This window comes from Dasypus novemcinctus, chromosome 24, assembly GCF_030445035.2.
Source record: "Dasypus novemcinctus isolate mDasNov1 chromosome 24, mDasNov1.1.hap2, whole genome shotgun sequence".
NCBI classification, from domain to species: domain Eukaryota; kingdom Metazoa; phylum Chordata; class Mammalia; order Cingulata; family Dasypodidae; genus Dasypus; species Dasypus novemcinctus.
In genome coordinates this window covers 62,924,880-62,995,385 of record NC_080696.1, presented here as the reverse complement: position 1 = coordinate 62,995,385, position 70,506 = coordinate 62,924,880, and the positions used below count along the sequence as shown (strand labels likewise).

Here is a 70,506-nt window from a genome sequence, read left to right as displayed (position 1 = left end):
GATTGTAAGATGGAAGTGGCACATCCAGGACTGAGCACAAGCAGGATTAGAGGGCACATGTGAGCCTCAAGAGCAGAAAGTCTAGACCCCTTTGTTTTTGTTTTGTTTTTTAAGATTTATTTATTTATTTTATTTCTCTCCCCTTCCCCTGTCCCCACCCTGGTTGTCTGCTCTCTGTGTCTGTTTGCTGCATGTTCTTCTTTGTCCGCATCTGTTGTTGTCAGCAGCACAGGAATCTGTGTTTCTCTTTGTTGCGTCATCTTGTGTCAGCTCTCCGTGTGTGCGGCGCCATTCCTGGGCAGGCTGCACTTTCTTTGGTGCTGGGCGCCTCTCCTTATGTGTGCACTCCTTGCACGTGGGGCTCCCCAACACGGGGGACACCCCTGTGTGGCAGAGCACTCCTTGAGCACATCAGCTCTGTGCGTGGGCCAGCCCCACACGGGTCAAGGAGGCCCGGGGTTTGAACTGCGGACCTCCCATGTGGTAGACAGACGCCCTAACCACTGGGCCAAGTCCGCCGCCCCTCTAGACCCCTTTGCGATCCGCCAGTGTCACACCAATGCTTCTCCCTCGGTTTGCCCCATTGCTAAATGGGGGTTTCTTTATGACCAGATCACAGACAAGGAAAAAGCCCAAGCTTTGTTCATGAATGGGTAGATTTGATATATGGGTGCAAACCAGAAGTGGGTGGCATGTGCACTGCATTGCCATTTAAAAGACAGTAGTGAAGGAAAATTTTCCCAAAGGACAGAGCTTGGAGCAATGCACTAGGCCACCATTTTGTTTGGAAAGAAAAGTGGCTCAATATAAGAATACAGATGGACTTGGGGGCAGAGGTGAATAGTTTGACCAGCTGGTCAGGAACCTTGAAGATAAAAAATCTTGAACATTAAGGGTAAGGATGTCCAGAGAAGAGGCAGGTGGATGGACATAGGAAAGTTGTTCTGAGGTGTTAGGACAGGTACATCACATGCTAGTACCCACCAGAGAGCATAAACTGTGAAAGAGGCACTGGATAAATAGAACAACTAGACCAGTAGACATCAACCAGCTGCTCTCATCAGCTGCCCCGTTCCTGGTACAATGGGCACATCAACAGAGCAGCTAGAGGGAAGCAGACTTGGCCCAGTGGATAGGGCATCCGTCTACCACATGGGAAGTCAGCGGTTCAAACCCCCGGCCTCCTTGACCCATGTGGAGATGGCCCATGTGCAGTGCTGATGTGTGCAAAGAGTGCCGTGCCATGCAGGGGTGTCCCTGCATAGGGGAGTCCCACGCGCAAGGAGTGTGCCCCATAAGGAGAGCCGCCCAGCGCAAAAGAAAGTTCAGCCTACCCAGGAATGGCGCCATACACATGGAGAGCTGACACACAAGATGACGCAACAAAAAGAAACACAGATTCCCGTGCCGCTGACAACAACAGGACAAAGAAGAACATGCAGCAAATGGACACAGAAAGCAGACAACGGGGTGGGGGGTTAGGGGGGAAAGGGAGAGAAACAAAAAATAAATCTTAAAAAGAAAACAAAACAGAGCAGCTAGAGTGGTCTGGGTGGATGCTATGTATGAGTCCAAAGGCATAGACTCCCCACTTACCAGGACTGATCTGACACTGCCACCACAAAGGTCCAACTTGCCAGTCCTTTCCTGCCCACTGGACCTCAGTAAGACCTACTCTCTGCTGATATGGGATCCTGCACAGTATCAGAGCAGACGACGCAGTCCACACTACAGTAGATGTGATGTGGCAGAGGGCACATGACCAGGGCACCCACCGGTCTCTCCCATACCATGTTACCTGGAAGCTGCCAGCCTAAGAGAGTGATGGAATGGCTTTTTGAAGGCATATCAAAGGTGCCAGCTCGCAGGTGGTATCAAGAGAGGTTGGAGCACCGTCCTTCAGCAGACAATGAAATCCAAGACCATTATATGATGTCCATGAAAGTAGCACGGGTGGGTCCAGGAAGGGGTGGGATGAAGACCGGCCATGCTTATCGCCACTTCCAGGGAGCCATGTGGGGAATTTGTGCTCCTCATCTGCAACTCTGGTCTCTACAGGTTTTAAGGTCCTGGTTCTCATAGGGGGAGCGTTTCCACTAAGGGCCACAGTGAGCATCTATTAAACTGCTTACTCTTGCCTTGGGCTCTTGCTAAGGTACCAGAGCCAAAACAAAAAAAGGAGTCACATCTTGACTGTAGTAACTGACCTTATATCAGGAAGAGGTAGGCTGGTGTTACAGAGAGGGGCCAGGGAAGGTGTGTTTGACACTCAGGTGATCAGTCCTTAATTGGTGCTCCCTCACCCAATTTTGATAGTAAGTGGAAGATGTAACAACCACGACCAGACAAGAGCTTGGTAACATCGGACCTTAGATCCCACAGAGGCGAGGGTCTTAGCACCTCACTGGGTAAGCCACCTGGACCAGCAAAGCTGTTACCTGTGGAAGAGGGGACTCTAGAGGCAGTAGGAGAGGGTGGTAATGAGTATTAGCTGTGGCCTAATCAACTCAAAAGCAGGGTTTCTAGTTTGTCCTTCTAACTTTTCTCTTGTAGGTTTGTCCATGGAAAGTGACCATTCAGAATCCTGGAGGAGCTAATTAAGTGGATCAGGGTGGTACAAGGGTGAAGTGCAGTGGATGCTGGGGTACAAGACCAGAACCCCCTTTCAAACTGAAGCATGTACTCCCCCAGCTCCTGGATGTGTTAGCAGCCGAGGGCTCACAGCTAAGTCACCCTCTAAGGTCATGCTTCTTCCCCAGGGACAGGGAACACCCAGTAACTGATTGAAACGGGACTGTAAAGACAGACCTCTTGCCTCAGAGCAGAACAACTCCGAAGGGCTAACCCAGCGCCACAGACCCCCATGGGATTTGCTGAGGCCTTTTTGCAACTGCGTCATGGCTCAGCTCCTCCCTCTGCCCAATCCTTTCACTCCTCCACAGGTGTTGATCCTGAAGGTTACTCCCCGATAACTTTCCTATGCGTAAAATACCATCTCAGAGCCTGTTTCCTAGGGAGCCTGAACTAAGACGCCAGCCATCTGCCCATTTATCCATCCATTCAACATCCAATTAACCAACCACCCTTCTACCCTTGCAAACAACCTTCTATTTATTCTTCCAACCAGCCATCCATTATCAATCTGACAATCCATCCATGGACTGAGAATCCATGCATCAGTCCGTCCAACCATCTATCCAACATGCAACTATACATCCGATCCAAGCGTCTTTCTTAACCCACCTGTTTATCCATTCAACTATCCAAACATTCAACTAATTTACCCATCCAACCCTCTTTTCTAACAAAAAACTTTCCATTTGTCTATCCAACCATCCATAGATTCTGACCATTCATCCATATGTCCATTTATCCATTTATCCAACATCCAAATATCCCTCCAGCCATTCAATCATCCCACCCTCTGCCCTAATAACCAATGCTTTTTATTCATATATTCAACTATCCACACATTTATACATCCATCCATTTAATCATTTATCTAGTCATCCATCTGTTCATTTGTTTGCCTTTCCATCCTTTCATCCATTCAACATCCACTTATCCACTCAAACACCTAAACATTCAACCATCCATCTATCCAGCCAGCCAAAAAAAATATGTATTTTGCACCCACGATGGGCAGGCAGTCTTCTCAAGGATAAAAGTGATAGACAAGGCAGGTCCAGCCCTCCTAGTGCTCATAGCCTAGAAATAAAGTCCTGCAAATATGCAGTGTTTATTTTGTGCATGGCCCTAGGAACACAGAAATAAAAGACATAGTCCCAGCCTGCTCAGGGTCTAGAGAGATGGATGCTAAACCAGCAATTGCTGCACACCTTGAAATGCTGGCATGGAGGAAGCACGGCCTCCTCAAGACAGCTCCTGACCGGGCAGGCTTCCTCGAAGAGGCAGTCTAGCTTCCAAAGGATGAGCAGGAGTGAGCCAAAAAGTTGCCCAAAAGCGCACCTCTTCCCTTGTGTCTAGAACAATATGTGGCACTGGAAAGAGCTTAATACATGCTTGTTGAGTGGAGGTTGGATGAAAGTGCAAGAGAGATGGTCCTTTCAGGAAACTTAGTGCAGCCTTGGCCCCGGGTCTTAGCCATATTTTTAATGGAATGAAAGGATATTAGAAGACAGTTTGTACAGCTGCAAAATGGAGATAATAATAGTGCTTGCCTCATAAGACTAGCATCAGAATTGTAGCTCTTAAAACACTGGCCCATCAAGGCATTCTAGAGTACTATCAATAACAATTAGTGATGAGTGAAAGCTGATAATACAATTACAGAACACAATTAGATAATTAATTCATAATATTGTCAGAATTTATGGTCACAGCATGTGATATTTTTCCACATCTGACTTTGCAGGGGAGATTTGCTTGGGGGGGCCAGGGCGGGTGAGATGCCTCTGATTTCTTTCCCTGTGCAGGGTCTGGGGAGAGGAGCCCTCCAGCTAGAGGACTTGTGGGCTCTTTGGCCCATGGTTCTGTGAGTGGTTTGTCTGCTTGGCCTTACTAATGCCATAATGACTGCTACCCATGAATTTCGCTAAAACCTTTGGAAAATTGTTTATATTTTCAGCTGAATGACCTCTCAGGGTAATGAGTTTAATGAGTTTCCATAACAACTAATGGGTGGCCCACATGCTCTCCGCCCTGGCCCGCGTCCTGCGTGCTCTTGGATGTGCATCAGCAGCGGCTGATGGCAGCTCGAGGGGTTCCTGTTTACCTTCTCGGATGGGAAGGGGGCCGTGGGCCGGGGAGGGCAGGGACTCGTCTTTGGCTTTGCAACAGAATCATCCCCCAACGATCACCCCTTCTGCCTGCTTGGGAGTGAGGGTCAAGGTTGTGGCTTTTTGCCCGAAGCTTACAGAAAGTGGGAAGGCCTGGTTCAGTGGTCACTTCTATAGCAAAATGAAGTCTGCAGCACAGGAGAATGGACACCTGAGTCCACACCAGTATCGGCGTGTGGCGTTTTTTCTCTGATGGAGGAGGGGAGCAAAGGGGAGAGGTTTGGGGGGCCCTGACAGGTCACCTCCAGTAGGAGCGGTAGAGTTAAAAAAGAAGAGCCTGGGCCCCGGCTTGCAGTAAACATGTCTTAAGCTGGGGACCCTCCCAGCCAGAACCACGTCTCTGGGAGGAGGGAGGGCTGGGGTCCGCATCCAGCACGGAGCCCCCCGAACCTGTCTCCCACCAGAGAAGGACGGCGTTCTGCTGTTGCAAATGTCCGGCGTTGCGCTGATGAGCAGCTCCTAAGGAAGGGCCAGGGGTGCCTGGAAGAGTCTGGAAAGTAGCAGGCAGCTTTCCCCGGCCTAGAAGTAACCGCTTTGGCTCTGGCCTTTCTATTTCGGGGACGTGCACGGCTCCAGCTCAGCACCCCCGTTTCAACCCCTGGCTGCCGGGAACTCAGGCAAGGCCAGGCAGGTGGTCCCAGCCACCCTGCAGGACCCTTTGCCTGGACCAGAGGCTGTGGCTCCAGCGGTGTCCCCGAGGGGCCCCCGAGCAGAGGGGGACAGTGGGGGGGGGGGGACCCCACTAGTTGCTGCAGGAGGAACAGTCGCATCATAGTCAACCCCGCCGGGTCCTTGGCTCCCTCGTCTGTGAAACGAGGAGCCTGGACTCCTAAAAGAGGCCCCGAGGAGAGGTCGGTCTAGGCCCCTGCCTGGGACACTGACCTGTGGCAGCTGAGGCCGTCAGACCCCTACAACATGCTGGCAAGGGCGAGGCGCAGCCGGGCCGGGGCAGCCCCAGCAGGTAAACGAGCGAAAGGAGCAGAGTTGCAGATGTGAGGAGGGCTATGGAGGAGCTAGAGGAGGGCGAGGTCAGGAGGGCACCCTGGGAGGTGACAGCTGAGCTGAGAATTGAAGGAGATGACGGGTGGGTCCTGGACAGGCCCGAGCATTCGAGGTGGAGGAAGCAGCAAGTGCAAAGGTCCTGGGGCAGGAACTAAGCCGGGGAGAGCTCAGCTGTGGCCACATCACAGCTCTGAGTTTCGCGACGTGGGAAGCCCTGGAGAAGGCTGAGCCGGGGGCTCCCTTCACACGTCCACTACGGCACAGGGCAGGCGTGGGGGTCGGAGAGGAAGGGAGCCCCTGGAGATTCCAAATCAGCCGACCTGGGCGGAGCCCGGTGGCAGCAATCTGTGTAGAGCCCAGCGGTTGGCCGAGGCGGGTGGCTCCACGGGGCCCCAGTCCTTCACGGCGGCGACCGGGACACGGAGACCTGAAGAGCGGGGCTCCCGAGGCCCCCCCGGCACCTCCGGGGTCAGCTTCTCGGTCACACAAAGGCTGAGCCGTGCCCCAAAAGCACGAAACTTTCTGAGCCTCTGTTAATTGTGATTCAAGCAGAATCCAAGAAAAGAGAGCTCGGAAATGATGGAGGGGATCAACAAGCAGCATAAAATTGGGCTTAGAAAAGAAAAAGTCAATTTGCCCCCCTTCGGGGGACTCGGGCCTCATGCGGCCTGAATTACCCTCCTGGGTTATTTGGTTTTGCCTCCAAATCAGAAAATTGTAGTTATTACAGCCCACGATTGATTGATTGGCGTGGGGGCAGCCCGGGGCCCACGCCTCGGCCTTTGTCTGCTCAAAATCCGAAGCCCGAGCGGGCTCATTTCCTCCTGGTGGGAGGGGCATCTGCCAGGGTGGTCCGGAGGGGGCAAAGGGCTGGCGGCTTGTGTCCGAGGAGCAGGTGACCTGGCAAGCGGCCCCCCTAATGCATGCAGGGCGTGATTCTTCAGGCTTGATGTGGGCGACCCACGGCGTCCTTTTGCTGTTAGAAGGCGTCCAGCGGGTGTTCTGCTTCCTGCGGATCGCAGAGGTGTCCCGGCGTAAGTGCTCATTGGTCATCTTCAAGCTCTAGCCTTAATCCTCTTACGCCTCAGCAAATAGCCCCTAACTCACGATCACCTGAAATGCTATTGATTTTTTTTTTTTAATTTAACTCGTTCCATCGCCGCCTGCCACCCAGAGGAAAGGAGGATGATTTCAAACCCCCTCCCCAGAGCCATTAAAACACTGCACACACACACACACACACACACACACACACAGAAAACAAACCTGCCTCCCAAGCACTAAACAGGCCTTTTTTTTTTTTTCATTATTTATTACAACTCAGTGACCTTTTAAATTCTCAACAGTTCCAAGACCGGAGCCGAGTCCCCGGTGCGTGTGAGTTTTGCAGTTTGTTCTTAAGTTGAAGTTGTGGGATGTGGGGTGTGTTGGGGCCTCACCCTGGCCTGAGAGTGTGGTGGGGAGACAGATTCCGTTTGCCAAGGGTCTCCCCTTACCCTGGCCGACCAGGATCCCGCGGCCACGTGCTTTCTGTCCCCATCACCAGACCAGAAATGTGTGTAAAACAGCCCCTCTGGGTCACTTCTGGTCCACTGAGGACCACAAACAGAATGGAAAGATCCCTTCCACTAGAATTTTTCCCCCTAAAGCTTTGCCCTTTAAAGAGAGAAATTAGCAAGTGGGCCTTTTCACCACGAGCTGCGCGTCATTGGCACAAGGGCCGAATTCCACCACAGGCCAAGTCTCCCATTGTTACCGGGGTGTGGGAAAGCCTGGGGCACGGGGCCACCCCGGCTGAGTTACCTTGGGCAAGTTCCTTATGCTTGCCACTCGGGCTTCCTCCTCTCTGAACAGGGCAAAAGAGTGACAAAATCGCATAGAATTGAACACACTTGTACAAACACGAATGAGTGCAGGAGAGCCTGGCCCGGCCTGCACGAGCCACTCTCCTGGTCGTGATACTGTATATTTGGTAGAAGGTTGCCTTTGGGGGAAGTTGGGGAAAGGGCGTATGGGACTTCTCTGTACTATTTTTGCAATTTCCTGTGAATCCATAATTATTTCAAAATTAAAGAAGTTTTTTTAAAGAGCCTGATAATCGTGCTCATTTCACAAGTTTTTGGAGGGCATTCGGAGAACCAAGACAATGTCTAGCACTTAGTGCCACGGGCTCCATCTGTGCTTCATAAATGGGATTTATTTTTGACCTGTCAGTCTACGTATTTAAACCATCAGTGGCTTCTTTTCTCCTTAGGCGCATCCAGAAAATCAGAATATGTTTATCTTTGAAAGGAAATCTGGCAAAAGTGGAACTTTTTCTTTGGTGATGATTCATTTATTCTCAAGGTTAACTGCCGCTAATTGCATGATCAGATTGCCTGCCAAAGTGGCACCAGCCCCATCAGATGTGCCTGTTGTGTGGGCTCCAGGGAGGGGAGTCGGAGGAAGAGCCTGTGGACCATTTGGGGTTCACAAAACAAGACTGATGGAGCCTAGCTAAAGGGAGGGCGGCCTGGGGCTACAGCCTGAGCGTGAGGTCTTCCCTGCAAGCCCCCAGGGGTTCACGTCTCTGTTATGCCCAGCAAGGCCAAGTCCACTTGGGGCTCCATTTTGGCTCTTGGGCAGAGACATTTCCCTTTGGTGGAGACCGGCACCTCTCCTGAATTCAGGGGTGGAGTGAGGAGCAGCTGCTCCTTTCGAAGCCCTTTGGCAGGCAGGTGTCCATATTTACCGGTGGCTGGCATGGCACGGGCAACGCTGAGCCAGATCTGAGTTCAAATCCCGCCGTTGCCACTTCCTCACTGAACGACAGCGTGTGGGTTCGTGGCCCCTCCGAGCCTTGGCTTTCCCCCCGTAGATGCCCTGTGGAGGGCCGGGGCACTTCTCTTCACTATTGTGCAACTCTTGTGCAAGTCAGAAATTTTCTAAAAATAAAAATGAAAATGTTAAGAGCCCAAACCCTTCCTTCCCAGGCCATTCGATGTCTGGCGACGACAAACGTGAAGGCCTCTCTCCTGCCTCAGGAAAACAGACCGAGCCAGCTGAGTGTGAGGAGGGGTTTGGTAGGAATGGAAGAAAGTTATCAAGTAGGAAAGAGAGACCCTGTTTCTCCCCTTGAAATTTCCCCCACAACCTTAAAAACAGGTTCCCTGCAAGATGAACCAACCGCTGCTTCCCCCCCCACCCCAAGGCTTAGGTGCTCCCTTCCAGGGCCAGGGAGGGAGAGGGAGGGTCTGGAAGGTGTCCTGTCCCCCCAAGCCGGCAGGTGCAAAAGAAGGCTGGGCCCCTCCTGCTGCGGCTGGTTCCTGATGCTCCCCGACAAGCTAAACCCTTTGTGTCATTCGGGGGCCAGGGAGAGGTGAAAAATTCCAGGCATCCATTCCAGTTATTAAAGCAGAGGGGCCCCCGATTATATTTATAGGGGAAGTTGGCAACGGAAAAGCCATTCAATTAGCAAAAAGCAGTGCGCCCGGGAAGTCTGGAAGGAGGGTCGATGGTTGGAACGCCTTGTCCAAACACCATCCCAGCCCCTACCTGGAGGCTTCAGGGAACCCGCATCCAGCGCAAGATTTACGGCCCTGGCATCGCCTTCTCCGAGTGATAAATGCGGCGCTCTAATCAACGCGGGCGCCAGGATGCCCGTCTGCAGCATGGACGCCCATTTAGCAAAGTCACCGAGTGACGGAAAATGCAATCGAGTCGCATAATGAGCCCGGGTAATTGGATGGATCGGCAGAATGTTCCAGCTCAGCATATTCGGTCTGGCATATTAATTAAAAGCTCGACACTTCAAGCCCTGTCCAAGTGCCCCATTAATTATTCTCTGAATCCAAAGGTCAGATGGAGTGGGCGCGCGGCACGATGATGATAAAATCGCTAAATCCCGGGGGCCATGGCGACGAGAGCATCTGTCACGTCACACCCTGGGCTGGCCTGTGGCCTCGGTGGGGCCAAGGGGCCAGCTCTCGTCTGACCCGCTCACTGCTGGTGCCGGACACCGGAGGAAGTTACTGACCCCGGCCCAGCTGCCGAGCCACGCGCCCCTGGGCCCCCGGGAAGCAGCTGAGGGCTCATCAGCTCTGCACTGACGGGGTGGGCTCGGCTCTCTCCCTAAATCTGCCCAGTGACTCCAATTGCCATTTTTATCTTCCTCTGTTAGAGCCACAGGCACAGGCAACCAGCCCAGAGTCAGGAATCTGCAGCTGAGGCTCCCAGGCCACGACGCAGCTCTGGTTTTATGGACATGGAAACAAGCCATTTTGGCGAGCCGGCGTGGCAGCGCTCCCTCTGTGACCGGGATGTGCTGTGCCACTCCTCGGGCTCCCTGGGTCCCCACGTCCCCCGGCCTCCATCATGGAAAGGACCACTTCAGCTATGCAACTGGAAACCGCTTCAAAGGGAAGCGGGTAGTGACTTGGGGGGCTCGTTCCGGAGGCTCCCAGCTTGGCGGTCCTCGGAAGTCAGCCCTCGCCGTGCCCCCGTTCCGCCGAAGAGGAAACGGAGTCAGTCAGTGGAGGAGCTGGACTCCACGCCAGCCAGGCTGGCTCGGGGGGGCTCAAGCTTCACCCCAGGCCTCCTGGGGCTGAGAGTCAGGCGGAAGGAATGCCAGACACTTCGGGGGAAAACCGAACTGGGGCAAGAGTCAAGGATCGGCAACAGCCTCGAATGATGAGCCATTTGCGCCCACCCGTCAGCAGCGGGTGCCCTTTGACTCCGCGACTCTGCTTCTAGGAGTTCACCCTCCTTGTGCGCTTGCACACAAGGCCTCTTCTGAGGCCGGCAACCCTCCAACCCCTGCCTCCGCGGGTCCCCGTGATTGGCTGAAGGACCGTCACACGGCCAGGGCTCAGCAGCAGGATTGCCGAGGGGTCCGTTGGAATTCCCCCTTGGACTCACATCTTCACTGGGCACAGATCTGGGGTCAGACCCTGAGTGACCACTGGGGTCTCTCATCCCACTTGGAAGCGCATGTAGTAAGACGCCCCAGGAGATCCAAAAGAGAAAGCAAGCTACTACTTATGCCCAAGAGGACCCCAGCTGTCATCGTTAACAAACGAGATACACATACATGGGTGTGAAGGCACACGCAAGAATTATGCAGGCTGTAACATCGGGCCAAAGGGCTGTGGAGATTTTTCTTTTTATTGCATTTATTTTGGTGGTGATGAATTCATTTTGCAGGGTCATGTGCATATATTATTATATTTTTCATTAGAGAAGTTGTGGCCTTACAGAACAATCGTGCGTGAAATACAAGTTTCCCAGCCTGTGACCAAGCCCTTGCACTGGTGTAGTACTTGGTTACGACTGATGAAAGCACTTTTTAATAATAGTAGTACTGTTAACTATAGTTCCTGGCTTCACTTGGGGCTCACTATTTATGTTGTACAGTTCCATGGGGCATATTATAATTTTTTAAAAGTTCAAACATTGAAATTTCAATGGCAAAAAAAAAAATAAATAAATAAACAAAAACAAAACTTCCCTGGCCGGCTCTAGAAGCAGGGAATGAGAGCTGAGAGTCCTCCTTGCCACTGGAACCCCTTTCCCCACCTGGGGTTCTGAGCAGGCCACATAAGCGTCCAAGTTTAGAAGCCACCAAGTTCTCTAAGCCTGGCTGGCACTTGAGCCCCTGACAGCATGACTGTTTATTTAACTGACGGCTGCTGTCCTCATTAAAATGATGTTTGCCCTGTTAAAAATGATGCCTGTTAAATCTGTCATGATGACAAAGTACACCTCTGTTTATTCTGCTCCTGCCAAGGCTGAGTGTTCAATATTTTGTTCATTAATTTTTAACACCTTTTTAAAAATGGGGCTTTAGCAAGGGAGTGAAGAAGCCATCGCTCTCCCAGGCACTCGGCCTTCCTGCCTACTCCTGCTGTAAGCTTCTGCTGGAAGCAGGGTGGGGACACAGCCTCATGGGCACTGCCATTCCAAGGCCATGCTCCCCCAGACCACCGGCTGATGGGCAGAGACACAGGGGACTTTCTACCTGGGAGGACACACCTCTGCTTGTGCCCAGGTGCATATGATCCTAGGAGGAACGTCCCCCTGTCCCGAAGCCTTGGGTGGCCTCCCTCCCATGCCCTATGTCCCACCTTCTCCCCCGCGCTCCGCCTGCTCTGGCCGCACAGGCTTCCTTCCCCCCTGAACAAGTGAACTAGGTAATTCTTTTCAGTGAGTTTCTGCCATGGTTTGGGTTTGACAAGCTCATGTCCTGTAGGGAAGGGACAGAGTAGCCATGATATGCGAATTCGTTCATTCATTCATTCATTCATTAACACATATTAAATTCCTGCTGAGTGTCAGACCCCATGCTGGGATTGGAGAATCTGGCGATGAGCACATCTGTCAAGACCCTCCCCTCAGAGTGCTGAGTTCCTAGCCAGGGGAGCTCTACCGCAGTCCCTAAAGGAACAGCAACAATTCCCCAAGTACAATGGCAAAGACCAAAAAAGAAGGAAGGTCCAACAATGAGCCCTTGATACTAATGACTATGCTTATAAGCCTGTGCACCTGAAATAAGAACAAGGCCTAGAGCTGCAGGGTGCCTAAGAGTTACCTCCTGAGAGCCTCCATGTTGCTCAAATGTGGCCAGTCTCAAAGCCAAATTCAGCACGTAAATGTGTTGCCTTTCCCCCAGCGTGGGACATGACTCCAGGGATGAGCCTCCCTGGCGCCGAGGGATTACTACCAAGTACCAGCTGATGATGTAACTAGAAAATGACTTTGAATAAAAGGGTCAACTTGGACCAGCAGAATACCCCAGTGTACATATAATATCAGGAGTTAAAAATGCTTTTTGACCTGAACAAAAGGGGGAAATGGGAAGGACAAATGAGTTTATATGGCTATGAGTCTACAAAAAGAGCCGGGAGATTATCAGAGGGGTTGCCTTTATGCACACCTGAGCAGAGTCCCAGAGACAGATAAAGTAGATACAACCCCAGGTATTGGTTCTTCTGAGGGCTACAGAGACCCACAGGTTCTATGGTCACAGCAGATAGAGTTCAGTGCCATGTCAGTTGGCCCTACTTTGGAGTTTGTGTTTCTGTGTGATGGAGCTGGACTCAGATGCAATCTTTGTCCACAAGCCTTTCCTGTTATTTTTACTGGAACTGTAGTTGGTGCTGGGGTTTAATGTATACCCAGAGGACCTGAATCTCTGGACTGACCATGTGATAGCCAGGCCCTAAGCCTCAACAGACTTGCAACTCCTACACTCTGGTTTATTGGACTTATCCCACTCAGCAGCTAACATGGAGGTGAAGAAGGTCAACCACCACACCAGGGAACCAAGAGTGCCTATACCTGAAAGCAGGAGGATTGCATCCAGCATCCATGTGGAATCTAAGCCCCCTCTTGATATAGATGTGGAGTGAACACAACCATTCTAAGGTCCACAGGATGGAGGAATAGAGTATGGATTAGAGTGGACTTACTGATATGCTATTCATGAACTATTGTGATTAGTAATTGAAGAAAATGTGGCATTAGTGTGGAGAAAGTGGCCATGGTGTCTGCTGGGGGTAGGGAGTGGGAGGAAGAGATGTGATGTGGAGGCATTTTTGGGGATTGGAGTTGTCCTGGGTGGTGTTGCAGGGACAGTTACCAGACATTGTATGTCCTCCCATGGCCCACTGGGTGAACTGTGGGAGAGTGTGGGCTATGGTGTGGACCATTGACCATGAGGTGCAGTGATGCTCAGAGATGTATTCACCAAGTGCAGTGAATGTCTCGTGATGATGAAGGAGGTTGTTGTTATGGGGGGAGGAGTGAGGGAAGGGGGTGGGGAGTATATTGGGACCTCATATTTTTTAATGTAACATTAAAAAAATAGAGACAAAAAAAAATAGACCTTCCCCTCAGGCCTCAGGAAGGAAGGGACAGGTTCCCCAAGGATGGGTGGCACTCCAGGATGTACAGCAACCTGCCCTGCCAGCCCCCAGGATGCTGGAAACAACATGGCGCCCAGCACGCACACGGGGCCAGGATTTGGGTGGGCAGGGAGGGCTGCCAAAGAGCCTGAGCCTTTTTACTAGCTTGTTGGAAGCGCAGTGTAGAAGAATCTGGAGCCTGGCCCATTTCAGTGTTGTTCATGTTTGCTGTAATTGCTTCCTGGTGGCCCTCCACTAACTTTTAACAGAGCTCCTCTTAGGAAGTGGTTGCCTGCCTGTTCTCTCGGGGAAAGGCCTTGTTCAACCCTGAATCTAGCCGGGCCTCCCTCTTCTCTTGGGAAAAAGGGAATGGAAATAGTGACTGGTCCAGCACCCTGCAGGGCAGAGGGTGCTCTCTCCTCAGGGCTTCTTGGGCTGTGTCTCTGTCCATCATCCCAGCAACTTGGCAAGGCAGGTGCAATACCCCCTGCGATACCTGAAGAGGAAGTTAAGGTCAGAGAGGCCAAAGGATTTGCCACAGTCTGTGCATGGAAGCCCTCGGCCGGGGTTCCAGGCTCATGGTGGCAGGGAGAGGGCAGTCAGCACCACACTCCCCCCCTTCCTTGTGTCCAGCCGTTTCCAGGCTGTGGCTTAAGGGAATGCCCACACGTGATGTCCCGGGTCCCTTGGTGTCCACGGAGCAGCAGCACCCACTGAGGGGCCCAGTGTGACCGACAGGTGCGCCTGCCCCCACCGGGAGCAGACCTGGCACTTCATTCCCCGTAGAGGCTCCAGGTCCCCGCCGGCAGGTGGGGAGGGGAGAGAAGGGAGGGAGAGGGAGGGGGAGCCATCTTCACACAGACAAGGGCCAGCAGCAACTGGAGGGCCCGGGCCTTGCCGGGCTGCCGACTTTCGCAGTGGCTGAGCCGGGGGAAACGGGTGCCCCACGGGCTGGGGTAGAGAAGGCCAGGAGACGTTTCCTCCTGCTCTCCTGGAGCTCACCCCTCCTTGGCAAGCGTCAGCCTCCCCGTGGCCACGGGGGCTCCTGGGGGCCTTTTTCCTTTCCCCCACTTGCTTGAGGAACCCCAATAAGGATCTTAAAATTAGCTACCGTCACCTGGCCCAGGGCACTGCAGGCTCACATTGGCGAGGGGACGGGTGGTGCTCTCGCACCCACTTTCCAGACCAGCAAACAGGGGCTGGAGAGCTCTGTGGCCTGCCACCCAAGGCCGCAGGGCCGCACAGTGGCTGGCCTGGACCGCCGCTGCGGCAGTGTCCCTGGCTCCCCTCTTCATCTGCCGGTCCCTGCCGGGGTGCGTTACAAGCTGGTCTGTGCTCGAGGAGGTAAAGCCCACTGGGGAGATACCTGGAAACAGCACCGACGGAGGCCACGGGCGGGAACCATGGGGCGAGGCCTGCCCGGCAGCTGGAGTGGACCCGCCGGACTCCGAGGAAGCTCAGGCGGGTGACTCCCTGGCCAGGCGGGGCTAGGAAGCTGCAGAAGCCAAAACTCCGACCGTTTAGAGTCCACCTCAGCTTCATGGGGGAACACCACACCTTCACATGATCGTACTCCGTGGGGAAGGAAATGGGCTTTTATGGCAAAATGTGTACATCTGATTTTGCTTTTTTTTTTTTTTAAGATTTATTTTGTTTATTTCTCTCCCCTTCCCCCCATTGTTTGCTCTCTGTGTCCATTCGCTGTGTGATCTTCCATGTCCACTTGCATTATCCGGCAGCACTGGGAAACTGTCTCTTTTTTGTTGCATCATCTTGCTGCATCAGCTCTCTGTGTCTGCAGCACCACTCCTGGGCGGGCTGTGCTCTTTTCACATGGGGTGGCTCTCCTTGCTGGGTGCACTCCTTGCGCGTGGGGCTCCCCTACAGAGAGGACACCCCTGTGTGGCACGGCACTCCTTGTGCGCCTCAGCACTGCACATGGGCCAGCTCATCACATGGGTCAGGAGGCCCTGGGTCTGAACCCTGGACCCTCCATATGGTAGGCAGACACTCTATCAGTTGAGCTGCATCCGTTTCCCTGATCTGGCTTTTTAATTTTTAAAAATTCCATTTATTTAAAAAAGCAAAACAAAAGGCTTGGGGAGGAATATTTGGGCCGAGGTGAGAAGGAGCCAGGCAGGTGGGGGTGGGGCCAAGGTCAGGGGTCATTCCAGGCCGAGGGATGACCAGGAGAAGCTGGTGAGAGGTCCCGCCCGGCGCTGGAGTGCGCACCCAGGCCAGCTCAAGGCTCCCTGCGTGCCCGAGGTGGGAACGGAGGCGCCAAGCTGCCAGCAGTCAGCCGGTGGTCCCAAAGGGTGAGGCCCAGGCCTGAGACCCTTGGGTCTAAATCCCAGCTGCTCTCTGAGTCTTGGGGGCCCCACCTGTCATGACGAGGTGACACGGGGCCAGGGTAAGCTGCGTGAGGAATGGGGCATCTTCTCCTTCCCGACGCCATCCACGTGCCCAGGCCTCGTGGATCATCGGCGGAGCTGAGGACACACGGGCGGGGCGTGTCGGTACAATCATGTGGCCCCAATCGACAAGTCAAGGGTGGCCGCTGGGCCCATGCTGTGGGTGACCCGGGCAGGAGGAATCGCCCTTCTGCTCTCCATGGCTTGAGAGTCCCTGGGAGCCAGCGAGGACCTCAGAGGGGCCAGGCACGTCCGTGCCTTTTTATCCTCCCTGTCAAATAGATTCAAGTTGAGGTGCCCATTCTGCCAGACTGGTGGGAAACCCTAGCTCAGGCTCCTCGGGCCCCTTAGGACTGGCCCGAGGTCATTGGGTCTGAAACTGGGGAGGTCCGTCAGGTTGGGTCCGTGCATCCAGCCAGTCAGCTCGGAGCGCCCCTTCCCCACCCGACGTGCCATCCCCTCCGAGCTCCCTATTTCTGGCTTCTGGCCCCAGTCTGGCCCCCACTGAGGGATGAACAGCCTCTGCGCCCCTGTCCCACTTTTATGTCCTCCGACTTGCTCCTCTCTCTTCCCAGCACGTCCAGAGCTCCAACGCCCATGGCAGGGGCCTGCGGCCCACGGGAAATGGCACGGGTCCACTGATGCCATACAGGGGTGCAGGCCCCACGCTGCAGTTCCTCAAAAGAAGTCAGAACCCCAGGTTTTATGGGCAATCTGTGGGTCACACATGGCCAGCTCAGAGCAGTTTGTTTCTGGGAAGGGAGAAGCTCAGGCAGGTGACCTCTGTGCACACCTGGAACGCACACCTGCCTCGAGGCCAGGGGCTGCAGAGTGGCCCAGGAACTGCCGGAAATGGGGAAAGGAAAAAATAAGGAAAACCGATGCAAATTACTATTTCAAGAAATGGCCTTCTACGCTATCCGGAGGCCTAACCCCCATTAGGAGCAGAAGAGGGGGTGCTGAGGGTCCTCGAACCATCGGTGAGCAAAAAATCCAAGGATCCAGGACCCAGCAGCAAGAGCGGGTGGCGGGGTGAACTGCACCCCCGGAGATGGGAAGAGGGAGAAATCTCGCCATCAAGGAAGAATTCCAGGGTATCTACCAGCCCTGCCATCTCCTCACGGGAACATATTATTAATTGCTCAGATTAATTCCAGTGATATCAGCCCCGATTCCTTTGACGATTCAATACTGGTGTCAAGGCTCAGGTGGATAAATAGCTCCTGACTAGGAGAGAGCAGGCAGCAGCATCTGCATGTCGTCAGGTGAAAGATTTCCAGGTAAGTGCCCGCTTTGTTATTGCCACGATCCATTAGATAAAGCAAGTTTAAACTCTTCCCGGCCCTCAGGATTATGAAATGCTGCTGCAGTGGCAGAGGGAGAGAAAGTCATTTTTCTTTTTTTCTTTATCACTCTTAAAACTTAGTTTCACTTGCTAAGACCTGCACCAGACTTTCTTACTAGCAGGTTTGGTTCAAATTCAGAATCTGCCATATCACCGCCCCCACCCCCCCAACTTGCTTCTCCTTCCTGCTTCCTTCTGCCCCTCCACCTCCCCTAACCTCAGGAGAAGGGGTCCCTCGCTCCCCTCTATTCCACTTACCTCAGTTACTACCCTTAATCTCACTAGGCTACGATTTCTTATTTATTTGAATGTCTTCTTCCAACATGATTAGCTAAGGACTTCTTAGAGGGCTCATGATGGCAACCCCAAGGGCTGTGAACTGAGCTCGTATCAGGGTGGTGCTATGAGATTGCTGGATGGAGGGGTGGGTGGGTAGGTAGTTGGATAGGTGGATGGTGCGTGGATGAATGGATGGAGGGGTGGATGGACGGGTGGGTGGATGGGTGAATGGGTAGATGGATAGGTGGGTGGATGGTAGATGGGTGGGTAGATGGTGGATGGGTGGGTGGATAAGTGGATGGGTAGGTGGATGGTGGATGGGTGAATAGGTAGATGGATGGGTAGATGGTGGATGAGTGGGTGGATAGTGGATGGGTGGGTGGATAGTGGGTGGATGGGTGTATGAATGGATGGAGGGGTGGATGAATGGGTGGGTGGATGGGTGAATGGGTAGATGGATAAGTGGATGGGTGGGTGGATGGTGGAGGGGTGGATGGGTGGGTGGGTGGGTGGATGGGGGTTGGATGACTTGCCAAAAAATTTAAGTAGTGGTTATCAAATTTTAGTGTGCATATTCTTCATCTCTGAAATGAGAATAATAATACTTCTGAGTTGGGTGCTATTATTACACCCATTTTACAGATGAGGAGGCTGAGTCTTAGAGAGGTGAAGTGAGATTACTCAAGTTCCCATAGAGACTGCCTCCTGGAAACGGCCACGGGAGCCCACCCCCTCAGCCACCTGCATGGCAGACAGTTCCTGCCCTGTGAAATGGAGGTGGGGAGGGAGCTGGGCACTACAGACAAAGCACAAGATTAATTATTTTTTTAACTACCTCTGGATAAGGGTTTGAAGGACAAAGCAAGATGCAAAAAAGGGTTTAAGAAGAGCTTCTGATGGGGCAGGGGGCAGGGAGGATGAGAAATGTTCTATGGACTCTTCTTTTATTATGATTCTTTCCTTTCTATTTATTGGCTCAGTTACTCAACATTGCATAAAACAGTGGCTTCCTCCAGGGAATTTTTCAACACCCTCATCGCTCCAAAGAGCAGCTTGTGGTGAGGAATTCCTCTAAAAGAATCCAAGGCAGCTCTGCAGTGGCCCCACTCTGGATCTCCCCCATGTAGCTGACATCTTTAAAAGCTGGGGATGTTTCCTGGGTGGCCCACTGCAGCAGACCCAGAGCTCTTCTGGTTTGCCTAATGAATCCTTGGGTCAGAAGGGAGGCCTGGGAGCCCATTGTGGAGCTGTGCCGTCTGTGTGGACAGGGTCAAAGAGCCCAGAGCCTCAGACTCGCGACTTAAACCTCATCTCACCATTTCTGTTTTTTGCCCACCAGCCACAGACCCCTCAAAACCCCCCTTCTCTACCCTGCCCGCCCTAGTCCCCTCTGGTGCTCGGCAGGGTCTCCCCACTAGGAACCACCCGAGGGGCTCTCACTGCTGATGGGGGCATCTGCCCAGGGAGCTGCTATCCAGCCCCTCAAATCCCAAGAGCAAGGCTAAGCTGGCTTCTTCCCCGCTCCACGCAGCTGTCTGTCACCTGGGCCTCAGAGCAGTGCCTCTTGAGCCCAGAGTATCACAAAATCTCTCCTGAAATCAGCTTCTTTAGGATCTGACCTCAACACTTCTCACCATCCAGGCTTTAAATCCAGGTCAAGGAGCCAGGGAAGCCAGCAAGAGGCAGCCACTGTCAAAACTATTGTCACAGCCATTCTTCCCTCTGCCAAGTGCATAGACTCTCTCCTCCCCACTCCCAGCAATCTAGAGCCTGGAGCTTGTCAACTCCTAAAAATATTCAGCCCCTCATCCCACATGGAATGCAGAATGTGTCAAAAGAATCTAAAGGGAAGAATAAGGAATGGCCTCAGGAACTTTGGAAGTGAGTGGCATCTGTTAAGGCTTCTGAAGACAGAATGAATTGCACGTAGCCACTGAAGTTGCTTCCCATAGGTGCGTGAGTTAGCAATTCCAATTCCACTGTACGTGCGCCCGGGAGCGGAACAATTCAGTGAATGGGTGGCGGGAACAAGGCTTCCAGCTGTCGGAGTGGGAAGAGCAAGAAGAGGCTGAGTGAGGCAGCACCCATGTGGGACTACAGGGTCTAGAAGCATCAGCACCCAACTGGCAACCAGCACTCGAGAACCCAGATCTTGGTTTCAAATATCATTTCCCAAGAAAAGGAACCAGGGCTCTTCGGAGATATACTTTCTTATAGGACTTGAAGCAGGAAATATGCAAGATGACCTTGGGGTGTCTTCTAGTGCCAGAAAGCAAAGAAATGCTAAAAAAACATAATAACCCACCATGGTGGGGCCTGTCAAAGGGACACTGGAGCCAACAAAAAGAGCTCCCGATGGCCAGAGCTGGGACTAAAGAAATAAGAAGCATTACTGGATTATAACCAAAGTATAAAATAAATATCCATGAGTTCGTACGGATTAAACAAATGATTGTGTAAGCAAATAAATAGAGGAGAAGAGAAAAGCATCCCATGCAGAAGAATTCCGAATAGTTTAAGAAGCTGCTCTGCCCTTACGGAGGTGGGACAACACCGCTCTCCTTGCGTGAGGGCTGCGCAGGGTGGCCTCTTCCGAAGAGAACAGCAGGGAAGGGGAAGGCGGGGAAACCTGACTGAGGCCCCCCCAGCAGGGGTGAAGCCAAGCGCCTGCCGTGAGTCAGGCTGGTGACGCATCCCCTTGCAGGCTGGGGGGACAAGGGCCCTCACCCTCTGTGATCCTCCTTCCCAAACATATAACCCCAATCTCACCATCAGGCCCAGTGCGGCCATCCCACAGAGCGTCCGGCCAGGGCTCCTCGAACTGCTCAAGCCATAGAGCAAGGGCCCCCGAGAACCGTCACAACCCAGAGGAGCCTCCGGAGCTGGGACGACTAAATGCGGGGTGGTGACACTGGTGTGACAGAGGAAGGACGCTGGGGGAAACCAAGGAACCCTGAATAAAGTAAGGGCCTTCTTGGTTAATGGGCTGTGACAAATGTGCCACCCTCAGCTGTTCCTAACGGGAAGCCGGGTGTGCAGGACACGGGAGGGATCTCTCTGCTCTCTTTGCAGCAATCGTGTAAGTCTGCAACTGTTCTCAAACAAAAGGGTCATTAAAGTATCAGCCCTCCTCACAGGAACCCCCACCTTGGGACCCCAACGTTGGTGAGTCCTGACCCAGTTTTCTCTTAGGGGCCGCTGCGCCGGGCTCTGGCGGGGGAGGCTGGGGGAGCAGCGAGGGCGTTTTGTGGCTGCGCGACCATCTCGGGGTCCTCCTGGGATTCGATGAGGCATCGCGGGTGGGTCGGCCATGGAAGGGCAGGACGGGGGCGCTTCCTCTGGAAGGGAGCCGGGCTCTGAAACAAACATCTTGATCCTGTCACCCTGTAACCCCCACACCCCATCAGAGCGCAAACAATCTTGAAAGAATGGGGTGGGGGAGGCAATTCACCGCCCTCCCCGGGGGGGTTTTACTTGGAAGTCAATTCTTAAAGGCACAGATTTCTTGGCCAACCAAAGGGGAATCCCATAGAGAAAAACTGGGCGAGGGATGGGGGAGACTTGGCAAAGGGGGTGGGACAGAGAGGCCACCATCCTCTTAGGTCCCAGGAGCCTGCCTGGGTGTCACTGGCTACAAAATGTCTTTAAAAGCACCCTTTTGAAGACTGTACCTCCTCCTGGAATTAGCCTGCTCTTGGAATGGGCAAGTGTGGCCCCCAAGCACTCTGTCACGATTGCACCCCAAACCTGTCCCGCTCCGCGCTCTGCACCTGGCCTCGGAAGTCACCCCGCAGCGCAGGCACCCCTGAGAGAGCCTTCTTGCTGGCTGCACCCCCCGCCCACCCAGCCCCCCATTCATCAGTTTTACCGGATTCATCCCATGGCCACAGCCCTCATCCAGCCCGCTCTGACTCTTGCTGGGCCTCCCTGCCTCCCTGCCTCCCTGCCTCCCTGCCTCCTTGCCTCCCTGCCTCCCTCCTCTGGCTCACCCTCCGATGTCTTCCTTACCCCCGCCTCTGAGGCCTGAGCGCCGGCCCTTGTCCACCTGCCTAGCCGCCTCCATCTCCACTGCTGCTTCTCAAGTGCCCTGTGCCTCCTTGACCACAGGGCCTTGGCACCTGCCCCACCTGTCTGGAGCTCCCCCTCTGGGCTTGCTTACCTCCTCCTCTCCCACCAGGCCTCTGGCGCCAGCTCCACCTTCTCCCTGTCATGGCCCTCCCCGCACCTCGACTCTCTGATTCGCAGCTCATATCCCAATGGAAATTTCTTGCAATGATTTGACTGTCTGTCTGTCTTGCCCACCAGGGTGGATACCCCCGAGGGCTGGGACTTTGCGGGTTTCGCTTTCCACTGAGCACAGGGCCTGGAATCTAACAGGTAGCCGCACATCACTCTGGAAGGCAGGGCCGCCCAGTGCAAAATGAAAACACGGGCCCCTTGTTTGAAAAATGAAGAATTTTAGGACAGTGACATCAGAGGATGAAACCAAACCCGGGGCTCTGCGAGTGCCCAGGCTTCAGCCGGGCCCCTGCTTAAGGGTCCTGGCACTCGGCCCTCTGCCTCCAGGTCCTCGCTTGCGCATCAGGCCCTCCATTAATTATCTAGGCTGCGTAACAAATGGCCCCAGACGCAGAGGCTTTCAACAACGCCTAAGCGTTAGCTCAGTCCATGGGTCACAAGCCCGGACCTGGTGTGACTGGTGCATCTTACAGCCCCGAAATCACAGTGTCCACCGGGCCCTGCTCCTTCCTGTCGGTCAGGGACGGAATCCGCTGCCAAGCTCCTTCAACTTCCTACAGCAACAGAAAGGAGCCCCTTGCCCAGTGGCTTTCAGCTCTCGAGTCCTTCCCATGGCTAGTGACCCTCACGAGTGCCGCAAAACCCCTTTTACCATGTAGCATAAACCTAATCATGGAGCAGTGGCCATTCACCTGACCAGCTTGTGGGAAACTGTTGTGGGAAACTGGTTTCCCTGTTCCTTACTGTAAATGTTACACCTGTTCTATTGCAGATGTTGCCTTATTGTAGATGTTGCAGTTGTTCCTTGTTATTGTAGATGATGTTGCAGTTCTGATAGCAAACAGCTGCTTGGTAGTTTCCAGTAAATAGGAGGTGGAAACTAGGGTCGAGCCTCTAGTTCCAGAAGCTGTGAGTCCCCTGGCCCCACCTTTATCTCCTCTCTTGTATCTTTCTCTCTGTCCTTTATTTTGTAAAGTTCTGCATTGCCTTCCCTTCGAGCCAACTTATTGTGAGCTGATCCCAGGACTGGGGCCAGCTTAGAATTCTGCCCACTGCATGCCCATATACACCTCCTTCTCAGGGGATGCGTGAGGGTCAGGGACAATGTATGTAAAACATCTGGCACACAGTAGGTGTTCAGGAGATTCCTCAAGAATCCAGCCAGTATTTACCAAGTGCCTGCCACTTAACAAGCACTCCACCAGCACCGGGGCAGGGACGGAGGTTCAAGAGGCTCAGCACAGCCTCTGCCCAAGTCTAGGGTCACTGAATAGAGACCCAGCAGAGGAGGAAACTGAGGCTCTGGAAATTTAGCTGACGTGTCCACGGTTTTCAGGGGTGGAAACCACGCGTAACCCCGAGGCCACACTTTTCTGTGCAGCCTTCTTCCTCTTTCCAGAATACCTGGCTCTTGCTTCTTTGCCTAGTGGGTAGACACAGTCACGATAATTATGTAACAGTTAGAGGCGGGAGCGCCGAGATGCCGAGGTGGGCTGCAGGGTCGCACCGTATGCCCGTGCCCCCTGCCACAGGCCTCGCTTCGCCCTGCAGAACCTTCATTTCCTGAGGCTGCAGCGAGTGCCCGGGGACAGCGCTCACCTCTGGCCCAGAAGTCGCGCCTTTCCCGAGCTGCCGGGGGCCCCCAGCCTTGCGCTCCAGTAAATGAGTCGTGCTGTTGTTTCGGTTTGAGCTGTTGGTTTCTCTCGCCTCCGCACAGCCCCATCTGCTCATTTTCATGAGCCAGGAGCCCCACGAGGTGCTAAGAAACAAAGCCAGAGCTGCGAGCGCGGCTGGATGTTCTCTTGCTGCTCAGCCTAGAAGATTCCAGCCGTATCCAGGCATGTTCGGAAGTTTGGTTCTCCTGCCAGGTCTTTAGGCTATTGAAGCAAACCCTCTCATGACCCAGGTATGTTATTCTGTCCCACGTTTGTGTTGAACCACAAAGGGTCCCCCTAGAGTCAGAGTCTACACTCTGGACCCAACACCAACTAGTAGTGTGACTGGGCAAATCAGGCCTTCCTCTCGGAGGCTTGGTCTCCGTACTGTGCATCTGTCAGCTTTTGCTTCATAACAAACAACCCCAAAGCTCAACGATGTAGAATGGGGAACATTTATTATGGATCCTGGACTGGTGTCATCCAGGTGGCTCACTGGGACTCGTCGGGCTCCATCTGGGGACAGCTGTGGTTTGGCAGAAGGCACTGCTGACGTTGGCTGCGCTCACCCACGTGTTGGGGTTGCTAGGCTGTTGGCTGAGCCAAGCTGAGGGTGGCCTTATGGCCAGACAAGTGGGCTCTCCTCCACCTGGTTCTCACCTTCGCAGGCCCGTCGGGGCTCATTCTCACGGTGAACGGGCAGGGTTCCGAGAGAGGGTACAGAGTCGCACCAGGCCTCCTGACATCCAGGCCGGGTTGGCACCCCGTCCCTTCAGCCTACCCAGCTGGACAAAGCAAGCCACAAGGCAGCCCATGGGCAGGGGCTGGGGAAACACTTCATTTCTTTTTTTTTTTTTCCTTTGTCTTTATTTTTTTTAATGTTACATTCAAAAAATATGTGGTCCCCATGTACCCCCACCCCCCTCAACCCACTCCTCCCCCCATAACAACAACCTCCTCCATCATCATGAGACATTCATTGCATTTGGTGAATACATCTCTGAGCACCGCTGCACCTCATGGTCAATGGTCCACACCATAGCCCACACTCTCCCACAGTCCACCCAGTGGGCCATGGGAGGACATACAATGTCTAGTAACTGTCCCTGCAGTACCACCCAGGACAACTCCAAGTCCTGAAAATGCCCCCACATCTCATCTCTTCTTCCCACTCCCTACTCTCAGCAGCCACCATGGCCACTTTCTCCACACCAATGCCACATTTGCTTCCATTCCTAATCACAATAGTTTCAGAATAGAGTATCAGTAAGTTCACTCTAATCCATACTCAATTCCCCCATCCCGTGGACCTTGGAATGGTTGCATCCACTCCACATCTATATCAAGAGGAGGCTTAGATTCCACATGGATGATGGATGCAGTTCTCCTGTTTGCAGTTGTAGTCACTCTTGGCTCCCTGGTGTGGTGATGGCAGAAACTGCGAAGTCACATTCCCTGGATACAGGGAGGGGTTAAGAATTGCAGCTAATTTTGCAATTAATCCATCACCCTCTGTGTCGTCGTCTTTTTGCTGCTGTCGTTGTCGTTTTTTGTTGTTTTTCGTTGTTGCTGTTTCCTTTGTATCTTTGCTGGTCGGCATCCGTTTCTTCTCCCTCACAGCTTCCCAGTTTTCTTCGGGGGGATTCCCTGCTGGCTCCCCACCCCCCATGCTCCCAGAATACAGTCAGGTGGGACAGTTAATTAAGGGCCCTGCTTTCCCCTGCCCATGACCTTGCTGGCCCGAAGGCCCTCCCTCCCTGGCCGTGGAGCCTCAAGCAGAGGGCGCAGGGCCTGGAAGGGGCTGGCCGCTCACCCCCCAGCGGCTCCATCAGCCTCATCAGACTATCGAGGCACTCTGTCCTTCCGCAGCGTCTCCAGCCCAGTGCTCAGGGTGCGTCTGGCAGAGCCCCTCCCCAGGCCTGATCCTGCTGCAGCCCCTCGATTCCAAGGGCTCCCAGGACCCTTCACTGACCTCCTCTTCCCTCTCAGCCCTACAGGTCCCCACCCCGCTCCCACCGGCCCACATGCGCTTCCTAAAGCATAAATCCGATGGTGTCACCACCCTGCTCACGCCCTAGTGGCTTCCCTGCTCCTTCCCTGCGCCCCAGTCCCCCCATCCCCACGACCAGGCCCCTGCCTTCCTCGCCCCTCTCAGCCACCTGGTCTCTCCCCGGTACTCCAGTCACTGTGAATTTCTTGCAGTCCCTTGAACACACAAGCTCAAGCTTTCACACTTTGGACTTACAAGTACCCTCTTAAAGAGTAAGAAAACTTTATTCCCACCCTCAAGGAGAAATTGCAAGGAAGTACAACTTCAAGGTTGGTATCCCCACCACTCAGTGGCAGCATCGAGAGCCGCTTTCTTCCCATCTCTCTGCTGGGTCAACCTCAGCAAGTCAGTTTTGTCCTTGCAGGTGTCCTCATGGTCACAAAAGGGCTGCAGGAGTTCCAGGCACTGCATCCAGAGATAACACCACCCAAAGGAAGATAGACCATTTCCTCCTATGCAAACTTTTCTTTCTGGTAAGGAAAGGCCTCCCACAGACTTTTCTTATTGGGCAAAAATGTGCCATGCGCCACCCTAAGCCAGCCACTGGTTGGGGTGGCATTGCTGCTATTGTCACAAGTTCATTTGGGATTTATCCTCCATTCCTTGATGAAGAGAAATTATCCTGTTATCAAGGAGAAAGGGGGGGTTGGGGGTAGGCCACCCTCAGTGTCCACCACACTGTGAGGCTTTGCGTGCGTTCCTCCCGCCTTGGGACACTCTTCCCAAAGACTAGGCACTGCCCACCTGCCTCCTCTTGTTCTTGTGGGTCTCCGTGTAAATGCCCCCTCTTCAGAGACCCTTTCTGACCACCCTCCTTCTGTCAATCTTGCTCACACTCTGCTATTTCTATTTTCTTCAGAACATTTTCCAGAACCTAAAGTCATCTTTTAGAAGTGTGTGATGACGCATTTCTTTCCTATCTGCCCCACTAAAACGCAAGCTCCTAAGAGGCAGGGAGTCCAGTGCCCTGCCCCCTGAGAGCAGTGCGGCAAACAGTGGCATTCTCTCAAGGCTTACTGAGGATCGCTTCCAAGAAATTACCTTCTCTACTTAAGTTTGCCAAAGTTGGTATCTGTTGGCTTTGCCAAGAAACAACCCTAACTGATAAATAGCCCAGACAAGGGAAATGCAGCCAGGATCGGTGCAGGGCTTAGGCCAGAGCTGGCCCGTGGCTTAGCCCCCTTCCCTCCCAATGGCACTACGTGGAGGATGGAGAAGAAACCAGGGGTCAGAGGAAGTAAATTGCTCCCTGAAAGTGTCCCCACTGGCCTCCGAGGGGGGAGTGGAAGCACCAGCTGTCCCATCCCGGGCACACAGCCTGCACTTCTTACCCCTAAGCGCCTAAGACTCGGTGACGAGTTGGTGTCCCCCGGCTCCATCACTCCCGTGGTCTGTGACCCTCATGCAGGGTCTCCCAGCCTGGCGCTGTCATATTTGGGACTGGATCATTCTTTGTGGGGCCGTCCTGGCCGCTGTGGGATGTTGGACAGCACCCCGGCCTCCACCCATGGGCTGCCAGGAGCACCCCCATCCCACGTTGGGACAACCGAAAATATATGTCCAGGCATTGTCAAATGTCCCTTGGGGGGGGTGAGCAAAATGGCTCTGGATTGAGCGGCACAATCCCAGTGTCCGAGGAGGCCGTGGACGTCTGCCGATATCCAGCCCGGTTGAGCCCAGCCAAGCCTTCCAGGCCTCTGGCTCTCACCAGGGGAGCCTTGGCGCTACAGGTCGTTTTACCCACTCCCGCCAGCCTGTGAGGCACGGACCCCTCAGCTTCCGTGGCCCAATTCTCCACCAAGGCCGGAGGCCGCCCGAGGGAGGAGGCGCACAGTGCCCGGATGGCGGCGATCACTGTCACCAGCCCAGGTGATGATCCTGGGACCCTGTTCAATAGACACAGAAACTGAGGCTCAGCAGCATGTCCAAGAGGCCGCGGCTGCTGAGATGCGCGGCCCAGATTGCACCCCAGGGATACCCCAGGAGTAGGGCCCAGGCCCCCTCCACAGCTCGCACAGACCCAGGCTTCACATCCTACACAACAGCTGCGAGGGCCCCAGGGCCTTTCGTTTTCATCCTGAAAGTAACATGCGCTTTCTTAAACACTTCTGATGCTGATAAACTCAGCTGGAACAGAAGCATAAAGGAAGACAGTAACAAATAAATCATCTATCACGTTACCAATCAGAGCCATTATTCATACTTTGGTATTTTGCCACGATGGAATTCCACGCTACATAATGTTTGATAGCCTTTCTGTTCCTAATCCCCCTAACCTAAGCTGTGCATCCTGGTTGGCTGGTTGTAAAGGTGGCCAGTGCCGTGGCCACCGTGGGATTTGCTTGTCCCCAGGCTGCTGGTGACAGCAGTTAAGTCGCTCTCAAGTTCCCACCGCTGCCAAGGGCTGGGAGGGAGGTTCTTGGGCAGGTGCAGCGGCACCTCCCAGGCCCCTACCTGGGCCTGAAGTGCAGGGTCAAGGAGCACACAGATTGCACGTCTTGGCCCCAGCACCCTCCCACCCCAATGACTCTCCAAAATGGGACCGTCACCTTGACTTCTGCAGCAGATGGCAGGGCTCCCCCATCCCCCCAGCCCTGCCAAAATGCTGCCAACGACTCTCAGGGTCCCCGGGATTTTGCCACACTCTCGACACCTTGACGGTTTGAGCGAGGTGTGACCCCAGGCTTGATAAAGTGGCACGTGGAGGTGGTGAAGGCTTGCACAAATCCTCCAGAGCTAACACGGGCCCTGAGGTAGCGCCTGTGAAACAAAGTACAGGTCAGAAGGGCGTGGGGAAATCTGGAGGTCTGGGCGATTTTTGCCTCCTGTCTGACAGAGGCACGTGATGGTGGCCCAGCAAGCGGACAAGGTCTGAGAGTTCATTCCTAGAAGGGCAGGACCACAGATGGGCTCGGGGATGGAGCTCAGAGCCGGTGCTGGGGTTGGGGGCGGGAGGAGAGGGGCAGCTGGAGGCACCTGCAGATCACCTTAGCCTCTCCCTAAAGCGGTGTCTGGAGACATTTCTGCTGGTCACAACTTGAGGGCGCTGGTGGGTGGAGCCCAGCGATGCCCCTCCACATCCTACGCTGCACTGGACAGCCCAGAACTGTCAGCCCCTATGCCGGTGGTGCCCTCCCCTGCCTCAGTTTCCCCGTCTGTGGGATGGAGATAGCAACGGTCGCTGCAGGATGGTCGTGAGAATCAGAGGAGGTTCCAGGAGCTGAGCTCAGCTCTCAGCCCGGAGCAGACCCCCAGGGCTCCCCAAGCGATGGCTGCTACCCCAAAGGCTGCGTCTCCACGGCCGGCGCCCGAGCGTCCGACCCCGTCTGACCGGGCAGGCGACACGGCCATGTGACAACGAGGCGCAAAGCTGACGACGCCCCAAAACGGTCTTGTCTTCATTTTCTCTCTCAGCAGCACCTCATCCTCTGGGGGCGTGACGGGGTCACATGCCAAGGCCCCAGGCCATCTGCAGGGACGGCTGCTGCCTCCCCTCAGTCACAGCCCCCCTCGGATGGCGGCCCTGCTGCCACCCCGGCTCTTGACTGGTGCCGGAAGCTCGGGGACCGCCGAGGTCTCTGCAGGGGAGTCTGAATTCCACGGGCGCAGCAGCCACGCTCGCCCGTGGGGGCGCGGGGCCTTCGCCAGCCACGGCTATCTGCCCAGGAGAGAGGCCGGTGGGGGCCTTAAGCCAGGCGGGGGCCTCCCTCGGAACAGGCTCCTGCCCGGCACCCAGCCCCGGGCACCCCTTTTCTGGCCGGTGGACATTTCCAGCGCCCGACGGTCCCCGAGGACCACCCCCCCCCCCCGCGCACTCCCAGTGGGAAACCCAAGTGCGCTTTCTGAAATGGGAACCCGACTGTCCCGTGCTGGGGTCATCAGTCCCGGGGCCCGAGGCCCATCAGAGCCAGGCCAGATCAGCGCCAGGACCACAGCTGCGCGGGCCGGGCTCCCCAGAAGCTGAACCACCAAGACCCAAACACTAAGAGACGCCTTTTAAGGAGTGGCCCAACCGTGGGCGCTGGGTGAGCCCCACGTCCCAGGAGGGGCAGGAGGGTCTCTGGCCGCAGAGCCCCCTCCTCCCCTGCCCTGACGTCTTCCTGTCAGGCCTTGGACAGGCCGGCTGGGGCGCGCGGGAACTTCCCGGGGCAGCCAACTCCTTTCCTCAAAGCCAACAGACTACAGACGTTCAGCGTGTGCCCACGACCCCATCGCAACCACACCCTGACGTGCGTGTGCCCACGACCCCATCGCAACCACACCCTGACGTGCGTGTGCCCACGACCCCATCGCAACCACACCCTGACGTGCGTGTGCCCAAACGACTGGACACGGGGCCCGGCCAGGCGGATCCGCACAATTGACCGTCACACATACCAGTCCCCTTTCCCTCTCGTTCCCTGCTCCTCTCTAACGCTCACCCTTGCACACTCACCCCTACACACGCGTTCACTCACGTCCACCCAAACACCCCCCCCCCAGGGTCTAGCCACACTGCCCTGCGCCCCACTCCTCAAGCACCACCTGGCTCCCTCGGCCTGAAATCCCCTCCCCAGCCCGGGGACCCCTTTTCATTCTTCCAGACCCGAGCCAAAGCCGCCTTCCACCAGGGAGCTCCTGTGATGCCTTCCCACGACACGGAGGCAGAGGAATGATAGGGAACTTGTTTTCTGAACGCTTACATGCATTATCTCATTTAACCCCCGTAAGAACTGGAAACCAGGGTGCAGGAAGGTTGAGCAACTTGCCCCCCATCAAAAAGCGAGGAAGTGGGGAGCCCGAGCCGATCTCTGGCCGCCGGCTCTGGGCCTGCGCCCCTGCTTGCCTTGCTCTTCTATGGTCTACAGGTCGGCTTTTCACCCTCTGGCTCCCATAATGCCTTGTTCTCTAATTCGACCGCCCTCCGGATAGCTTCCTGAGCACCTCTGCCCACAGGAGAAAACTCTAAAAGGCAAGACCCATCGAGAGAGCCCTGAGCCAAGCCCAGAGCCTGGCATCCAGTTGGTTCTGAGTAATTGTTTCCAAAATCCCCATTTGGCTCGTGCGTCCTTCCGAGCCGTTCTTCCGAGGTCTGGCTGGGAGATTTTCTTTTCATCAGCATCCATCTCCCCAACTGTTCCCTGGCAAACACCCCCAGCCTCGCCATGCTGGGCGCAGATGTTGTTTTGCTGCAAGCAAAGTGACTCCACGCCCAGATGAACCTTACGCCCCGCTCGTTAGCGTCGCTTCCTTCTCGCTGTTCACCAGCACACGGTTCTGCGCAAAGACAACCACCGTGAGATGCTTCGTGTGACACAGCGCGGGTTCCAGGAACCTAGCCAGTCTTCCTTCAGCCAGCTCATGTGCTGCCCACAGCTTAGCAGGCCCCGGAGGGGCTTCTCCAGCTACAAGAGGTGGGTCAGCTCTCTGGTGAGGGTGATGGCCTTGTTTCACGGCAGACACACGGAGAGGCTGCAAATCGAGACCCCTCTCTTTCTCCCGCGCCCCGCTTTCTCCTGCCTTATACTGATGCTCTGTGCCCGCACACACTGCTCTAAGCACTCCTCACAACCATCCCGTGAGAAAGCAGTACCCTCTCTACAAATGAGGACATGGGAGACACAGAGATCAGAGAACTGCCACCCAGCCCTGAGCACTTGTGCCACCCCAGATGCCACCAGCTGGGCCTCACGGAGCCTAGCGATGCACACTGCTTCTGGAGAAAATGGAGATGGAGCTTCCCACTCGAAACGTATCCTTGGAATGACGCCAGCGTGCGTGCACAACCAAAACAGAAGTACCCTTTAACAAAGTCGTCTCGCTGTGCTTGTCCCACCTGCTCGGCTAAACCCTCATGGGCATCTCCCCAGGCTGTTTCTGGGGAAACACGACCACAGCCATCTCAAGTTGTGCGGGAACAGCTCACCCCACAGCTTCCTGCCCCATCATCTTCTCAGGACTTGGGCCCCTCCCTTTTCTCCCCAAACTGCCCCCCCCTCACCGAAAATCTGCCGAGCAGAGCAGTCACTGCGCCACATCACGCCGGCCGCCGGCCCTGGGTGCTCAGGCTGCTGCGAGCCTCTTCCTCCATAAAAAATATTAACGAGTCTATTTTACGACTGCGTCGGCATAAAGATTGCTATCAACCTGGCTGGATTTATTATTAGATACTCATTATTTATTTACTAATTACATTCATTTCTCTTCTGATTTTAAAAGAAATTAAAAGAGTCCCCCTAGGTTCCGTGCCTGGGAGGCGGGTAAGTAGGCCCGAAGCTGCCCCAGGTCGAGAGCAGAGAGGAGGAGAGAGGCCGGCCAGCTTCGTGCCTGCCGGCCACCCGTGGACCCCAAAGCCCCCCATGCTCGGAGCAGAGGCGCCCACAGGCTTGGGTGAAAGCAGTCTCACCGGCGGGCCATCGGCGTCAGCTGGCGCCAGTGGGCAACACAGGATCTCAACCCCTCATCGCTTCTCCAAGCGCCCAGGCTCAGCCAGGCCCCTGCTCACCCTCCAGTGCTCCAGGATTCTGGGAGCACACGAGGCTACCTGCGCAGAGAGAGCAGCGGGGACCTCGGGACAACAGGGACAGCACCCTCCCGCGCCTGGGTCCAGCCCCAAGGATTTCTGCAGCTCTCGGGCCACCCCGATGCCAACAGGCACACTTTGTTCCAGGTCAAGAGGGGGTTCCTGAGAAGTCACGCTGAGGAGGAAGTTTGTCTGAACTTGTGCGCTTCCTGGGACTTCCACCTAAGCCCTGATCACGAGGGTAAACCGGCTCTGAAGGGCCACGAGCCAAAGGATCCTCTGCGTGTGAGCACCCTGCCAAAGTACGCATGCCAGGGGGGACCACGTTTTTGTGGCTTAATTTTGGGTGTGTCACCTCTTGCTGGAGAACTTAAGAAAAAATGTCAAATAATTAGCACTATTGAAGCAATAGGGTTTTTTCCCCAGGTCTTCTAAGATTTTAAGTAACGACGTGATGAGCGTCTTTGCCATCAGAGTCGGGCGTCTGATCTTCCAGTTCCTCAGTCATTTTGACAAACTGTTTCCCTGAGGGTCGCTCCAGCTCCCACCCTCCATCAGGCCGCTGCGAATGACCTGTACCATTGCCAGGTCTGGTAACTGGCAAAATAAGTTTTAGTATTCAAAATTTGCTTTTTTTTTTTTTTCAATTAGGTAATAAAGGAATAAACCACACCAGAGGCAGATTTCTGCTGGATTATAAGGAACTAAATTTCCTCAGTCTAGCCTTGCCAGTTAAAATGTAGGGGCCTCATTAATTTGAAATCCAGATGAACAATGAATAGTTTTTCAGTGTATGTATGTACCAAATATTGCATGGGACATAATTATACCAAAAATGTATTTAACTGTTTATCTGAAATTCAAATTTAACTGGACATCCTGTAGTTTCTGGGTTTGTCTTTTGTTCTTTGTTTTTTTGTTTTGTGTGTGTGCTTTTCCCTAAATCTGGCCGCCCTACCTCAATTCCCCTTCGGTGAGCTCACATATTTTATCTACTGTTTCCTTTTCACAGTCAGTGCAAACCTTTCCAGCCCTGGGAAGTGCTGGGACTACATCCTAAGCACCTGATCTGCATTGACTCACTTTATCCTCAGAATAACTTACACTGACAAAAGTAGTGTTTCTACTTCTAACATTTATTCCCTCCCACGGTTTCTGCAGGTCAGGGAATTGGGAGGGGCTTCGCTGGGTGGCTCCAGGGTGGAGCCTGTCACGAGGTCGCCATCCAGGTGAGAGCCACGGCTGCAGGTGTGCGTGGAGCAGAAGGATCCACTCCCAGTGGCGGGAAGCCTCCTATTCCCATTTTGCAGGTGGAAAAATGGAGGCCCCGAGAAACTAAGGAAGCTCCTAGGTCAGCAAGAGGCGGAGCCGCCCTTGGAACCAGGCTGCTTGGCCGGAGCCCTTCGCACCTGCCCTGCTTCGTTGGGGGCAAAAGCGATCGTCCCGTGGCCTCCTAAAGGAACATGTGCAAGAAGCCGCTGTAAGTGCTGCTGTGTGTGGCCTCAATGACCACGTCAACCACAGTGAGACTAAGAGGATGTCGCCCACCAGCACCCTGGCAATCCTAGAGAAGAATCACTGGTAATTACCCCACTAATTTATTACACAGGGACAGATGTTCCGAAAGGGCACAAGAAGAGCCTGTTCCCATAAGCAGGGTAGATGTGTCCCACGCAATCAGCGTTACGCTCTTAATGTGCTTCGTCATAGATAATCCAAAAAGACGAGCCAGTCCACGCCGTGTCAGAACAACGACCGACTCTGTTTGTGGACTCTACATCACCAAGGGCACTGCGGGCACAGAGAGCGGGAGGCCAGAGGGTCCCCGCTGGGGAACTGAGGCGTCAGTGGAGACACGGAGCCGGCTATTTCAGGCCCTCCGGGGAATTAGCCCTGGACACCCGGGAGCTTCCAGGCTGAACGCTTTCGACAAATGGTCTCTGGCCCTGATTCTCCCACCGTCCCCTCGGCTCCGGAGGGAAACGGCGGGGCCTCCGTGACGAGCGCAGGAAGAATGTGGTAACCGCAGCAGGTGGTACCACCTGGGCTTGGCTCCCAGTCCAGGCGCCCAGCTGCCGCCCAGCTGCAGAGACCCAAATCCCAAAAATTCCCCGAGGATTTCCCCACCATCTGGCCTAGGATATCCCATGCCCAGAAGCCGCCTCACGAGCCAAAGTGTCCCGTTTCAGACATCACCAGTGTACCTGGAGGGTCAGCTCACCACCCGTCCTCAGACATTTTAATCCTCTCCTGCTGGCGCCTTCCGCCCCCATCAGCAGCGACGTCCCGTCTGCCTTCCAGTAATGACTGTCCATCAGGAGAAGAGCCTCCACCCAGCTCCTCACCCAAGCCCTGCTCAAAAGCAGCTTGGAACTGCTCCAATAATCTTCTCTCAGCCCATCGCCATGGCTTTACTGCTCTAAGAGGAAGGAAGCAATCCGAACTTCTCTTGAAAAAAGCCCCCTTGCCATCCTTCAGGGGTTGGGGACCTTCAGCCATTAGCTCTGTAACACCCCACACTTTGCAGCATGACAAAGGGGATTAATGAGAACTTTATTTCGAGAGACCCCCCCCAGAGCCTGACCACATTTCCTTGCCTTCCTTCCTCGCCGCTCTCAATGTCCTTGCTCTCAGAAAAGCTGGTCCCATGGTCATTCAACAAAATCCCTGAACACAGATCTGGTGCTGGACTCTGGGTAACCGCTGAGGACAGTGAAGACTGTCCTGTACTGAGTTCAGTCCATGAGCTTTTTGCACCATTCCTGGCACTTGATGCATGTCATGTCACTGAACACTTACAAGAGCCCTATGAGGAAGGTGGGGCTGTCATCACTGGTGTACAAAAGGGTTGGAGCTCAGAGAGGTTAATTCACTTGCTCAGAGTCAGAAGCTAGAGAGCCACAGAGTCGCAGACCCCAGAGCCCCAGCTCTTGCCCACCAGCCATCCTGGCCTCTGGTTAAGTACCTGGGCAGCACATGCAGATTTATGCCACACGGCTTGTTGCTGGGGAAGATAACTTTAGCAAATGCGCATTTCACAGCATTGTCGTTGGACAGGAGGTCAAGGCAAAACAGACTGTGTTGTATGGGGCAGACACAGAATTTGGGCATAGTGAAGTAATACTTCTTTCAAGGACTAAAAATGTCCTTGGCGTGTGAGGCATGAAGGGTAGATGTGCAATTAAGCTGTGATCAGTTACAAAAGTGCAGCTCCAATTCCCCACCCCTTCTGCATCCATGCCCTTGATTTGTGCAGCTCCCACTGTCAAGAGGGGGCGGTATTTTGATGCCCTTTGCAACTGGGTTGCCCATGACTTGGTTTGAATGACAGAATGTGGAGGACCCGGGGTTCCAGAGGCCTTGCCCACTTCTCTCTCTCAGATCCTGCTCCAGCTGAGGGCGAGCCCAGGCTAGCCCATTGGAGGATGAGAGGCTACATGGAGCAGAACCAAATGGTCCCAGCCAAGGCTATCCCAGACCAGCCGGTTGCAAGCCTCACCTGCAGCTGACTGCAGAGGCACAACTGGCTGAGAGCAACACTCAGTGGCCCACAGACTTGTGGGGAAAAATAAATGGCTATTTCGCTAAAACACTACATCTTGGGACTATCTGCAGCAAAACAATTGCTAACTAGTACAGAAGCTAACAAAACATCAAGTGTTTTGCTTTCTCTTTTAAGACTGATCATTTGAATTTAGGTAATACTTGGACCCTGAAAACAAAAGGCTCTACTAGCAGCCCCAAGCCATTTTACCCCTTGGGCATTTATTTACAGGAATGTGGGGACAGCTTAGAAGCCTTTCAAGGGCCTGGGTTTGAGGGCTGAGAAAAGAAAATAGATCGTTGGCTCCCAAAAACAGGAAGAAATGTGCAAAATAAATTTGATAAATGCCTCATTAAATGCCTTCAAAACATGGCATTATGTCAACTGAAACTCAACTCTATTAATATATAATTACATGTGTTGAGTAAAATTTAACACATAAAAGCCAAATGAATCATTTCTTCTTAATAAAATCCAAAATAAAAACACAGTAGGAAAATTGGAATTATTTTTGCCACTTTTTCTGGGCCAAATTCCACAGAATTACCAAAGAATAATAACAATAACAAATCTTCAGAAAATTTCATGGTTGTTCCAAAATTTTCTAGCACAGGATGTACACGCACCTACATGGATTTGATGTGCCATGGCACGCACCTCCAAAAACTGCAGTGCCCAGGGCCAGGGAAAGTCTTAAAACCGCGCTGGGAACGCAGCTGCCCTTCCCATATGGGGGAACTGCGAGGCAGAGAGATTCCCTGGGGAGGCAGCTGCCCTGGTCTGAATCAGGAGGCTCCCTCCAGGTGGACCGGCCCGGGGCTCTCGCTCTGCCAGGGCCAGCAGGCGAAACCCATCGGTGGCAGGGGTCGGGTCTGACCCCTCTTCTCCCACAGCACCCTGTAAACCCCCAGCTCCCAGGCTCACCCTTGTCTCTTGTTTTGCCTCCTTCCTCACTAGACTGGTTCCCTCAAGGCAAGGACCACAGAGGGGTTCAGCTCTGCACCGCCGCCTTCTGGACCAACGCTCGTGGAGCACCAGCCACGTGTGAGCACTTGTGCAGGCACCGGGATTACAGCCGCAAGTACAACAGATGTGGCCGCACCCCCAAGAGGGAGACTCACGGAGGTGGCAAGCAGCAAGCACAAGTTACAGAGTAAGTGGGTGGCAGGACAAAACTCTTCATGAATTCACCATGGATCTCCAACCTTGAACCCCCCTCCCCCTCGGTCACTAAAGAGGTCTCTCCCGTCCTGTTCTACCCTGCTCCAGGGGCGTCACTCCTCATGAGGCCCCTCGGGGGCAGAATTGGGGCAGAGGCGCTGAGGACAAGTGGCCCCTGGGTTAGGGTTGTGGGATGGGGGTTCTTCTGGAAGAGCTGAGAGAGAAGTCACAGCAGCTGCAGGGGAGAGGGAGAGGGAAAGGGACGTTGAGGGGACATTTCTGATCCATGCATCTCTCTTCACAGCACGTGGGAGAGTCGAGGGAAGGACTCCGGGACTCTTTGGTCCCTGTGCAGTTTCCTCGATGGTGATCCTGCTGAGTCTGTGCCACGCGGGCGGAGGGTTTTCAGGAGAAGCACGTCAAGCAGAAGGCCGGGGAGCTGTGACTTGATTCTTGCGGGCAGGTATGGGCGGAGTCAGTGCTGCTCAGGAGGAGCGAAGGTAGGGGGAGAGGAGAAGAACATTCTGGGAAGGGAAACCCATCTAGGAAAAGACGAGGGGCTGGACAGGAGTTCAAAGAGGGGGAAGGGGTCCCGTGTGGCTGGAGCACCCGAGGCGGTGGGCCCAAAGGAGCCATGGCCACATCAAGGGTTTACCTGACCTTATCTTGATGCCTGGGAGATGGGAGATGGCAGGCCCTTCCAAACGGGCTTTTTTTTTTTTCCTAACTTAATGTTTACAGAAACCAAGAGAAACAGCAAAAACCCTTGAACTCATCCCACCCAGCTCTAAGCTGGACCTAATTTAAATCACCAGAGCCAGTAGGAAGTAACTATGTTATCAAATCTCTTTGGAGGTGATTCAATAGCGATTCCAATTACACTAGTGTTTCCTTATCTCATACAATTAGGGCTCCCTGACTCCAGCTTAACCCATCCCTAGGAAAGTGATGCCCCTAGGTTTTGATCCAGGCACCCGAGTGAATAGATGAGATACTTAAGACTCCACTTTGAAGCTCCAGGTCCCCTGACCATGGGTGGACGGTGGCTTTCTGGGCATCTCTGTTACGACAAAACACACACACACACACTCTTTGGTCTCAGATTTGCTCTGCATTGCAATGGTTGGCTGTCTCTGCCAAAACTTAACAAAAAAAACTCCTCCCCCTGAGCATGATGCTGGGCTGTTCCTTGGACCACAGGACCTGGAGAGAAATAAAGGCAGATGCTGTAAATGTCTTCTGTAGAGAGAAACGCTGGAAACACACGTGCTTGGGATAAAGTATCTGAACAAGGCTGTCAAGCTGCATTTCATATTGGCAGCCTGGAATTGATGAAAACTGTGGTTTCTCTTGGGAGGTGCACTTGATTTAAGTCAAGACAGGCATGATGTCCTAATCAAGCCCCCCTGTTCTTGGGCACCAGCGCTGGGCCCCTGTGGTTGCTGCTGCTCATCACTCAATTTCTCCGTCTTCCAGGAAGATGACCCAGATGACCTTCTGGTCGAAGGGCCAGGCGAGTACCAGAGCCCAGCCAACCCAGGCACGGCATCCTCCTGACCCAGTGCCTGGTCCAATACAGTGCATCCAGGATTTACACAGCAACAACTGGGACCAAACTCACTCTTTTCCCTTGAACTTGAAGCAATAAGGGTTGGTAATCATTGGGTTCTCTTTGGTAAGTTAGAGGAGGATGCCTACATTAAAATTTTTATCCCGTTACATAAGTTTAAGGAACCAGAGGGAATCTGCTGGGAGGAGAATGGATTATCGCATGAAATCCAAGTATAAAGTGCAGCTGGTTCTTGCAAGTAGTTGAACTGGAGACAGAAAGTCTCCAGGGACCAAGGAAGTGGCCCCTCCCATTTCTCCTTGGCTGCCTGCTGCCTCGTCTCTCTTTGATGAGTGCAGCCTCCTTGCTCCTTTCTCTCTGAAGACAGGCTCTCTTCAACACTCTGTGTATGAGGCAGAAAAAGCTGCCCCTGCCTGAGCTGCTCTATTATTTCCATCTCCCCCTCACTCCCCAGTATCTGACCAGCTCTCTCCTACTATCCCATTTCCAAAGTCCCGGTAGAGCAAGTATGATTGGTCCAGCTTTCTGAGGTGTCTAAGCCCTGGTCCAATCAGATATGTCCACAAAGATCCACCCTGGGGGTATGGGGACCCCACATGTCTAGTGTTTGTAGAATGGACTTTTGCATTCTCAATAAGGAAAAATTCTCATCTTGGTGAAAAGATGCAGAAGCTATTTTTGTGTGAGATGAAGGTCTAGTGCTTCTGGAAATGTCTGCTGTCCTAAACAGCCAAAACCAAACTAGTCCACCCTAAAAGAGGCACCCACAAGAGTCACTCAACAATAAGGGGGAAGAAACCAACCTGCTCTGTTTCGAATGGCTCCCACTGCCCATTCCGACTTATCAGAGTTGATTCCAAAAAGAAATCCCTGGGGCCCTTTCACCCTTTCACCTCCAGGAACATGTGGGAGGGGGAGGTGTCGAGTCTCAACTTACTGCTGCACCAAGCCTCACTCCATTTGCTGCTTTTCATAAAACTTCCTACTCAAACATCTTGTTCTCATTTTACCCCAACAGCTTTTTCCATTCCAGCCCATCCTTTCTCCTGTCTCTTAAGCAAGCTGCGCCCATTCTTATCTCCCTATAAGCTCTATGACTTTGGGGAGAGCACTCCCCTTTCTGATGACTCATCCGTAGAGGGGGATAACAACAAAACCTCCCTCTAATCCAGTGATGTCTAGCAAAACTTAAGACACATTAGCACTTTAACCCAGCAATTTCGTGTCTAGGAATCTGTATCGCAGATTGCCCTGTATGAAATGACAATTTTAGGATTTTTCATTGCAGCATTGTTTGTCATAGCAAAATATTGGAAGCAACTCAATTGTCCATCAGTGGTACCAGCTGAGTAAACCTTGGTACATCCACCCGAAGGAACACCACACAGCTGTAAAAAGAATGAGGCTAATGTCTGTGGTTGATACAGAAAAATCTCCACATATATTAAGTGAAAAAAGCAAAAGCATAGAAAAGTGCATGCTTATGCTAAGTTTTGGGTAAGAAAGTAGAAGAAAGACTCTAAGTTAGAATTTGCTTGTATTTGCACAAAGAAACAGTGGAAGGGTAGAGCAGAAAGTAATAACAACTATTCTTTAGGGGAGTGGAAGGGAAGCAGGATGGACAGGATGGGAGACTTCCTGACATACAACTTTTAATGTGGTTTTAATTTTTGATCTTATAAGAGTATTGTTTATTAACTTTTTAAATTAAAAATATCTTCATAAAATTATTATAAATTTTAATTCCTCCCTGTCTCTAGTTACTTAATAATCATACAAGTGAGCAACTATGTATATAGATGAGGACTAGTTGCCATGGGCTAGTTGCCAGCTCTGAGATGTTGGGCTAGCTACCTCTCTGAGCCTGTTTGCTTGGTCATCTGTAAATAAGGATTGGAATAGTACCAATATCAAGGAATAACAGTGAAGGTTTAAAAAGGTGGCACGTCCATAGCAATCATTGCCTAAGTGGGAGAACTAATGGGTGGGCATTTACATTCCCCATCCAGTATCTTGCACAGGGAACCCCAATAAATACCTGAGGATTGAACAACAGTCATGAATAAAGCCTTGGAATTTGCTCATTGAGAAACCTAAAATAGTCCCCTAATGGATTTTCGATACTAAACTCAGACCCAAATTAAAAACAAAAGGAAAAAGTGATAATATCCAGGCAAGGGAGAAATAGAGAAAATATGTATTTTAAGTGAAATTCAACTACCAGGTACTTCAGAGAGGGTAGAAAATGGCAGAAGGGCAGTGTTAGGAGACAGAGCTAAAAGCCTTCCAGAAATTAAGAGAGAGTAAGAGCGAGAAAGAGTTTGTGCATGCGAGAGTCTGTTGATTGAAATGTCATACCAAGCAGAGAAAGTGGCCATTGTGGCTGCTGGGTGCAGGGAATGGGAGGAAGAGATGAGATGTGGATGCATTTTCGGGACTTGGAGTTGTCCTGGGTGGTGCTGCAGGGACAATTACCGGACATTGTAGGTCCGCCCATGGCCCACTGGATGGAACATGGGAGAGTGTGGGCTATGATGTGAACCATTGACCATGAGGTGCAGTGATGCTCAGAGATGTATTCACCAAATGCAATGAATGTCTCATGATGATGGAGGAGAGTGTTGCTATGGGGGGAGTAGTGGGGTGAGGGGAGTGGGGGGTATATGAGGACCTCATATTTTTTAATGTAATATTAAAAAAATGAATAAAGACAAAAAAAAAGTTGCTGAGAACTTAAAAAAAAAAAAAAGAAATGTCATACCAAGTGCCAATTGGTAAAAAGTAAAAAAAAAAAAAAATCCCACATAGGCATTTCCTATTGAAACTGCAGAACATCACGAAGAAAGAGAAAAATCATAAAGTTAACAGAGAGAAAAGATAAGTTACCTACAGAGAGGGAGAAATTGGTCTTCGAAAAGATTTCTAAACAGCAAAAACTGATTTCAAAAGTCACAAAATCACATCTTCAAGGAACTGAAGGAATATACAGTTGTCAGCCTGAAATTATACCCCCAGCAAAACTATCACTTACAAGTTGCAAAATAAAGACAAAGACATAGAAGTTTCATTACTCACTTGTTTGAATCCTGCCCACTTCAGGCATGCAGAGATGGTTCAAAGGTTGTTCAGTTCCTTGCACCATGAACACAGTCACATATTTTTCATTGCTCTCATTTTCAGTTCATATCTCTTCTCCCACTGCACCTTGGCACATATCTGAAGCCATGTCAGTCCCTAGCTGCTTAACAATCTCAGAGCACAGCGCTACGCTATGTTGTCCTCCAGGCCTTTGCTCAGGCTCATCCCACTGCCTGATTGCCCTTCCCACATTGCTTGGCTTGGTTTATTCCTACATTTCTCCTCCAAGAAGTCTTTTCCCCAAATGCAAATTGAGTATAGATCAATTTCATCCCATTATATATTGAATTACAACATATCTGTTGGATGCCTCTGTGGTAGTTTAGAGCCAAGGAAAGCACGTTCTTAAACATGGACCTTTTGCTTAGGTTTCTTCAGACAAGGTATGGCCCAAGATAGGTCTTAATCCTGTTACTGAAGGGTCACACACAGAGAGAGAAAAGCCACAGAGGGAGCAGCCAGAAGCTGAATATCAATGGAACCCAGAGAAGGGAAACGCCAGGAGAGGTTGCCACATGCATTGCCATGTGACAGAGGAGCCAAGGACCAAGGATCGCCAGCGGCCAGCCCCAGAATGCCAGTTTTCAGGAAGGAAGCATCACTTTGATGACACCTCGATTTGGACCTCTCCTAACCTCAAAACTGTGAGCCGATAATTTTCCATTGTTTAAGCTGACCCATTGCCTGGTGTTTGCTTTAGCAAGGAGAAAACTGAAATCATCTTCTATTGTGGGAAGCTTGTCTTAATCTCTGTGTCCAGATGGATTTTTTTCCTCTACCTCCACTCACTTTCTGGGGATAAAATACATCCAAAACCAGGATAGCCAAAGGGGGACATATGCTACATGAGATTCATATCAGATGACAAGTTAGAGACCCTTTAATATAAATACCCATCATGAGATAAGCCCATGAAAAAAGTCCGATGGTCCTACAGATGGTGACATCTCCCCACACACGGTGCTGGTTGTTGGGCCAGTAGTGGGAACCTGAGGGTTGTCGTCAGTCATAGTGATAAATGGGAATTCACATTAGGGAGCGTCATGATGGAGTACAGTCAAACAAAGGTGGGGGTGGGGGGGGGAGGAGGTGGGGGAGAAGGGGAGAAACAAGCAGAGGCAGAAAGTTCGTGTTCCTTGGAAACCCTTCCCTGTCCCATAGTGTTCTTTCTTTCTGACATGAATTCTTCATAGCTCTGTCCCTTCCATTTAGCACCCTACCTCTTGACACTGACTCAGAGCATCATTCTAGAATGCCGGATTAACGAGACATGCCTAGCAAGAGAATGGTTCAGGCATTCTGACCCCTGACGGTTCACGAATTCTTACAGTTTCCTTGCACTAAATACCACCCAGATCTCAACAAATCTGCACATTCCTGCCAGCAAAGAAAAAAGGAGTCATTTATTCAGTGATGGCAGGCCCCAAGTGGATTATAACAGTCTGAACCCAGGTAATTCAATATGCTTTAGCTTTAAGGTACTTAAGAATTCACATATAAGAATTTGGAGATTTGCAGAATACATGTCTTCCAGGGGGGAGAAATTTGACTATCCTGGCAATTTCTATAAATAAGATTATCTTACTTGGAGGTACATTCTAAATCAAAGATATGCTTCCATGAGAAAAGGAAGGAGAGAGGGAGAGAGGGAGGGAGAGAAAAAGAAAAGAGAAAAGAGAAGGAAAGAAAAGAAAAGAAAGAAAAGAAAAGAAAAAAGAAAAAAGAAAAGGAGTTGGTTACTATTTCCCAGCAAACTCGGTGCCTTGAAGGTAGCATCTTGTGCCTTGTGTGAGTTTTGGATTAAAAAAGGTTGTCCAGGGAAGCAGCTGTGGCTCAATCAGTTTGGCTCCCATCTACCACATGGGAGGCCCTGGATTTGTGTCCCAGGGTATCCTTGTGAAGGCAAGCTGACCCGTGCACCGCGGAGAGCTGGTGCAGCAAGATGACGCAACAAAGGGAGCCAAGCAGATACAGAAAAAACGTGCAGCAAATAGACACAGAGAAGAGACAGCAAAGAATGGAGCAAGCCACGGGGGGGGGGTTAATAAATATTTTTAAAAAAAACACGTTGTCCACATATAAGCTGCCATTCATTCTGACCTCCTAATAATGCAGTGAGAGAGGCAGGGCCAGGATTATCACACCCACCTTATAAAAGAGGAAATTGCAGCAGAGCACGCTAAAGGCCACATTATGGGGGCCAAGCCAGGTCCCCAGACTGACCAGCCCAGGTGGTGGGCCTCAGCTGCTCCAGGCCGCCAGAAGACTTGGCTGAAGCCCAATGGGGGCGCGCGATCCACGCGGTGACACGGGTGCTGCGCTAGCTTTACTCTCCACTGGCACTGTCTTGAGGTTTCACACTTCCTGAACCAGGGCCCCACGAGCGCATTCTGCACTGAGCCCCTGGGCTCTGCAGCGGAGCCTGCTCGCCACGCCAGTCTTCCCCTCGCTCCTCAAAAATCCCAAATCCTGGAGGCACCCACCACAGCCGGGACTCTCAGGGGTGCTCAGAGCTCCTAGGACCCCTTGGTTTTCCTCGCTGTCCTCTAGGTGTCTGCAGGGTCTGAAGGGCTAAAGGACTCCAGGTCCCTGTTAGGGCCACCCTTGAGGACAGGCAGCTCCATCCGTTTGCGACCTCACATCTGCCAAGTAAAGTAGTCCCCAGTCTATCAATTTGTCAAAGGAAAAATTCTTTAAAACGAGTTTAAATCAAACAAGAGACTCTTGGGTTTTCTCAGATTAGATAGTGATGACACCTACTCAGAATACTGGATTTCTCTTTGCCCTTTAGCTTGTTCTCTCTCTTTGTTCAATCCTCTGTCTCTGATAATATCCAATTCCTGCTTCTCTGGGAGGGAGGGAGAGAACCCAGGTCTGCCCTGGCAACTCCCAGTCCTATTGGTGATTTGTAAGTCTTGAAGGTTTAAAAACGTTGCAATGGAGAGAAAAGAGAAGAGCAAACAAAACGTCACTTCTGGCCACTGATACTCAAAAACTCCGGGTTGCTGCAAAGCTTCAGGGCAGAATACTACACTCACCAGAAAATACGCTCATCAGAAAAGCTAACAAGTCCATCGCTGCTGGAGCAGTCTTTTCTCTCCCTGGAATCCTGCTCCAGCATTTCTTTTGCCTGTGGGGCTGGAAGAGAAAGTTCTGCATCTCTGTAACGGTGAACAGAGTATGTTGCCAGGGGGAAGAAGCCAACTCTCTCCCCAGATTTATCTCTTTCCACCTGCCTTGAATGTTTTATCTCCTGCAGACATCCCCCAACCCCGCCCCTTCCTTAATATTCAAGCAGTCCCTCCTCTCGCTCTATAAATGACTTTAGATGGATTCTCCTAGTGGAACTGTCCGTCCCTCCCATCCCCTCCAGGGGTCTATGAAAAGCTGATGTGTAACGTGCATTGAGCATCAGCAAGGAAACATTCACAAATCAGAACAAACTTTAGATTTTTTTATTATGCATTTGACAGCATTTTCTGAATGTTAGCATGATGAATGAATTTCTCTCCAAGATACCATCTTGCCTCAGAGCCAAACAGTACATATGGGTTTTTAAAATGTAATTCAAACTCTGAGAAATCTGAGTATGGATTCAGAAACACACTTTAATATATATATATTTTTATATTTATACAGTGACTTTACTTTTAAAAGATACACATAAAGAAGAAGTTGAAGTAGAGAATAGTTTCACAATAAATAATTGCTTCTTTAAACTTTAAAAAAATCTGCCAGCGAATCAGTCAATTCCATTTCCTTGTGATAGATATCCACTCTTCCACCTGCAATAACTTATGAAATACTCATATAGAATTAAGCATTTGGTCAAGGCCAATACTCAGTCATCTACCATCTTCAGTTGCTCCACAGCGGGACCCCGGCATGCAGTCATTTGCAGACTACCCCGGCATGCAGTCATTTGCAGACCCAGTCGAGCACAAGCGTGACAGGAAGAGCACGCAGCTGAAGGAGACTCTGAGCTGTCAGGAGTTAAAATTCCCAATTGTGACCAATTATGTAGATAAATAGGCATTTACATAATTTACAAAGAGTTTGTGTTCCAGGCTTATTTTGAAGCCATTCCCCAAAGATCCACATTTATTCATGAAAGCAAATATTCAGCCTAACAGCCTAGAGCTCAGCGGGCTCTTGCAAACAAGGCCCGGGAACTCCGTCGCCCAGCACACAGAAGGGACAAAAGTCCATCTATCAAACAAGAACCGGCTCCGGAGAGCGGGTCCCAGAGTTCAAAGACGGCAGATAGTGATTGTTTCTTTTCTTGTCACAAACATGAATGTTTCCTTCTTTCTTGCTTTCTTTCTTCTTCTCCTTCTCCTTCTTCTTTGAGATGCATTCTTCTGGTGGCGACCAAGCACAGCTGTAAATTTATCTAAATCCTATAAGCTTCAAACTAGAAAACCCCCATGCAGCTGTGCTCTGTGTCTGCAGGCGACGCCCCCGACCCTCGCTAACTCCACACCCCACGGCTGTTCTCCTTGTCGTTACACACGCCTGCACCTTCCCGCCACAGGGGCATTTTGCATCTATTACAAGACAGACGCCTGTTTACTTTTTTGCAAAGGGTTAGCGTGGAGTCCACTTATTCTCAAAGAGGATCCATGTCACAAGCCAGTAAGTGGCTTTCCAACTTGTCATTCCTCTCCAAAAACAATTTCCTGCACGAAACCGGAGCTGGAGGCACGAGACCCAGGGGCACATCTGGCATTGTTTTACCCGTCAGGGAAACTGGGGTCATTTTGATTTGGCCATTCTTGGGGTGCGGGTATATTAAGCGAGGGCCCTCTGGGCGGGTTTTCTAACCTGCCTCCCAGCAAAAGTCATCCCTTTTCCTCAAAAAGGTGGACATTTGAACCACCTAGGACCAAGGGCTAAGCCCTCCCAGCTCAGGAAGCTGCAGAACTCCAAAGCGGGGTCCAGGTGAGCAGGAGTAGAAGCAGGCAGAGCAGGCGAGGGCCACGGCCGGGCACGGGTGGTCGATGGCGGGGATCTAAGGCCAGCTTGACTTTACCCTGTCTTGGGGAAAGGAGGCAAAAGGAAAAAGAGGCGTGTTACCAGAGGACAGCACGTGCCTGACCAGAAGAGGTGCCTGTGCATCTGCCTCCTGCCCCGTCTCCCGCCCAGTCCCCACCGGGCACCGAACCTCACCGCCAGGACTCCTCACCAGTTTCCGAGCCTGCCACCCAGCCCAGAAGGCGAGAATGTGATCCAAGCTGGCACGGGGGCTGGGAGCCCTCTGCAGCCCAGGTTCGTCTCTGTGATGATCACAAACTAGGAACTGGGAGGCGCCCTTCACCCCGAGAATGAGAACCCGGGAATTACTAACTCGCGTCTTACAAGAAAGCAGGCACTGTGGCTCAAGCAAAGTTTTCTTCTTTCAGGGTAAAACTTTGAATCGGGGCTTTCATGAATCAGAAAGCCCTGCAAGATTCACCTTTTCCAGGAGGTGGGAGAGGGGGAGTCTGTGCCTGCCAGTCCCGTCTTCCTATGGTGGGACAGAACAACGAGAGCAGCAGCCAAGGCAACTGACCGTTGCTTCTGTGCCAGGCGCTCTGCTGTTCTTGAATATGCCACCCCAGGGCCTTTGCACTTACTGCCTGCCACCCCCCCTGGAATCCCCCTCCCCCACTCTTCCCCATGGCTCCCTCCCTCCCAGGTCTTTAGGCCAATGGCACCTTTTCAGTGCAACTGCCCCGGTACCCCACCCCACCTAAAACTACAAAACTGCCTCTCCCCACCAGCTTGACCGATGCCCTCAGAGGCCTCGCTACGTATTCTCGGTATCCGTTTGCTGTCTGCTTCTCCTACTAGTTAGACTCCACAAAGGCAGACACTAGCCACGTCCCTGTCGTGTCCCCAGCATCTAGAACAATGCCTGGCATATAGCAGGCACTCAACGGATGTTTGCTGAGTGAATGCAAGAGGGCATGAATAAATGATGGAATGGATGGATGCTTCTAATCAACGCCTGCCCTTGCTGAGAGGAGATCTGGTTTGGAGTGAGGAAGGGAGAATGTGCAGAGAAGAATGAAAAGGCCACGTGGGGGCCAGCGGGGGCCTCCTTCCCGCTCTCCTGGGGTCCCTCTGCTCCCTCTTCCTCCCTCTCCACTTTTGTTATGGATGCTGACAGGTCCCCCTCTGGGACCACTGGATGCGGATCTGCCACCAATTTGGAGCCTCCTGCATACGGAGCCTGGCTTAATCTTCCCTTGATCAGTCCCTGCAGGAACCCAGCCACCTCCGGGCTATTGTTGTGAGCATGCATTAGAAGCGCATTGCGATTTCTGATTGATAGAATGACAAATCAGCCCGGTTAGGCTGCAGGAAGCCCTCCAGATCTTGCATACAAAAAAGACAAGTGAGTTAAGGACAATCATCATAATGCAAACCAGGCAACCTGGGGAGCCCGATGCCCGGCTGTTGGAATTCACCTCTGTCCAGAGTCAGATGCTAGACAGGAGTGACCTTTTTGTAAAGACCCCACACTGCTACTGGAGCAAAGGTGAACGTGGGCGCAGGAAGGCACGCCGGCGTGAAGGGCCGGAGGGCTTTGTCCCCTCCAGGAAACTCCGGGGCTGAAGCTGTAAGAACACAAAGAGGAGGCTCCTCCACCCGGGGCGGGCTGGTCAGGGGCCGGAGGTGCCAGCGTGGTCGGAGCTTCGGCCTGCTTGCTCCCAGAGATGACCTGCCAGAAGGATTGGTGGCCGGAGGGGGCAGCCACCCTCGAGCCGTGGGCCTCTGGCTGGCGACTCTCCCAGCCCCTCGGCTCCCCCAAACACCCTGGTCACCCCCTGTGCCTCAGAAAGCAGCTTCACCTCCCGCCACGCAGCCTCCTCTTCCTCGCGCCATCTGGTTTTCCTGCATTCTATGAAGTCCCACAAGGGGAGAGCTGCTCTTAAAGAACCGACCAGGGAAACGGACGTGGCTCAACTGATAGAGCGTCCGCCTACCATATGGAGGCTCCAGGGTTCAAACCCAGGGCCGCCTGCCCCGTGTGGTGAGCTGGCCCACGCGCAGTGCTGACGCGCACAGGGAGAGCCGTGCCACGCAGGGGCGCCCCCCGTATGGGGGAGGCCCCTGTGCAAGGAGTGCACCCCTCAAGGAGAGCCGCCCCACGTGAAAAAAGCGCATCCCACCCAGGAGTAGCGCTGCACACATAGAGAGCTGATGCAGCAAGATGACGCAACAAAAAGAGACACAGAGTCCCAGTGCTGCCAGATAATGCAAGAAGATGCAGAAGAACACACAGCGAATGGACACGGAGAGCAGACAAGGTGGGGCGGGAAGGGGAGAGAAATAGATTTTTTAAAAATTAAAAAAAAAAACAAAACCGACCAGCACTTCCACGTGGCCGAGTTTTCCTCCATGTCGAGTTCTGACTTCCTCCCCGCCACCAGCGAGCCCTGCATCCGGGCGCCCACTTCCCAAAGGCTGAGCGCGCCTGGGGGGGTTGCCACCCAAGTGCAGGGAGCGCTCGCTGCCCGAGCGGTCAGCGCATGACCCAAAGCAAGGAGCCCTGGGCTGCTGGGCCTGACCACAGCGGCGCCTGGCCTTGGCGGCGGCCCCCCTTTGGGGCTGGGTCCTTCCCACACACGCCTGCCGTGGGCCCTCGACGTGGCCGCTCTGCTCAGCCAGGCTGCAGCGTCTCAGCCCAAAGTGAAGCAAAAGGCGAGCGACGCACAGCGACAGGCTTAGCTGTGACGTCGTGCAATTTAAGCTACAAATCCGTGCTCTGCGCATGCGATCCCTTAAACCCAAGTCCCAAGGTCATCTCGAGCAGCTGGAGTCGACGACAGGGTCTCAAACTCGGGCCTCCGGGGGCCGTCGACATAAACGAGCAAAGCGGGTGAGTGGGTGTGCACAGCCCGCTGAAGCAGGGGTGGTGCCCGCTCAACTCCGCCTACACTGGCCGGGAGGGCACACGGGCCCCTGCAGCCGATGAAGAATCCTTCCATTTTAAAATCTGGACGACATATTCCGATTTTTGCAAAGCGCTACCCTGGCCAGAAGAAGTACGTCTGGAGCCTAGATGCGGCCAAGGCCACGCCGTGACCTCTGTCCCGAAGGGCAGCAAGGGGCGCAGTTGCTGGGCTCGCAGCCCGGGGCCCCAAGGCTGCCAGGGCGTGGCTGCCAGGGCCGGGCAGCTCCACCCAGGGTTCTGGCCTCACCCGGGGTCTACCGGGCACGCGCACGAGCAGATGGGGACGTACCTGCTGACATCCAGGGTCCAGCACAGAAGCGCACGCAGGCCTTGTCATCTCTCTCCACGCAAGAGCAGCGCAGGGGCGTCCACTTCCAGGGCCTAGAGCTCCCTGGGGAGGGCCCTGAGGACCGCTTGGCCCGGAAGCGTCCTCTGTAGTTGGACAGTCCATAGGGCACAGTCCGTCTGCAAAGGAGCCAGAGCCACGTTAGAGCCCCACGGCACATGGGGAGGGGCGTTCCCAGGAGCCACACCTGCGGCTGGGTGTGGCCGGGGCAAGAGGACAGGGTGCGGGAGCAGGCGTCCACCCCCGGGGCAAGAGGACAGGGCGTGGGAGCAGGCGTCCACCCCCCGGGGTCAAGAGGACAGGGTGCAGGAGCAGGCGTCCACCCCCAGGGCAACAGGACAGGGTGCGGGACCAGGTGTCCACCCCTGGCTCCCTCCAGCACCACTTTGGGTCTCAGCAGTTTCTGGAAGGAACTGCCCATCCCCTGCTTCCCGCCACCCCCTGAAAGCATTTTGGGGCTGAGGGAACAGATGGGGGTGGGCCTGGGAGAGATGGGGGCACCCCTTGCCAAATGGAATCCCGGCCGTCCTCCCAACAGCCAGCCCTGTCGGGGGGTGTGTGCACGTGTGTGTGCACGTGTGTGTGCAAATGCCCGGCCAGGCTTCCTTGCACGGGCCACCGTCCCCAAGCGTGAGCCCAGCGGGTCCCAGGGCTCGGGGCACTGCCTGGCTTCTGCCTTTCCAAGACCCAACCCTGGTCCCAGGCTCCCCAGGCTGGATTTCTGCTCCTTAGCTCGAAACCTCGGCCCAGGCCTCCACTCGGCCCCACGGAGAGCCGAGAAGCGATGAAAATGAGGACAGCGAACAAGAGCCCCCGCCAGGGGCTTTTTCTCCTGGCATCCAAACACGCGGCAGGGCCATCTGGGTCAACGCGTGTGCTGACCCTGCTGCCTGGGCCGGGCCACCCACAGCCGTCAGTCCCCCGGCCCCGCAGCCAGGGGCCCGCCCCAGCACCCCGACTTCAGCAGAGTTTCCTGTTTGCACGTTGCACTAATGGGAGTGAGACAAATGCAGTCGTTAGAGCAGCGTGCTCCAAGAGACCAGCCTCGGGCTGAAGCCCCATGCCCTCGGACGGGCCACCCTGGAGGTACTAACGAGAACAGAACTGGCCCCAGGAAAGGTCAGATGATGAAGGAAAGAAGGTCTGAAGCTGTTGACCAATTTCGTTTATAGTTGGGAGCTGGGACGGGGTGTGAGTGTCACGAGGAACCTTGACATCTTTTCTTAGGCTGCGTGTCTCCAAACCATCTCCGTCCAGAGCAGAAGACAGAAGCTTCAGGCAATTCGGTGGGAAAAATTTCAAAGCACAGGCTTAATTCATTAATACTATTAAACATGTTTTGGGGAACAAATTACTAATGATGTGGGGAAATTCACGTGACCTGTTTTAGTTGCCCGGCTGCTAAAACAAATACCATCCGCCGGGCTGGTTTAACAGCAGGGAGGTATGGGCGCACGGTTTCAGAGGCCAGAAGGCAGCCTGCGTCCTCCTGGGGCTGGGGTTGGCATCCTCTGGCTGGCCGGCAAACCCTGGGGCTCCTTCTCTTTGCTGTCACGGGGCCGTGCACACGGTAGCATCTTCTCTCTTCTGGGTTCCACTGACTCCTAGCTCCTGGCTGTTCCTGGTGGCCTCTCTTTCCACCTTTCACTCTGCTTCTAGAGGACCCCAGCAATCTGGGTGAAAGCCCACCCTGACTCAGTTGGGGCCACACCTTAACTGAAGCAACACCTTGAGGAGACATTACCCACTGCGGGTCCACACCCACCTGAAAGCCAGGCAAGACCAAGAACGTGTCCAAACTGGGGGGCGCGATTCAATCCACCACATGGCCAAGAACTGCTCTTCCCTAAGCTATGGTTTTCCTCTTATTCCCCAAAGATTAACCGCCCTGGTTTCTTCGGCCCTCTGGAGTTAACTTTCCTAGCAAAGTCCATGGCCATGGAGAACAGGTTATGGAAACGATCACCAGGTATCCATCTTAAAGGGTGTCCTGGCATCCTCTATGTGTTTTCAAAATCAAATCCAATTGAACTGGGTTTAATCTGAAAAATAAATGCCATGGAGGGCAAAGTGAGAGAAGGGGTACCCTATGGTGACCTGAAGCAAGAAGCAAGCCTCGCTCTCTGCTGAGGTGGACCAGAGCTGAGGAATTTTACCACCCACGGCCTCCCACCCCTGTTCTCCTCTCCCCCACTCCTTCCCACCCCCGCGCACTGAGCATCAGCATGGCAGGGGGCTCCCTCCTGACTTACACAGGCTTAGCTAGTGCATGGTCTACCCTGACAAAATGGAGGACAAAAGCAGGGCCCCTTCTAGCTCTCAGCTGAACCTTTGCTAAAACCCCAGTATTTCTCAGGAGTGGGAAAGGGAGGGCCAGGCAGCAAAGACAATGCTGCCATTGTTGTGAGGCAGGATTTGGCTAAAGGTATATTTTTACAGTAATACGATTGCATTAAATCTCTAAGTGTTGACATTAAACCCAGTCCCCCATTTCTCGATGAAAATTACACAGGAGGAATAACAACTCTCCCATTTTTCCATCAACAGCAAGACCTGCAATTTTGAAATTGCTGTCAGCTGATTATGCATTTGTGCCTGTAGAGCCACTCAATGTGAGCAAAAACACTTTAAAGTGTTTTAAGTAAGGAAACAAGGCAGTGCACTATTTGTTAATAGAGAAATGCTTAGCATTTTTCTGGCAGCCAAGCGCAAAGAGCTAGTATGCAAATGAGCCCTTATGATTTTTAAATTTTTTTAAATTTTGCAGAGAAGTATAGCCCCCCTCTCTTCACCATATCTCCAAGGCACAGAAACCCCTTCACCAAGCACTGGCCTATGAAGGAAGCAGACAACCAGAAGGTTTTTAAGAGATGATGTAGACCACAGCAGGTCCATGCCAAAATTTATAAGGTCTGGAACAAGAGTGCAAATGGAGGCACACATCCCATAGACCTAAAAACTAAAATGTCTTAAATCAAGTTGATAAGCGTTTGAATAAAATTGTTCTATCCTACTACAGGACAAATATAGCTTCAGAACACCCTGGAAGTCCAGGTCTGATTTTACAATTCTTAAACTCCTTGGGCTCCCATGTAGGAGTACGGCAGCTCAAGGAGAGTCAGTACCTTCTCTTCCCTCTCTGCTCCATCACGTCCTGAGAGGCCTCATCTGCAACCCCTGTGGATGCCCCAGCCTGCACCTCCGCTCCCCAACTTGCAAGCAGCTGCCTCTCAGCCCTGCCTCAGGCCTAGGTGTACATACACCTGGAGGTCCATTCTGTCTCTGGATGTTAGACCCTGGACGATACCTGCATGGGCCCTGGAAGTGGGTTCGGAGACATTTGGGTAAGGCGTTCCAAGACCCTGAGTACCTGGAACGTGGTCTAGAAGAGGGGGCATATGCCTCTCATTCCCACAGACAGCTTACAGTGGGATGGGGGGCATGGCCAGGGAGGGTCAGAATCAGCTCTAACCCACAATGCCCAGGGAAGGGCCCTTCTTTTCCAGGTCTAAAAATGCATTACCAGCTCCCCAAGAGTAGAAGGCAGGACTTCTACTTTTTTTTATCTGCCATACACCTAGCACTAGGCTCGGCAAAGAAAGATTGTTCATTAATTGTGAGATAAACCTAGTTTTGCAAAACTGGATGCTTTCTCACCTACAGAATTCAAAAAGCATAAAAATTTTTTTAAAAGATTGCAAAGAATCTCATTCATTGGTCAAACATTCCCTGTACCTAATAGTATATTACATGTGATAGGCATACAGAAAGGCATATGCATGTTCCTGCCCTCAAGCGTTCACATGCCAGTGAAGTATGAAAACAGGTAGTGGAAAAATTATAAGCCATAATATACAGGTATGTAAAAGGTAATAGGTTAGTGCAGAGAAAGATTACCTGGTAATTCCACTGTTGTGCTGTAAAGCACTTACATAACAATCACTCCACCCTTTCTACAAAAAGGATTGGACAGACTGAATCAGACACTGCATGGAAATACTTAGCTAAGAGTTAGTACTAAATTAATGTTAGCTACTTTTGCTATTTGTTTGGTCTGGGAAGTCAAATAAGTTGTATCAAGTAGGAAAATTCCATCTATCAAACCTGCATTTGAGATGTGTGACTAAGCAATTAGAGGGCTGATAAGAATTAGTGTGCCATACTATCCAGTAATTCCAATCTTGTCCACTTCTCATTTTGGCCAATCCATCCTCCAACAGTGCCCAATAAATGCTTGTATCGGTTGTGTTGCTGCCCTTTGCCATTTGCTATTTCCTAAGTGGGGAACAGAAAAGACCAAATGATAAAACCATGAAAATTAAGTTATACTGGCTAAGAAACTTTGACCAACACTCTCTGTCCAGTTGTTTTAGTCCATTGTTCCTTGAAAGAATTTGGAGAATGCAATTCTTTGTCAAAGTAGATAACATTACTTTGTTAATGTCTCAATTATAACACAGAACTCCATACAAAAGAGAAGATGATTGGTCCAAATACTCTTGGAAAAAAAAAAAATAGGCCTCAAGCACACCTACATATATATATAATGTCAGGTGTTTTGTAATAAGTTGTCCCTCAATTTATACCCTCAGAATAGTTTATTTTTTCTCTTTTATTATCAGACAAATTGTGGGTTTATAGAATAATCATGCATAATATATGGGGTTCCCATTTACCACCCTATGGTTAACACCTTGCATTGGTAAGGTACATTTGTTACAACTGATGAGAGTACATATTTATAATTTTACTATTAACTATAGCCTAAGGTTTAACTTCAGGTTCACTGTGTTGTACAGTTCCATGGACTTTTTAAAAAATACTTTTATTCTAGCAACATATAGACAACCTAAAACTTCCTTTTAACAACCTTCAAATATATAACATATTCCTGTTAATTATATTTACAATGTTGTGCCACCATCACATCCATTATCTGATCAGTGATGATGATGTCAGTCTTATTCATTATTGTTTCCTAAAATAGGTCCAACTTGTCCAAATGTCACATGTAAATGTTATTAAACATGAAAGTCCCAAATCTCCCTTGTTCATTCTTCATCTTCAGCATCACACCAGAAATAATTTTTTTCTCTATACAAGAAGTTTGTAAATAAGGAAAGCTGACTTTTAAAGTATATTCTGTTTTTAAGTTCAGTGCTGCCTTTTCATAAAGGAATTAATGCTCTCCAAATTTCTGATCAGGAAACTGGCTCCAACCTGAAAGTTGAGAGACCCAGATATCTGTAAAGGCAACCAGGAAATGGCAAAAGGGGCTTCTCTGACTCTATTCTAAATCCTCAGGAAAAATGATCAAATTGTTATTTCCTTAAAATCCCAGTTTTCATTTTCCTTCCATTAAATAGCTTTCAACACATATTTGCTGAGTGCATGTCAATGTGCAGGTACTGAACTAGCCCATGGGGAAACATCTATGAACAGGACAGACAAAAGCCCTGTACATACAAAGGTTTTATCTAGTACAGAGATTGGCAAACTGCATCTTGTAGGCTTCATCCAATCCACAGAGTTCTGTTTTTTTGTTTTTTTAATTTAATCTGGAAGTTTCACATAAACATCCCAACTTCCAGCTTCTCTTGAATAGCTGGGAAACATGCTCATGCCAAGTCTGCATTCCAACATGGCAGCCATCATCTGGCAGAGCTGAGTAATGGCTCCTTTGCACTGGGTATACATACTCCATTTTGCCCAGTTTCCACTACTTTCAATAGTTTTCACCTGTCCTTCTTAGCTCATTTTTGTTACCTGTCTTTCCCTCATGGGCATCTGAGTTTACAATGCCTGGTCTACTGGTTTGTCCCATAAAGCAAAGCCAAACAGGCCATAGAACATAGTAGTAAAATTAGGACCTGATCCTATTTCTTACTTTATAAATATGTTATTTTTTAAAAAGCCCAAGTTCTGCTGAGTGTCCCCCAACAAATAGAACAGGTACTTCATAGTCAGAATACATGTCAAATTGATCTCCTTCGGTCCACATTTTTCTTTCTGGAATGGAAAGCAGAGGTAATACAAGCATAATACAGACTACACACAACTTCTACAGGGTAAGCCAGCATCACATTTGAGCCCAGAGGATATATGTACAGAAGGCATGACTTTGCTGTCCCATCCATCTTGTGACCAAGAGGAGAAACAACTGCTGCCCACTAGCAGACTGTCAACAGGCAGGCCCCCAGCTGCCAGGCACCAGTGGTCATTAGATAGCGCCTCTTACCACTCCCCAGAGAAACAATTTCTAGACTTGAACATGCTTTTAAATCATGGCTCAATTTCAGATTTTATTAAATTCCATCCTTAGAAAGCATCACTCACCCATTCTCCTGGGCTTAAGGAACATTTCGTTAGGTAAGGAAGAAAATGTCAGTCGCCTTCATTTACTGTTTTTATGACCTTAACCAGAAGGAACTGTCAGGAAGGAACTCTGTTCTAACTAGTAACACAGTATGAAATAACTACAGCAAGTGCCTGAATATTCAACGGTCTGTGAATGTATCCATTCACTTCGAAAAACACCTAGTGGACCCCTGCTCTCTGCAAAGCATGGGGAAAGGGCAAAACCAAGCTCAGGAATGACAGGCCCTCCTCTCAAAGGACTCAAAAGAAAAGAACTCTCCAGAGGTGGACACCGGTTGCTTGGGTTGTTGTCTCTAGTATCCAGCCTCCCTTCTTCCACTGCTAACAACACTATCTCCTTTAGGGAATTATCCCTCCCCCATTACGTGAGGGCCTGGTGAGACTGTCGATCACCATGCCTTAGCTTCCCCTAACCAAGGACTGGTCAGATGGCCCAAGCTGGGCAGCTCGGGCTCTCTCCCTCCCTCCCAAGACTCCTGCAGTATACAACTCAAGATGTGAAAATACTCTGGAGTTGCTATTTGCCAAGGGGCCGCATCCTGCTTGTCCTGTTAGATTGAGCCCCTGGACCCCAGGACTGTCCTAGGATCTCTTCTCTTAGCCTTCCAGTCAGCAAGTTATCCTGTGTCCATCCAAAAGCTCCTCACCTGCTGAATAAGCTTGAGCAGGCTTCTGTTGCTGGCACCCAGGCGTCCCTAACTGCTTCAATACCTTGTTTTCATGCGACTGAGTCAACCATTATCATTTTCTCCTTTGTTCAACTGGAAGACCTAGAGACGACCTGGTTGTTCAGTGCAAGAAAGAACAAAAGACTATGTTCAGAATCAGGACAGAACCCAGCAAACTAAGCTGGCATGAACCTTTTCTTCCCAGGTGTGCCCTCTGTGAAATGTTTAGTTTGGATTGCACCGGCCTTCAGGCAGGTGGACGATCGCCTGCTGCGCTCTCCCCGGCTCCGCGCTACTCAGAGGCCGGCCTCTGGACACTCTGTGGGCCACTTCAGAAGTCATGCTCTCCAGCAAGCTTGTTCCTTGTCCACTCATGGAATGTTTGTGAAAGGCTGCTGGGGGCCAGGCCTCTCGCCAGGCGATCCATAGGGTACCCCTCCAACCTCCAGGAAAGAAAAGAGGCCAGGAAATACAGCTCCCCATCGACCTCATTATGTAAGCAAAAAGCAACGTGCACACTGTTTCTAAAGAAGATTGCACAACCTCCCACATCACAACGTAACTGAACTGGCGAGTTTTGGTTTGCAGCATTCCTTCTGCAGCAGAAAATCTTCACATCTTAATGTGAGAAGAGCCCAAGGTAGAGAGCTCATCCAGCCAATATGGAAAGCCCACTTCCTGTGGCCCTCAGAAATGGCTGCTTTTTTGAGCATCTGACAATACCAAAAGCAGTGAGCAATGTGCTGTTGGTTAGTTGTCTGTTAGTTTAAGAGGTCCCCCACAAAAATCTTTGGTCTTATCCAGGACTTGGTTGTTTGGGAATTTTAACAGGACCCTCAACATTTTCAAGGGAAATGTCAAGTCCTGACCCTGGCGCAGTTCCTGGCCTGTACTGCCAATCTCATTTAAGAGACAGGGCTTGGCCTTGGCACGCTCCCCTGCTCGGCCACAGCAGGACTTTGTTCAGCCGGAGTCACTGATTGTGTCTGCACCCAGGGGCAGCTCACACAGTGTCTGGCTCAGAGTGGCTGCTCAATAAATATCTGTTGAAAGAACGAGGGAGCGAATGAATGAATGATGTTTAAATTAGCCCTGACTTCTAGGCCAGCCCCAATCTCCCAGGTGCATAGAATGTTGGCTAATTTAATGGATTTCTGCTGCTTTTACCCTTCAATCAGCCCATCTTTAAGGGCTTTTCCTACAAAGTCTCTAGAATTCAAGGGGAAGAAATAAGTACGTCTTAATAACATTTCCCACAAGTCGCATTAGCACTCTAATAGGGAAACCAGGTAGCACAGCTGGGTGGGTCGTACGAGGCAAAATTGGAGGCCTACCTAGGCTGGCACCCAAGGGACCCAGGTTTCTGGTCCAAATTGACCAGGAGCGAGTGCCTTCCCTCCGGGCTTGAGAATCAAAGGGCTGGATAGAGCTCTGTCCAGCTCCCAAGTCTACTTAGTGACTCTCAAAAGCCCTCACCGGCCTTCGGGCATCTTTAAACAGGGCAAGGCCTGGAGGGAAAGTGCCCAGGCTGCCACTCCAGCAAGGAAAGCCACAGCTGAGCTCAAATAAGCTGAAAGGTTCCCAGGCTCTCACCAAGCGTATTTAGAAAAATTTAGCCAGAAAGTATTTACATCTCATGTTGTCCTATTACTGTACAGCTGAGCCTAAAAATAACCTCGACGCTACACAACTTATCATCCCATCAGCTCATCGGGACAGACAGACCCCTTCCCCCTCCCCGCCAACACAGGCACGTGCACTTAAAGAGCTTTGGAGGCCAAAAGAAAGGAAAACAACCGGAAAATGGTTCTGTTTCTGTTGTTTAGCATGGGATTTTCAAGAGTTACGGTTCCAAAAGAAGTTAGAGAAACAAACTCCTCCGATATGTGGGGAATGAAGCCATCTAGTGAATCCCGCAGATCAGCTGCCATCCCCTCCATCTGGTGTAACACAAATGTGTTCACATGGGTGAGTCTAGAGTTTCTCTTCCCATATCCCAGTGACCCTGATGGATTCCAGGTCGAATGCAGGCATGAGAAATCTGCGTCGGTCTGGCATGGCCTCATTATAACTTTATGCAAAGCTGAAGACAGATGTGGCTCAAAATAGTTCCCAGAAGTGGAAACAGCAGAGCTAAAACAGGAGCAGGTATTTTTTTAAGGTTGGGGGTATTTGTACAGGGATAATGGAAATGCAGAGGCCTCCATTTAAATCATCTGCAGAAAGCAGCTACAGGGACACCTTGATAATTTTCAGGAGATTCTACATAAGAGATGGAGATCTTGGCAAACGAAGGCATAACTCACCATCACTATGATGATAAAAATACTCTGATTTTTCTCCTAATCTAACTGTGTCCTTGTGTAATGTCCTTTGGTAGCTTCAGCAGAATTATCACTTATCTCCAACTAAGAATACCTGAGCCCCTACTAGAGATACAGGCTTTGCCCTCAAACAAGAAACCGGGGCCAAGATTGGGATGAGGGGAGGGTGATGAGTCAAACATGTGCAGGGTCGGAGTCTATCTTTATTTAAAATGTTGATCTTTTGTTCATTCTGAATTTTTTGCATTGATTTTGACTTTCTAGAACTACTGCATTAAATTTTGTTGATCTTTCCTACTGAGCTTTTTGGTGCTGCCTTAAATTTTGCAAAGTCTGTGGAAATCAGAGTCATAAAAATCCAGAAAAGATATATACATCTCTACTTTCTCCTTTACTTGCTTCGAACGTCTGGCAAAGCTTTTTCGCCCCAAAGTTGCAGGATGAGTAAGTCCACCAGTAGGCCAATTATAGCACTGAAGAGAAAGAAGGAACCATGCTGTCTTGGCCAGCATGCCTCCATGCCTTTCTCATGGACTCTGATAAAATCAATCTGTTTCTGTTTTCTAAATCGCTGGGCCAGGGCACAGAGCTTCGCGGCTGTATGTTCTGGAATTACTGATAGAAGGCCTCCAGCTAACTCTGTGCTAAAAGAAGAGATGGCCTGTGTCTCCAGGTTTTTGAAAGGAGCCAAGTTCTCCAGATGTCTTGATTCTCCAAAAACTCCAAACTGGGGCAGATGAGAAAGCAAACTGGATGCCTTGTCTTGTTGGCCTGTTCTTAGAGGACTTGGCAGGAGAGTAGGGACGGAAGAGGTGCCCCAAACAGCATCTGGACAAGCTGCCTAGCCACGGTTTGTGGTCATCTTCTTACCACACTCACCCCATTCTCTGGAGTTATTTTCCTTTTGAGCAAAATCGATCCCTACATCCACATGAGGAACAGCGCACGTGTGTATGTGCATTTGCCATTTTGAGAAGCTTTTTGTTTTCAACTGAAACACGACATACAACGAGAGCAGGTCACTCTCGCAGACTCAACAGAGCTGGTCTGTGTCCTTTGTGCTTGAAAGCTGACCGGCGTTGAGCAGCATCATCTGGGGAATGAAACGGGCTCTGCTGCCCGCTCCCCGTGGGATGTGCTGAGATGACGGGCACCCAGCACAGGCCCGGGGCCTGCAATTAGAAAGTGGGGCTGAGTTCCAGCCACAGCCTGGGAGTCTTCTGAAGGAAAGCACTGTTTGCCTCCCGGCTTCCTTTGTTTTCAATTCTTGCAGGAATAAACCACGCTGGAGATGTCAGAGCCTTTCATCTGCCTTCAGATTTAGGGCCAAGCTCCGAGCTGCAACTTCCCTTTCATCTAGCAGGAATCCAGATTCTCCCGCCAGGGTCAGACGGGGGCATGACCTTCTTTGACCAACTTTTCTTGCTACAAATCAAACTCCCTCCCAGCTGAGAGTCACTTTTCTCAAAAGGTCCGGATCAGCTGTGTTTCCAGGCCTGTCTTTGCACCTAGACATTTCACATCTCCTTGGGGATGACGGTGACGGCAGGGGCAGGAGAGGGGGCTTCCGTGCATGTTAACCCCCCAGAAAGGTCACCTTGCAAGAGCCGACCTGGCCAACAAACTCTGAAATCTGGCCCCTAGGCCCTAAAATTTTAAAGAAGTATCATGTTGTGCAAGGTTCTAAGAAATATCCTACTTGAACTTGAAAAGGAGGGTTCAAAAGCATCATCGATTTCCAAGGAGATGGAAATGGTCACGTGGGAGGAAAACACCTCGGTACAGGACACAGCCATGATCATCCAGATCTCTGAATTCATCCTAATTTTTCATCTGGCCAACACTGATTTTTTAAAATGTCTTTCTCAAAAGCATATCATGGGGAGCAGATGTGGCTCAAGCGACTGGGCTCCCATCTACCATGTGGGGGGTCCTAGGTTCGGTTCCCAGTGCCTCTTGGAGAAGGTGAGCTGGTGCAACAAGATGATGCAACAAAAGAGACATGAAGAGGAAAGACAATGAAAGACACAACAAACCAGGGAGTGGAGGTGGCTCAGGTGACTGAGCGTCTCTCTTCCACATGGGAGGTCCCGGTTTGGTTCCCAGTTCTTACTGAAGAGAAGACGAGCAGACACAGAGAGTACACGGCAAACGGACACAGAGAGCAGACAGCAACCCTGAACAAGGGAGGGGAGGGGAGATGGAGAGGCAGTAAATAAAGCTTTTTAAAAACAGAAAGTATATCATGGAGTTACTTCTCTTAAGCCAATGGCCACAGGATTCCCTGAGCTCCTTTCCAGTTGACTCCTGGGCTCTGCCTTTCTTTGTGCCCCCTCCATCTTGTTCTCGGGTTCCCAGATCCAGGCAAGAGGTGGTGAGATTGGACTGGGGCCCCAGGGCTGTGTGGGGTCCTCAGTATACAAATTACAATGCGTTATGTTTACTCTGCAGGGCTCACTCTCTAAGACCAGAAGATTTCCAACCACCTATGATGTAATTTTTTGTTGTTGTTAGTTTGTTGGTTTTTTAGGAGGTACTGGGGATTGAACCCAGGACTCTGTACCTGGGAAGGAGGTACTCAACCACTGAGCAACATCTGCTCCCCAGTGAGGTGCTTTTTGGTTTTTTTAAAGATTCATTTTTATTTATTTCTCTCCCCTTCCCGCCATTGTCTGCTTTCTGTGTCTATTTGCTGTGTGTTCCTCTGTGTCTGCTTGCATTCTTGTCAGCAGCACCAGGAATCTGTGTCTCTTTTTGTTGTGTCGTCATGCTGCATCAGCTCTCCGTGAGTGCAGCACCACTCCTGGGCAGGCTGCGCTTTTTTTTAGTGTGGGGTGGCTCTCCTTGCGGGGTGCACTCCTTGTGCGTGGGGCTCCCCTATGCGGGGGACACCCCCGTGTGGCACGGCACTCCTTGTGCGCATCAGCACTGCACGTGGGCCAGTTCACCACACCTGGGTTTGAACCCTGGACCTCCCATATGGTAGGCGGATGCTCTATCAGTTGAGCCAAATCCGCTCTCCCCTGTGAGGTGTTTAACAAAGGGTATTAAATAGATCATTCAAATCATCCCAAAACACCAGAGCCCAGTCGCTGCCCTCCCCTCCCCATTTTACAGACAAGAGTGGGTGGTCCAGACCAGTGTCTTCAGAGAACAGGGTGCCCCAGTTAGCACCAATCCCAGGAGAGGGAAGCAACAGAAAACGAGACGGGAGGGACAGAGAGGAGGGGCGGCGGCGGCTGCAGCCTGGCAACAACCTTTGGCCACCATGGTCTTTATCAAGCTGCTTATCAGCAACCAAGAGACAGCCCGTCACAACTTCCCCAGGGAAGGCAAGTCTCTGTGAGTGGCATGCTAAGGGATTTTCCACCAGGCACCCAGCGTCATCAAGCGCGTGGAGGACAGTGGTGGACGAGAGCACGCAGCCTTGCTGCCTTGCGCCAGGAGGCTGAGATAGACCAAGGGATGGATGACCAAGGAGACAGACTTTGGCAAGACGTGAGAAAGCACGGCGCCCTCCGGCCACGGGAAGCGACCCCTTGCCGAGGAACCGTGGGTTTCCTAGCACGTCCCTTGTACTCTTCTGGTGTGATCCTGGGACAACTTCATTCTTTAGGGATGAAGAGGCTGGGGCTCTGAGAAGTGGCATCACCTAAAGGGCAGACCCAGGACTCCGGCCGGGACCGTGTGGCTCCAGAGCCCGGGCCGTCCCTCTCCTGAGCAGATTTGGACGAGGCAGTCTGGGGTCCTTTTCTCCCTAAATGCCGTGCGTCTCCGAGCCGCCGCAGCAGCGTCCGATTGAAGCCGGCTTGACCAGAGCCGCGTCCCATCTGTGCCCAGCGTTCATGGCCACGCTGAGCAGCCAGAAGAGACGGGGGCGCAAGAGCCCCAGCCTTCAAAGGGGAACATCACGCCCCAGGGAGGGAGCGCGGGAGCCGCCAGCCTCGCCCTCCCCCTCAGATACGCCCCGCACACCCCAGCGTCGTTGACGTCTGCGCGTGGACCTTCCAGGCCGACACACCGGACAAGACCTCTTATTTCCCGAGAGCCCACCAAGGATGGAAAAACCTCCAAGAGAGGAGCCCACGCTCCGTATCCTGGAAGAAAATGTCGGGCACGGGGCAAACTGAAAACTTGGGCTTTGGGCCCTTTGTTAATTTATATAAAAAGCCTCGCAAAGGGACAAGGGTGTTATTACAGAGAATTTTATATAGGACCCCCCGCCATCAAAAAGAACGAAACCACCCGGAATCTTCCAGGCATGGGGCGCCTCGTCTTTCATCCATCGCTGGGGCACCAGAGCCCGGCCCGTGGCCGACCCAGAGCAGGTGCTCAGTGAAAGTGTGTAGAATGAATGGGCGTGAGCAGACCGGCCCCGGGGAAAGGGACAGTGCTGAGACGCTGGCTTGCAGGGCCATGCGGCCAAGGCAGGCCACCCAGCTCCCTACTTGCAAGCTCCTAACCTCGGCCAGGGCCTCCACCCCCCTGGGCTCAGCTTCCTACAAAATAGGGAAGAAATGGGACCATCGTGCAAAATGCATCGTCCACACTGACCAGTACCACCACGACCTGTATTGCTGTCACTGTCATCAGCATCGTTGTTCATGACACTATCCCAAAGCCATGGCAACCGGAAACACCGCCCAGCCGGCCCCAATAGCCGCATGTCCAAGGTCGGTGCTGTCGGCCGTGGCTCACTGGTCAGGGCCACTTGTACTGGGAGTCCTTGAAGTCAGAGAGTGGGTGCCCTGCCTGCCCCACGTGAATGGGAGGCTGGTTCCTGCGCCAACCCCTCCACCGGGATGTTTTGAAATTCAAAATGCCCCCTCCTTTTCTTGGAAACGTGCCCAAGTGCCTTTCCGGAACAACACAGAAGGCAGAGCAAGAATCTGCAGTGATGCTGCCTTTTTGTGGTGGAATTCATTAAAATCCAAGTCTAAATGTTACATTAGTTATTATTATTATTCTGATTCTATTTCTTTGGGGAGAAAAGAACTCAGACCAAACAGCCTTCTTGCTGGATGAAGGAAGCATGGCATGCTTTGCAGCAGGTCGGCCATCTCATCAGAAGGTGGCCAGGTCCAGGGGGCCGGGGGACGGCCAGCAGCTCAGTGTTCTAGAGTTGGACCTAGGTCTTTGTTTCACAGAGGGGGCACAGATTGGGGATGGTACCCGCTGGGCCCTAAGAAGAATCAGGGCTACCATGCAGCAGCTATGCTCCGGAGCATCCCCCCATCAGCGGGAGGTGCAGAGCCCAGATTTTTCCAGCACTGGTGGTTTCAAACCCTCTGCCACACTCTTTCCATAAACACATTCCTACTCGTCAGTCCATGCCGCTCAGTGTTCTGTTTGGAAAACAGGATCACCATCACAGCACCACAACGCTCCCTCGTTATATCCTTAGAGGAACTAGCAGGTGGGTGGGGAGGGACCCAGCAAGGCTCTTTGCTTGGCTGTCCTGGAGTTAAGTTAGCCACTGGAAGCACTGGCTTTCGCTCTTCAACCTGGCGTGCGGTGGTGGGCTCGGAAGGCGTGGCCCGCTGTGGGACAGTTAGAGCTCCACCACCTCATCAGACACTTCAGCTTTGGTTGTTTTTTATAAGAGCACTCAGAGAGGTAGCCCCAAAGCACACAGGGGCACAAGCACGTGGACGTCTTATTCACCACCTCTCCTCTCCCCTTGCTGTCTTGTTCTTGGCAAATTTCTCATGACCATAAGATAGGACGTGTTTTTCTCTGATCTGGGAGTTTGTTTTTGTTTTTGTTGGCAGCGGGAAGTTTCGGGGAGGGATGATGGAGGGTTGGCACAGCCCAATATGGCCCAGAGAAATCTTAGGAACATCATAATATCACATCAGTTATTTGTGATCTGAGCCGCCTCTGTAGAGGCAGGAAGTACGGTTTCCAAGGGACGAGTCTGGAGGAGGTAATGAGAGCAACATCCCCCAGCAAGATACACATTCCCACGCACGCCTGCAGGAGCATCCCCGCAGCCGGTAGCCCAGGGCCGCAGTAGCAGCCCAGGAAAGGACAGTTACCCAGGCAGCAGGCTTACCCCAAGTTCCCAGCAGTTACTGAGTGTCTACTCCAGGCTGCTGATGGAAGCAAGGGTGTCCAAGCTAGGGCCTGAGAGGACTACAGACATGGCAGAGTGGGCGAGAACTGGAGAATCTTCGGCCTCACACAGCTCTTATATCCAGAAGACACGTCAGAGTAACTGGTCTGCTGCGTCTTCACTAGACTGTTACCTTCCCACAGTGTCGGCGGTGACCCCAACATTGCTCCCGCAGCACACAAGGTCCTGGAATGTCACAGAGATGGTGCCCACTCTCCAAGATTGCCTGTAATCATGCAACTGCGCTTTCAAGACAAAGGAGGACTGCTGCTTCTTAGAGCAACCGAGGGCTTAGGTGGGATGAACGACACCAAAGCCAAAACCTACCCAAAGACCGAGACCCTCGCTTTAGAGACGAGGGTCCTGGCTTCCCCGGGGTTCTCAGACCAGCCAGGGGCAGGATGAGGCATGAATGGTGCATGGAGAGAATGGGGAGGTCTGTAAAGAAGAGTGCGCAGCCCCGAAAGCAGACCGACAACTCAGAGCCAGGCTGCCCCTGGCTGCCCCGGCGCCCCCAGCTCCCCCAGCCCCAGGGCCAACGGACAGGCTTGGAAAGACCTACCCACATCCCTCTGCCAGCCCTTTAGCTGAATCTAGTAACTTTCCAGATTCCTCCATTTCTCCACCGCCTCACCATCCTTGTCCCTTGTCCCATTTTCTCAAATTGCAATTTAGAGTGAGAGATTTTAAAGGTAGCAAATGGATCGATCAACAGTGTCAAAAAGAAAGAAAGGGAAGAAGGAAGGGAGGGTGGGAAGGAGAAAGAAGGATCATTCAGAAAAACCCTCCTTCCAGAAATTACTGAGCTGGTTTCATTTGAAAAGCTTCAGGTCTGGCAATTGTCATTTTTGTTTCCTGAGCAGTGTGCGGGGCTCACAACCATCATATATAGTCCTTCTTTCCTAGTGTTTAAAATGAGTCAGGGAGTTGGAAAAAGGGAAGAGGTAAATCAAACTTTGGGGGGAAAAGTTATCCAGTTGGCTGTCCTGGAAACAGTCAAAGTCCACACCTTCACTTGGGGCACAGAAGACAACGTGAGATTATGAGACCGGATTCCAGACGGGCGGCAGGTGTGGGTCAGCCTCTCGGCCTTGTTTCAAGTAATTGCTTCCTCCCCAGCCCGTGCTCAGGGCTTGGCCAACTGGCAAAGCCCCGGGGGGGTCTCCACGTCCTCCCCCCCCTTCTCTGCCCCAGGCCCTCCAGTTCTGCCGCCTTTCTTCCTTCTCCTTCCAGAGTCACAGCCTGGGATTCCAGCCAAGCCAAGGACCGGGTGCAGCGCGGGCCGTCCGAGGGAATGCACTCTGTGATGCAAACCTGGTCAGATCATGCGGAGAGGATAAAAATTGGAGCAAAAACTAGAACCAGTGGGATGGGGGCCCTGACAACGTCCCAGAAGAGAAGGCGATCGGTGATTGTCCCCCAACTCCCACAACACACACACCACTTTGTCCCACGTGCCATTCCACAAATGGAAGAAAGCAGAGGGCTGCCCCTGCGCCCGCCGCGGCTGGCTGACCGCACAGGGCCTAATCGGACACAGGCAAGCCAATTCTGCCGTGGGGATCGGCTACCTAATTTAGGGACCCAGGGAAAACGCAAAGGCAGAGCCCCTGTTTTGAAAAATTAGGAAGACTTCCCAGATGGCCACAGCAGAGCATGACAGCCACCTGGGCCCTTGGGAGCACAGGCCCGTGAGCCAGCCCTGTCGGCCCGTCTCGCCTGGCAGGGTGATCTTCCAGGCATTTCCGGGGTGTCTACAGCTCTCCTCACCCGGAATGAAAAGACCTCGGGTTTGTCCCCCTCTTCCTTTCATTCTTGAAGCATCCATGAAACAACATGGGCAACCGAACACCCTCCGCCAGAGTGCTCAGAGGCCGGCGCACCTGAGGCTGAAGGTCCCAGCACCCCAGAGCTCCCTCCCCGGCGGGTGGGGAGCGTCATGCTCACCACCAGCTCCAGCCCCCCCCCCCAGGAGCCATGTCTAGTAGGGTCTTTGAGGAGCCGGGAGACCCCGAGAGCGCTGAACCTTCGGGCAGGACCAGAAGCTGCAGACTTTGGGTCCAAGAGGTGGGAAGACGCCCAGAAGGTTGGCGACCACAGCAAGGTCAAGTCCCCTTTACTCTGGCAAGCTGGCATCTCTGCAGGGGGGTCTACACCCAGGAAGGGCATGGGGGAAGCCATCAAGTCCTCAGGGGGCAAAACACATTCTCTCCAGGACCAGGAAAAGGGGGTTGACTCCACAGGAGGGCAGACCCCAAGACAACAGGAGCTGGAGGTCCAGGGCCAGGGAGGGGGGCTCCCAGTTGCTGGAGGGGAGAAGGGAGCCCACGGCGGGAGGTGGACCGCCACGGGTGCCCCGCCCCATTCCCATCCTGAAAGGAGCAAGGGGGCCTGGCCCAGGTGGAATTTCACTCCTGCCCCCCAGAGAGCAGGCTGCTTTCAAGGAATTTAAACTCCTTGGAGCCTGGCGGGTGGGAGGCTCTGGGCTCGGGGCTTCTCAGGTGTCTAATCCCTCCCGCCAGCGCATTTCACCGGGGGCGGGGCTCCCCCATCCCCGGCTCAGAAACTCCTGGATCGAGTTTCTCCTGGGGTGGGGGTCACCCCAGACCTGCAGGCTGGAGCCAAGCGGGCGGTCACCCCGGGAAGGACTAAGGCTGCTCCAGGACAGGTCTGGCGTGGGATGAGGTCCTCCTGGGGCATGGAGCTGGGGGCCTGCCCGCCCCCAAAGTCCTGCGCGCCCCCAGGGCCCACTCACTCGGGAGTGTTGATCCAGATGATGTCCAGGTGGCAGTAGTAGACACACTCCTTGTCCTTGTAGGTGAAGCACGTGCAGCGCCGGGTACGGCGGCGGGCAGGGCCCTTGTCCACCGCCTGCTCCCTGGACCCACCTGGTCCCTGCCCCTGCCCCAGGCCTCGGGGGCGCCGGCCCTGCACCATCAGGGCCACAAGCGCCTCACGGTTCCCCTCCGAGCTGGCTGCAGGGGGGCCCCCGGGCACGCAGCTCCTGCCAGCGTCCCCAGCCTGGGGGCGAGGGCGGGATCCTGGGGGAGACAGATGGAAGGGTCCTGAGTGTGAAGAGCCCTCACGCGACCCCCGCCTCCAAAGACACCCCCACGGTGGACGACTGGGGGCCACACTTTCTGAAAAGTTTGCAGGCTAGGTGCACTTTCCGTCAAGCAGCCACCCTCCCCGCACAGTTTCTGCAAAGCTTGCAAGCTCTTTTCGCGCTTTGAAAACTTGCCGAACACTTTGCAAGCTTTCCGCAGACTTTCTGAAGAGTTTGCAAACTTTCTGAAAAGTTTCCAACTTCGTGAAAAATGGACCAAGTCGGCCGGGGGTCTCCCGCCTGCGCGGAAACTGCAACCCCCAGAGCCCCCCGTAGCCCGTGCGCCCCGCCGCGGCCCCACCCGCCCACCCCCGCCGGCCCCAGGCGCCTGCAGAGGTGCCGCGCGCAGGCCAGCGGTTGCTTCCTGAAACGCACCCCTTCTCCGCGCTCCCCCCGGCCCCGGCGAGGCGTCGGCGCGCCCCCAGCCCCGGGGCCTTTTGTGTGCGCTGGCGCCGGGGAGAGGCGCGCCGCCCCCGCGCGCTTACCTGCGGCGAAGGCCACCGTCAGCCCGCAAAGCAGCCACAGCCCCAGCTCCATGAACCCCGGTCGGGTGCGGGAGCACCGCGCCAGCAGGAGGGCGCCGGGGGCCGCGCCGCGCCCTCCAGCCGCGGGCTCCGAGGCCGCCGCTCGCTGCGTCCCGGGCTGCGGCGGTCACGGGCTTTCAGAGCGCGCTGCCCATCCCCGCGCACGGCCGCCGGCTGTGGGCTCGGCTTTTCTGGCTCCCGCACCACCCCCTCGCCTCCCCGCCCCCCGGAGGGGCTGGAGCTGCCGCGCGGGGCCTTTGAACCCGGGGCGCACGGGGGTCGCCTCCCAGGCGCGGGGGCAGCCAGCCGGGAGCCCGGCGGGCACAGAGCACCCGGGACGGCGAGGACAGGGGCAGGGGCGGGGGCGGGCTGGGTGGGGGCCGAGCCAGCTGCCGGAGGGCCCCCAGCGCGCCCACGCACGCCCCTCGCTGGAGGAGCCACCCCGCCCTTGGAGCACTACGAGATGATAAAAGGTTGCAGGGAGGCTGCACCTTTTATCTGGGTGTAAGGGAAAGGGCTCTTCGCAGGGCGCACCTAGTGACACCTTTCCCTGCTTGCCAAGGCTGGGGCGTACTTTACACTCGTGACTCATGGGCAGAGCCCGCGGCGGGGGGCGTGGCCCGCGGAGCAAGGTCAGGAAGGAAACCAGGGCTAGCGGTCCTGGGTGCGGGCGAGGGGAGACCCAGGCCCCTTTCACTGAAGGGGAAGTCCAGCCACTCGACAGCCTGAGCACCCAAGCAGAATGACTTCCTGCAGCGCCCCATTTCCTTGAAGGTTTTCACAAAGTCCAGTTCGTGGGACGCTCCCTCCCGGCTCTCTAGAGACCCTAGGCTTCTGCCCTACCTCAGAAGAGGGTCCCTTGGTTTTGTCTTTACCTGGACCATAGGACTGAGGAAAGACTTGGGACCCATGGGCTGACTGAGTGCACAGTGGAGGCTCTGGCCTCCCAACGTCTAAGGACACGGAGAGGGAAGGTGGATGGAGGATAGAGGGGGACAGTGCCCCCAAAGGCACCCGGCGGCCCCTCCTAGCCCCTCTCCACCCCCAGCAGCTTGGATTCAAAGCGCAGGTGTGCTGCCCCTGACAACTCCAGGTGTGGCAGTCACCTTCAGCCATGAGAATGGCCGTGCGCAAGGCCCTGGAGTTTCTCCTTCTCGCTCTTCAGCATGTCCACCAGTTCTTTGATACTCCTCCCACAAAACGCCAGTCGAATCCCTGCCCCACCTCCCCTGGCCTTAGCGCCCCAGTCCTAAAGGTCAGAAGGCAGCAGAAGTGACGTGGGTGACTTCCGAGGGAGGTCTTCAGAGGTGCTGCAGCTTCTACCTGGCTCTGTGCCCTGGGAGGCTGACCTTGGCCCCAGCCACCATGGTGTAGGGAGCCCGGGCGAGCCTACATGGAGCACCCACATGGATACACCCACATGGACAGAGACTGAGGCCTCCCAGCCAAGAGCCAGTACCACCACCAGACCTTCAGCCTTCATGACTTCCCATGGATGACCAGCTAGACCTCTGCTCTCCCCTCTCTG

General features: G+C 52.8%; 1 protein-coding gene across 2 annotated transcripts; it reads right to left on the bottom strand.

Moving 5' to 3' along the window:
• Positions 1 to 45,014: 45,014 nt before the first annotated feature.
• On the bottom strand, positions 45,015 to 69,058 carry EDN3 (endothelin 3). Of its 2 annotated transcripts, none has more exons than XM_004460136.3 (4): positions 68,940 to 69,058; positions 68,104 to 68,389; positions 49,807 to 49,982; positions 45,015 to 46,612 (listed from the first exon to the last, which is right to left on the bottom strand). In XM_004460136.3, the coding sequence occupies exons 1-4, from the start codon at positions 68,989 to 68,991 to the stop codon at positions 46,587 to 46,589; spliced, it is 540 nt and encodes a 179-aa protein (XP_004460193.2). In that variant the 5' UTR covers positions 68,992 to 69,058; the 3' UTR covers positions 45,015 to 46,586. The 2 variants fall into 2 exon arrangements, with proteins under 2 accessions (XP_004460193.2, XP_023445083.1); XM_023589315.2 differs by having other exon boundaries at positions 45,015 to 46,608.
• Between the last annotated feature and the right edge of the window lie 1,448 nt (positions 69,059 to 70,506).

Coding starts and splice junctions, on each gene's coding strand:
- EDN3 (XM_004460136.3), bottom strand. CDS start 68,991: ATGGAGCTGGGGCTGTGGCTGCTTTGCGGGCTGACGGTGGCCTTCGCC. Junction 68,390..68,939: donor GACGGTGGCCTTCGCCGCAG/GTAAGCGCGCGG, acceptor TGTCTCCCCCAG/GATCCCGCCCTCGCCCCCAG. Junction 46,613..49,806: donor TGGACCCTGGATGTCAGCAG/GTACGTCCCCAT, acceptor CCTTTCCCCAAG/ACAGGGTAAAGTCAAGCTGG.